Consider the following 72089-nt stretch of genomic DNA (forward strand, 5'->3'; position numbering starts at 1 on the left):
AGATGGCGACTTCCACGTAAGCACACTTGAATGACTGCCGCCATTTATCTCAGCAGAGATCAAACGTGCAGTTAGAAGCTTGCAAAATAATAAGACCACAGGGCCAGATGGGAGACCAGCAGAAGTCTTTAAAGGGAATGCAGAAATGCGTACAGAGGCTGCGCTGGATATATAAAGCGCATTTCTTAAAGACCAGACATGGAAAAATTACCAGTTGTGATAATCGATAAAGCCGAAGGTCCTCTAGTTGAGTTTAAATCGATTGTTAGTCCCAAACATTTGGTACTACTTGAGAGGGTTAGTTGCTATTCGTTTGAAAGTTTCTAGCCAAAAATCATTCGAATAAGATCTTTACCAATGTGAATCAATCAAAACCCTGGACATCCTTATAGATGCTTACTTTGCGGATGGCCCCAAAGTGGCAGCACAAATAACAGAAGCAATACAGCAGGAAGCAATTTATATGCTAACTGGAAAGTTCCTGGCAGAAGATAAAATTCCCGGACAATAAAGAGCATTTTGTCATAACTAAAACAAATACTTTCTGAAAACATTCGCTATAGCCACATTGCGTAATTGTGAAGGAAAACAAAGCTGGTCTTCATACCAAAGTCGATAAGAAGGGGTTTGTGCTTAAAACAATTGAGGGATTGATATACACGTTGGGAGACCTTCTTTTTAAAACTACCCTTTCCACGGCATAACATGCGTACCTCAGGGGAAAAACCACACAGACAGCGCCACACGAACTGGTGCAAGTAGTTGGGAAATGTTTTATGCATACACAATTTACTCTTGCCGAATTTACTGATGTGGACGATGCTTAAACAACGTAAAAGCTGATGCGATATAATCCGTATCCGTAGAGCAGGGGTCGCGGAGCTAGTAAGAAATTGGATATCATCTTTGCTTTTGAGTGAAGATATAACCTGGGCTGGGTGAAGCTAGAATAAGTAAAAGAGAACGTATTCTTCGGACATTTTTACATATATCGCTATTTGCCTTCTGCGAGTTGAGAATGAAAATTAAACAACCTATCTAAATTTGCCTGTTATTGATGTAAATTGTTCTAAATATACACAATTTTTCTTACTCATTCAAAAATCAAATACCCTTAAAAGCTTAGCCTCATCAAATGTTACAAAAACTTTTCACATTAAAAATATTATCAATATATTGTAAATAAAGTCATCAATTGAACAACTGTGTTTATAAGATAAGACAAATGTTATGAAATAAAAAATGAAAAGTAATGCACACAAATTGCATAATAAATCGAAACTATTGCCTCCAAAAAACCGTCAGCAATTTGTTTCCGTGAAACGACTTTTCCAATATTGATGCTGGTGCAGAAATAAAACCAATTGAAATAATAAACGAAAAAAAAAATCATAAATGTAAAAGGCAAGTTGTACATGCACTTGTTGTAGAAAAATTCATAAACGTGGAAAAAATTTTATTTTAAACAATCAAATCAGTGCACATTAACCAGCAATCTAGTTAAAACAACAGCAAAAATATCAACACAACAGTGTCATAACTGTCAGTTCTTGCCTGCATTGTTGTTCATTTATGTAAGCAGCGGTTTCTATCGCTCTTTGCGCCGGTCTATTTCGCTATATAAACGACAATTTGTTTGTCTTTCATTTGTCTTACATTTTTTTTTTTTTTGCAATATTTGTTTTTCCTGTTACATTGCAAGTTGCTGGCAAGCTGAAAAAAAAACTACAAATATATATGTTATGCGTCTGCCGCTTGTTAGAAAAATGTTAGAAAAATTATTAGCACCAAAGTGTCGCATCAGTCACATATTTGCTGACAACAACAATTGCCATTGTAAGTAGTTGACGCCAGTTGACAAGCAACAAGCCAGTATAGGTTAGATTGAACTGGCCGATCCATGAGGACCTCATATAGACTGAATAAGTCCGTAGAGTTACCAGAAGTTTGTTTTAACGACCAAACTGAAAAAACCTATCCAAAACCAGGACCTATGTTATAAAATAACTCCTTCCTCTTGGCAAATACTAGAAGCTTCCTAGGATTTAAGCCGCTTGCTGATTCTAGATCTGACAGCTGTATCACTCCTAATAGCTGCAGTCTTAGCCTGGCAAGCGCAAAGTAAGAGTACAGAACGTGCTCGCTCGTTTCGTCCTACAGCCCGCACTTCCTACATCTGCTATCACTGACCAAGCCTAATTTAAAGGCATGTGATGCCAGAAGGTAGTGTCCAGTCATAATACCCATCATGAGTCTACAGTCCTCTCTTTTTAATGATAGAAGGAACTTTGCTAGTCTAAGGTTGTAAGACCTGCACATGATTTTCGACATTTTACAGCCCCGCGCTTGAACCTACGATTTTCCTGCTTGGTTGATCTTGTGCACCTCTCGCCTTCGCTTAATTCCGCTTGGTCTAATTGGGACGTCTACGGAGCAAGATTCAAGGGATGCTCCCTTTTTTAGCTAGTTCATCCGCTTTTTCATTCACATCTATTCCCATATGCCCTGGGACCCAATATAGATGTATGATTCTTCCTGTCCCGATTCTATCCAGGGACTGCTTACATTCTAACACGCATTTAGATGCTGTGCTATGCGAGATTATTGCCTTAATTGCGGCTTAACTGTCAATATAAAAGTTAACACGATTGCAGCTTGGGCTATTTTCTTCCAGGGTTTCTACTGCTTTGTTTACGGCTACTATTTCCGCTTGGAAAATGCTACAGTAATCCGGCGGCCTGTAGGATCTGTATGTTTCCGGATCAGCACAGTATGTCGCAGACCCTACTACTTCCACTACTTTGGAACCATCTGTGTACACATGTATCGCCCCGTCCGCCATTTGAGCACCTTTGTGCCAGCCGTCCACTTCTATTGCGACCTTAAGATCGCCCTCGAAGCGCAGATAGCGAATCAGGTAGCCTGTTCGTCCCTGTTTGATTGATGACGCTATACTACTATGGCCATATGGTCGGCGCTCAAGCTGCCCCGAAGCACCGAGCCTGGTTGCAGTCCTTAACGCTTTTTTCTTTCTACCAGGTCTACAGGTGGGATGTGCCGAATGGCATACAGTGCAGCTGTCGGGGTTGTTTTCAGGGCTCCCGTAATGCTAAGCATTGATGGTCTGCATACCCCCTCTAATTTTTTGAGGTAGGTTGCTTTTTGTGTGGCTTTCCACCAAACAAGCGAGTATAAAGTTGCGCAAAAACTCAGGCTGTTCAAGGAATAAGAGCTAAAGATACATTAGTAACAGACACATTCACTGCGCTTATTTTTATAAGCATTAGTAATAAAGGTGAATGTTGATCATGACCAGTAGGAAATAAATATTCAAATTCATAAATATAAATTTAAAAATGAATTGATCTGCGTTATTCTTGCTAAAATAGAGTTACCAACTCGACTTTTTTTTTATTTCGCTAGCTATTTCTCAATAGTGATACAAAAAATTTCGGAAAAGGAAGGCGGTGCGGCGCCTCCTAGTATTCAAAATATATTATAGATATTCCGACGCCGTCCGTCGTGGTGTGATGGCAGCGTGCTCCGCCATCCACACTGAAGATCCTGGTTTCAAGCCCCGGGCAAAGCAACATCAAACTTTTAGAAACAAGTTTTTTCAATTAGAAGAAAATTTGTATAAGCTGGGTGGCCACTCGGCAGTACTTGGCAAGCACTCCGAGTGTATTTCTGCCATGAAAAGATCTCAGTGAAAACTCATCTGCCTTGCAGATGCCGTTCGGAGTCGGCATAAAACAAGCAAGTCCCGTCCCGCCAATTTGTAGGAAAAATCAATATGAGCACGACGCAAATTGGAAGAGAAGCTCGGCCTAAAATCTCTTCGGAGGTTATCGCACCTTACATTTATTTTTTTTATTCCGATTTTCCATATATGAGTGGGGGTGCGATGGGAGTATTAATGGAAGTGAGAGTTGGAGTGGTAGTGGGAGTGAGAGCGGGATTGGGAGTGGGAGCACGAATGGAGGTCGGAGGAAGATAAATTGGATAAAGAATTGATAAGAAATAAAATGAAATATAAAGTAGACTAGAATGGCAGAGAGAGGTGGACAGTACCCCAGGTTTGGAAGCAAGCTGTTGGGCCACTCTTAGGTCACTGGGGTATACAATTTTATTTGATTTTAATATTTTTCATTTAATTCTATTTTTTCAATTTTGTCTTTTTTATTTTCTTTAATTAACTTTGTTTTATTTGTTTATTTTATTTCATTTTGTTTAATACAGTTTTTTGTTAATTTTATTTTTTATTTTATTTTATTTTAATTTATTTTATTTGATTTTGTTGTCTAATATTTTGTTTTATTTTAATTTGCTTTGTTTTGATTTATTTCATTTTATTTTATTTTACTTTATTTTATTTTATTTTATTTAATTTTTTTATTTAATTTTATCCTATTTTATTTCATTCAATTTAATTTATTTTTTTATTACTTTTTGCTTTATTTTATTTTTTTAGTTAATTGGATTTCGCTTTGTCTTATTTTATTTTATTTATGTTTAAGAATTCATGAGCTTAACACCGGCTTATAATAATTGCATTTCAATTATTATGTTTTGTAAGAGAAACCGAAAAGAAAGAAACCTTTACTGGTATATTGCGATGAAACCATTTGGAAAACTGCCAATGTAATCATCATCAGGTAACTTTGTAATGATATCAAAGGTTTCACCGAGATTCGAACCGCGAATCACATGGTGAAACTGCAGTGGCCTTAACCACTAAGCCATCCTGCTGGTATATGTTTTCATGCTTATTTTAGTTTTCCTCATTTCTACACTAACAACACAATTGAGACATTTTGTCTCTATATTAATTTTTGGTGTCATGTAGATTTGTTTTTGTAAAGTTCTTCTTCGTTACGAATGAGTTTCAGTTTCTCTTAGAAAACATAATAATTGAAATTCAATTATTATAAGCCGGTGTTAAGCTCATAAATTCCTAAATATAAGTATAATCTGAACACACCATTAAACAAACAAACGTAAATATTTTATTTTATATTATATTATTTTGTTTTAGTTTATTTTATATATTATTTTGTTTTAGTTTATTTTATTCTATTTTACTTTATTCAATTTAATTTATTTTGTTTTATTTTATTGATTTTATTTCGTTTTATTATATTTTAATTCATTCTATTGAATTTGATTTAATTTTTTTTATAAATTTTTTTTTTTGCTTTTTTAAATAATTTAATTTAATTTATTTTTTATTTTATTTTACTTTATTTTTTTTATATTTTTTTAAATTTTGTTTTATGTTATTTTATTATATTTTATTTTATTTATTTATAATTTTCTCCTTTGGGGGTTTACATTTAATATCGGTTATAAAGAACAAAATACTTAGTGCTATTTAAATCTATTAACTAGTTACATTGGTTTGGTTATACAGTTCTTTGTAAGATTTTCTATAAATAACTACATATGTATCAGGTTTTTAAATATATATAAATCATCGTAGATTATTGTTTGCTTAAGTATTTCCTAACTGTAGAGCTGGTCGATAAAATAACAGCCGTCTGTATCGCTCGTCGATTTTGGGTGAGTTGAAGTCTCTCAAGGCTACATTTTAGAGATTTTGGGATAACTCTAGTTGAGGCTATTATTATGGGTATTATGTCGACTCCGCGCAGCTTCCACATCTCCTTAATTTCGTGTGCCAGACTTTGATAATTTCTGAGCTTCTCCGCATAGCACTCCGGTAGGTTATGTGTATTTGGAACACATAAGTCTATTACGTAAGCTTGATTCTCTTGCTTATTTACGATCATTATATCAGGTCAGTTATGTAGCATGGTACGATCTATTAGAATAGACCGGCCCCAATACATTTTGAAGGCGATGTTTTCTAGCGTTGCGTCTGGGGTATATGTGTAGTATGGGAATTCCGCTGTAATTAGATCATAACGCAGAGCTAGTGTTTGATGTACGATCTTTGCTACCTGGTTATGCCTTGTTAAATATTCGGTAGCCGCCAGTGTAACATATGCACCGGTTATGTAGTGGATTGTTTCGGGATGTCTTTGGTATCGTCTACAATTATCATTTTCAATAGGAGCTCGCATTACATATTTGCAGTGGTTTCTTGTTGCAATAACCTGGTCTTGGATGGCCAGCATGAACCCCTCGGTTTCAGCGTAGATACCAGAGTGACTTAACCACTCATTGGATGCTTACTTGACCACTTCTGAATGTTCCAGAGCATATAAGTGTCTTCCATGAATAGCTTTCATTTTCCACTCTTGTATTAGCGACTGTATGTGCTCTCCATCGGAAGGGAGCTCTTGCGTCGTAACATCATGTAAGTTTAGTGGGGAGTACTTCATATCTGCCTTGCATATCATTTCAAAGAGGGGGATGTGTTGGTTTTGGAAGTACATGCGTAGCTTATGAACACATTTCTTGTGCAAATGTTTTATATCTACCATGCCTCGGCCACCATCCTGGCGTGGAAAGTATAGACGTTTTATCGCAGATTTAGGGTGATGGGCACCAAGTTTTGTTTGCAGTCACCTTGTTGCTCTTTTCACGCTCTCCAACTCTGTGTCCGACCAATTTATTGTTCCGAAAGTATATGTGAGTACGGGGATCGCGTATGTATTAATGACTTTAAAAAGGTTGTTTCCATTTAAGCATGACTTAAGTAAGCTCTTGACCCTATCCAAGTATTCATTTGTTATGTTCAGCACTTTTTCACTGTGCTGGTTCCTTCGGGCGTGAAGCAAACCAAGGTATTTGTAACATTCGCTTTCAGACATGCCGTTTGTCGTCTGGCTGTCGCATAGCTGAAAGTTTCGCAGTACAGATCTCGCATTTCCTACACTCAGTCTGCGGCAGTTATTAATTCTAAATTACATTTTAATAGCATTTGAAAAATCCTCTGTAAGTTCCAGCAGTGTGTTTATTTGACGCTCGTTTGCGCCATACAGCTTAATGTCATCTATGTGTAACAGTCGTGACAGTTTTTAATGCGTCAAATGTGGAGATTTAATGGTAAACCCACAGGTGCTTTCTTTTAGGATGGTTGTTAATGGGTTTAAAGCGAACCATAGTGGACTTAATGTGTCTTCCTGAAAAATTCCTCTTTTAATAGGTATAGGAGCCGATTTTATGAGACCGTTTCTTTGACTTATATTTAAAGTAATTTCCCACAAGGACGAGAGATGGCGTAGCAGTTTCTTAATATTCGGTGCTATCTTATATATGTCTAGTACTTCTAGCAGCGAGGAGTGTGGGACGCTGTCGAAAGTTTTAGCAAAGCCAATATAAGCGGTATATATGTTCTTTTGCTTGTGGTATGATTGTTCCATAACAACCGAGTCAATGATGAGCTGCTCCCTATAACCTTTGCTTATTTTTGTACACCCTTTTTGTTCGCTGTGCATGATTTCATTGGCCCTTATTTTATTTTATTTTATATTATTTTATTTTATTTTGTTCTATTTTACTTTATTCAATTTAGTTTCAGTAGGCCGATAAAACAACAATAATTGTTCATTTAATTTTATTTATTTTATTTTATTTTATTCGCTTTTGTTTTATTTTAGTATTTTAAATTGGTTTTATTTTGTTTTATTTTATTTTATTTTATTTTATTTTATTTTATTTTATTTCATTTTATTATGTTTAATATTTTTAGTTTTATGTTATTTAACTTTATTTCATTTTATTTTATTTTATTCCATTATATTTTATTTTGTTTTGTTCTATTCTTTTTTTTATTTTTAAATGTTTTTTTATTTAAGTTTTAATCATTTTAGTTTTTTATGCTCTGTTTTATTTTTTATGTTTAGCATTTCTTGGTGGCAATTGCTGGGTTCTCTGTCAATATTCGCCATACATTTGCCAATGGCGCGTGGTATGTGACGCACACCCAAAGCAAAGAAGCACAAATGCCAGCCATACCTTTCACGCTTTTTCGCTTGCTCTTGATGTCGCGTTTTTCTTTGCTTCTTAACCGCTGATGTGTAATTGTCAAAATTGATGTTGACAGTTGAGCAAATCTTATTCATTCCAAAGCCGTTGTAATATTTTTTTGCTACCTCGTTCCACAGCTGTGCGGTATCTGTAAAAAAAAGAGAATAGTTAATAGTTAGTTTTAAATGTAATATTTTTATTATTTCTGACTCAAGCTTCAAATATTTGAGATTTATTAATTTCAATATTTTTTCTTAAAATATTCTATATTTAACTTTACGTTAATTAGAAAATATATTTCATTTTCAAATTAAGATAATATTCGCTTAAGTCAATGATTGAATATAAATTGATTCACGCTGCTAATATAACTTTTTAAAAGTAATTCTAATAAATTTAGTTATGCTAAGATTTATGAAAAAAATTATGTGTAGTATTTATATATGCGTACATATTGCATCGAATTTGCTGCAAATCCTCTTATTTGCAATCCTCTTCTAAGTTCGAATCACTAAACTGTTGAATAAATAACTCCAATATTGAATAATGGAAAAATGGCCTTTATTAAAGTACTTCACAATAACACTTATACTTTGCTACTCGCTGGCTTAATAACCATACTGATTGATAACTCAAATGTAACTCTACTAGTGGCCGCCAGATCGCGTGCTTAATCGATAACTGATTGATAGCTCAACTCAAACTGAATTGCAGCGCCTCTACATCTGTTGCCTTTTATACCCTTTGGTTTCCTCCAAGTTCTTAAGATGTTCATCAAAACTCTTGCCCAATACGATGATGTCGTCCAGGTACACCAAGCATGTTTTCTAATGTAGTCCTTTCAGTACATGGTCCATGAGTCTCTCAAAAGTAGCTGGTGCATTACAAAGTCCAAAAGGCATCACTGTAAATTGCCAAAGACCATCACCGACACTGAAGGCTGTTTTCTCTTTATCTTCCTCCTTCACCTCAACTTGCCAGTAGCCGCTTTTCAAGTCCAGTGTGGAAAACCATTTCGTACCAGATAGCGAGTCCAGAGTGTCGTCAATCCTTGGCAACGGGTAGCTATCCTTTTTCGTAACGTCATTCAGCTTCCGGTAGTCCACGCAAAACCTCATTTTTCCATCCTTCTTCTTTACAAGTACTACCGGTGAGCTCCATGGACTAGCTGATGGTTCAATGACGCCGCTGTCACTCATTTCTTGTATGGTTTGACTCACAACTTCCCGCTTCGCCAGTGGAACACTACGTGGAGCTTGACGGATCGGCCTCGCATCTCCAGTGTCAATTTGATGTTTCACAACATTGGTGCGGCCTGGTTTGGAACCATCCTGGTCAAATATGTTCGCGTATTTTATGAGCAGTTGTTTTGCCTTACTCTGATAGGCTTCCTCTAGCCCATGCGTCCATGCCGTGATATCATTTGAAAGATCCGTATTTCCAGATGAAACGTGTTCCTGGAGCTGTTCACAGTTAATAACTACTTCGGCCTCTTGGCATCTTCCCAAAATAGCTCCTTTGGTCAAATTGAATGGTGACTTGAACTCATTGAGTACTCTTACCGGAATACGTCCATCTTGTTTTGTCATAGCCAGGGTTTTTCCTACAAGTATGTTCAGTACTGATTTATTTGCTGCTTCGACAACCCACAATTTGTTTGTCCCACAATCTCCATCAACATTTGCCCAGATGACTGCTTCTGATTTTGGTGGTATTTGCTGACTCTCTTCCACCAGCACTCGCTTACTGCTGTAGCCTCTCTCGTAGCCGAAATTAAGTGGCACATCCATGTTCTTATATCGCATCGTTTTGCTTTGCATATCGATTTTGATGCCTTGGTTGATTAAGAAGTCCACTCCAATTATGATTTCATCAACAATACCTGCCACTATAAAATTGTGTAGTACCGTGACGTTCCCAATTGCTACTTCACATTATACTTCTCCAATTACCTGGGTGTCTTCTCCAGCGGCTATACGCAATATTGCTCCATGTAATGGTCTTATCTTCTTGTTGACTAAATCCGCTCGAATGATGGAATGAGATGCAGCCGTATCTACAGTCAGTAAACGTTCCTTTCCATCCACATGTCCCCCGACAGTAAGATTGCTCGACCTTCTTCCAATTTGTGAGATAGAGATTATGGGGCATTCAATTGAGGAAGTCAGCTGTCGCCCCTTGCTGCTGACTCCCTTTAGTTTAACGATTGATTTGTCTTGGAGATTTGCTCATCTCCTTCTGCTCTGCGTTTACGACCACCCACATTGTTGGAACTGTTAGGGTTGGTGTTGCAATAACGCGCAATATGCCATGGCTTTCCACACTTAAAGCATTTGACTGCATCATTATTCTTCTGCTGCGTACCCTTCAATGCTTCCAAAATTGCGTCTACCCAGTCTGGCTTTTCCACTTCCATTCGATGAGCTTTGTACGCTGGCTTAGTCAAAAGTGAGGCCTTTTCCTGAGTCAGTGCATGCGATACCGTTTCAGCAAACGTTAGTTTTGGATTCGCATATTCGTTTCCACATCTCGTATGCCATTTATGAAGCTCTGGATTTTTACCCTTTCAGTGTATTCCACGGGTGCGTCCGCATTTGCAAGATGAGCCAATCTTTCAATATCTGAAGCAAATTCCTGCAATGTCTCATTTGATTTTTGGTAGCGGTTTTGCAACTCAATTTGGAATATATGTTTCCTATGCTCGCTTCCGTACCATCTCTCTAAAGCGCTCATCAATGTTTCATAGTGGTTCCACTCGTACTCTGGGATGGTCTGTAAGATTTCCGCGGCAGGCCCCTTCAGTGCCACGAACAGAGCTGCAACTTTATCTTCAGCATTCCATTGGTTCACTGCTGCGGTCTTCTCAAACTGTAGCTTAAAGACCTGGAAAGGAACAGAACCGTCAAAGGATGGTGTTTTTACCTTTGGATTACTAGTTGAAACTGCTGGGCGATTTAGTTGCAACTGCTCGATATGTCCTCTCAAGGCATCCACCTCGGCCTCGATTTTTTCTTCAAACTGTAAAATTTTGGATCTTGCGCCTCCAACTTCGAGGAAATACGTCCTTCTTGCTCTTCCAGTTAAGCAGAGATCTGCGATGATATCTGTGCTGAAATTTGAGCCGACATTTCGGATATCCGTGCCTCTTGTGCTTCCATCTTCGATGTAATCTATGTCGACATTTCTGACATACGCGTTTCTTGTGCTTCAATCTTCGATGTTATTGGTGTCTCTTGGGATGCCATCTGTGATAACATATACGTTTTCTGTTCTTCTAGTTGTGTTTCCATCTTAGATGTTATATCTGTCTTTTGCGATTCCAGTTGAGATGACATGTTGGTGGATATTTGTGATGACATTTCCGACATTTGTGCCGATATTGCAGCCAATATCTTGTTCAAGTCTGTGTTCGCCATTGTTTGCGGTGTTTCATTTTTCTCCTCCAATTTTGTTGTCTCATCGCCATCAAGATGAAAGACATACTCTTCCACGTCAATTCCTTCTAATTCCATTGCCTCTCGCAGTCGTGCCTGAAGTTCGAGTTTTATGCCGGCTGTATTCAATCCACGGTTCTCCAACTCCTTCTTCAGTTGCGGGATCTTCAATTCACTTAACTTTGCCATGTCCTTGTTGTCCTCTAGAATTTATTCAACAATTAATCTTCTGACACCAATTGTAACGAATTTGCTGCAAATCCTCTTATTTGCAATCCTCTGCTAAGTTCGAATCACTAAACTTTTGAATAAATAACTCCAATATTGAATAATGGAAAAATGGCTTAATAACCAAACTGATTGATAACTCAAATGAAACCCTACTATTGGCCGCCAGATCACGTGCTTAATCAAACTGATTGATAGCTCAACTCAAACTGAATTAGAGCGCCTCTACATCTGTCGCCTTTTATACTCTTTGGTTTCCTCGTTCGCATTTTTCTAGAATCTACTAGCATTGTCCATGAGCTCTCAAACTTCTCAGCTATAACTAAAATTGCATAATTTTATACATCTTTTAGGCGCTTCCAGAATCTACTAGTCCAGTTGCTCTCAAACTTCTCAGATATATGCATGTGTTTGTGCATTGACTCTCCGCTGCTCGTATTCGTAGATGGTACATATGTGTAGACGCAATTATTTATTCGTTTATGTAGATACATAAAGATTGAATTATTGATGTGAATGTTTGTAGTTTACAGTCTCTCGCGCGCTCATAGGCGTATAAGTAAATGCATCTGTGTGTGACATCTCTCGGCTGCCTTATATATGTGTATACATGATTTGATTATTGACGTAAATATCGCTTAGCATGGCCTTAGTGATGGTATAGCTTAGTGATGCTAATATCCGTGACAATATGTATTCGCTGTCACTTATTTATAAGTTTAGGAAGTTACTTATTTGAATATGTCGTGTTGTTGCACCATAAATGCAGTTAAATATTAAGATCTCGAACCTTATTAAGGCATTATAATTAGCATTAATTTAATTTTATGCTCGATTTATAAATAGCATTGATGCAGTAGTTACACTCAACTCAACAAGTAAAACGTTCAATTAAAAAAAAATGCATACACACATTTGAAAGTATCGTCCGCAAGCTTAACGCATTTTATTGCCTCTTCATATTATTATAGCATATATGTATGTAACTATGCATTCTTATTATTTATGCAACTATGCAACTATGTAGTTTTAACCCCTTATTAATCCAATTACCATTTTTCATCCCTTTTTCTATGTTTGGTATAGAATTATGGCATTTTTTTCATTTTTCGTAATTTTCGATATCGAAAAAGTGGGCGTGGTCATAGTCAGATTTCGGCAATTTTTTACTCCAAGATAAAGTGAGTTCAGATAAGTACGTGAACTAAGTTTAGTAAAGATATATCGATTTTTGCTCAAATTATCGTGTTAACGGCCGAGTGGAAGGACAGACGGTCGACTGTGTATAAAAATTGGGCTTGGCTTCAAACCAATTTCGCCCAATTTCACAGAACCCTTTATCGTCATAGAATATATGCCCTTACCAAATTTCACAAGGATTGGTAAATTATTGTTCGACTTATGTCATTAAAAATATTCTAGACAAATTAAATGAAAAAGGGCGGAGCCACGCCCCTTGTAAAATTTTCTTTATTTTTGTACTTTGTTGAACCATATCATTACTGGGGTTGAATGTTGACATATTTTTACTTATATACTGTAAAGATATTCAAATGTTTGTGGGCGTGATCGTCATCCGATTTTGATAATTTTTATTTAGCATACATATAGTAATAGGAGTAACGTTCCTGGCAAATTTATCATGATATCTTCAACGACTGCCAAATTACAGCTTGCAAAACTTTTAAATTACCTTCTTTTAAAAGTGAGCGGTGCCACGCCCATTATCCAAAATTTTACTAGTTTTCTATTTTGCGCCATAAGTGAACGGACCAACCAAGTTTCATCGCTTTAGCCGTCTTTGGTAATGATTTATAGCACTTTTTCGGTTTTTCGAAATTTTCGATATCGGAAATGTGGGCGTGGTTGTAGTCCAATTTTTTTCGTTTTAAATAGCGATCTGAGATGAGTGCTCAGGAATCTACGTACCAAATTTCATCAAGATACCTCAAAATTGACTCAAGTTATCGTGTTAACGGGCAAACGAACAGACGGACGGGCATGGCTAAATTAATTTCTTTTTTCGCTCAGATCAGTTTGATATATAGAAGTCTATATCTATTTCGATTAGTTTAGGCCCTTACGGATTGCCGTTATGCGAACAAAATTAATATACTCTGTGAGCACTGCTCAGCTGAGTATAAAAATGGCAGTGTACATAATTTAGAATACTAAGTATCTTAACCCAAGGAATATTTTTATTGGAAGCAAAGCATAAACATTTTTTGAAAGCGATAACTTTACAAATGCTCAAAGTAGAGCTCATATAAAAGCCCTGTGCCAAATTATTCGCTTTGGCGAGCAGAACCCCAGAAACAGCAATTACTACCGATTTCGTTAATTTTTCTTCAAAGCATTCCTTATAGTAAAGGCAACCTCTTTGCCGAATTTTGTTACGATAGGTTTAACGATTTATGATTTATGGTTAATAATATTTGTAAAATTGATTTTATCTCAAGTGGGCGGTGCCACTTAAAAAAAAAAATTTCCAAATTTTTGTCAAGGTTCTCAATATATGATTTTAATAATCGGGGATTGCCCATATTGCTTTTTTAAATGTATGAAAACATCTATTTGAAGCAATTTTTTAATTTTATAATTTATTTAATAATTTGGGAAAAATTTAAACAACGTGACATCAGGACGGACAAGGCGACAGCTGTTTCGATTATACCTTGTAAATCTCTTCAAAACCTTTTCTCCCGGGAGTGGGAGTCGAACTCGCACTCCTACGATAGTTGAAATGGTTATAAACGCATTCAGCTACGTCATGCCTGTTGTGAATTTTTTCCCAATTGCCTTCTTTTTTGCATATTCTAATCTTTTACACATTGCATACTTTGTATGCAATTATGTGTTAAGGCTATGCTTGGCCCACGCGTCAAATTTCATCATTCTAGGTGTATTATTTACTTAATAATCATGTTTTTTGTGTTCTCCAAAATGTTATATATATAAAAAGTGGGCGTGATTATCATCTGATTTCGGTCATTTTCAATATCAATATATTCTAGGTCCAGATAAGCTTGTGTCCCAAATTTGGTGAAGATATCTCAATATTTACTCAAGTTGTCCTGTTCGCGGGCAGACAGACGGACGGACATGGTTCAGTCAAATTTTTTTTCGATACTGATGATTTTGATATATGGAAGTCTATATCTATCTCGATTCCTTTATACCTGTACAACCAACCGTTTTCCAATCAAAATTATAATACCCTGTGTACAAGTACAGCTGTGTATAAAAAAATAAAAAATGGAGCTAAGTATTGGAAACAATTTTTTTTAAGTTTTATACTGATTTTTTAATAGAATTGAGACAACCGAGCTCTGGAGAAATTTAGTTTAAAAATAAGATTTTTATGTAAATAAAATAGAACTAGTTTGGCTTGGGGAACGGGGTTTCCTCTAAGTTTTTCGTTAAAACAAATTTTCTGTAAAAGGCTTTTTGTTAAAATGAAAGTGTGTGTGATTTTGTACTTTACCACAACCTGAAATTAAAGATTTTACAACGAATTGAACACATTTGTGAATTGCAGAATTGTTTGGAAGCCAGTTAAAACTACAAAAATTTGGTCAATTTCTTGGAGATTTGTTTCATTTTTTTCGATGAATTTTGATCCCAAATGAAAACATGGTGTGACAACCGTGATCAGTTTCAGCTTATACTTCAAGCAGCAAACACACGCGTGAGTTCGATTGTATTGGGATCTCTGCTGTCGTTGTGCACCACTGAACTAAATGCTGACTACAGGCGGCTGCATAATCTTCCAAATTTACTACAAATGAAAGTCAATGCGACTTTCTTAAACACACACACAAACGCTTTGTGAACCGCTTAAAAGTACCTTAGTATCGGTACGCTTGCGGTTAAAATTGACTATCGCGCTGTGCGCTGCCTGATGAGCTGTAAAAATAATTCCATATAAAAAATGTTAATTGAAAAAGCAATTTTCATAGATTCAGCGAACCAATTGAAAAACTAAGGGAAAAAACAGCGTATAAGCTTTGTCAACTCATAAATACTAACGTGAAAAAATTAGGCACAAAAAAAAAATTTTCTAACAAAGTGAGCGTATCAGCCAATCGAAATAGTGCAACGCTGTTGGCGGTCAATGGACCACCGCTGCGTCTGATATTTTTATGAGCAACATATATGATGCATTTAACATAGACGCCATAAATTTATAAGCCCACATCATTTTGGCGTACATATGTGGATCATTTGCACAATTTTCACTGTAAAGTGACTCATAATAAGCTTCTTTGAAAGCATGAGATTTTAGTTCAAAATTTATGATACGTACCTATGTACATAAGCGTAGCTAGAGCCAAAATTAAGGGGGCAAGCGGACTTTAGAATATAAAAACTGCGGCAGCGAAAACTGAAAAAAATTGTGTAACTGTGTCAAAAATAATTTATATATATTGTTACGAATATTAGCAAAACTAAGCCGATGCTAAGCAGTGACGTGAATTCACATCAATAATTCAATCATTATGTATCTACATAAACGAAACAATAATTGCGTCTACATATATGTACCATGTACGTATACGAGCAGCGGAGAGTCAATGCACAAACACATGCATATATCTGAGATACTCCTGAAAGTATGCAATGGGAAGCTATAAAATCGTGGAACTGTAGTTACACTGAGAAGTTTGAGAGCTGATGGACTAGAAGATTCTGGAAATGGAAGCGCCTAGAAGATGCAACGTTGAAATCAGAGAGTATAAAAGGCAGCAAATGTAGACGCGCTGGAATTCAGTTTGAGTTGAGCTATCAAGCAGTTATTGACTAAGCACGCAATTTGGCTGGCAATAGTAGAGTTTCATTTGAGCTATAAATCAGTTTGGTTATTAAGCAAGCTAAGTTGCAAAGTTTGAGTGTTATTGTGAAGTACTTTAATAAAGGCCATTTTGCATTATTTAATATTGGAGTTATTTATTCAACAATTTAGTGATTCGCACTTAGCAGAGGGTTGCAAATAAGAGGATTTGCAAGTAAATTCGTAACAATTGGTGTCAGAAGAGGAATTGTTGAATAAATTCTAGAGGACAACAAGAACATGGCAAAGTTCAGTGAACTGAAGATCCAGCAACTGAAAAAGGAGTTGGAGAACCGTGGATTAAATACAACCGGCAATAAGATCGAACTTCAAGCACGGCTACGAGAGGTAATGGAGTCCCAAGGAATTGATGTGGACGAGTTTGTCTTTTATCCTGATGGGGACGAGACAACAACAAAAATTGAAGAGAAAAACGAAACATCGCAGACAGTTATGAGCACAGAATTGAACCTGATTTTGGCTGCAATATTTGCACAAACATCGACAGTAACATCAATGGCGTCGCAAATGTCAGAAATGTCGACACAGATTACATCCAAGATGGAAACACAGCTCGAAGAACAGAAGACATATATGGCATCCCAACTGGAAGTGCAGAAGACATATATGGCATCCCAACTGGAATCACAGGAGGCACGCATTTCAGAAATGTCGTCACAAATGTCATCTCAACTGGAATCGCAAGAAACACACATAACATCTAAGATTGGAGCACAGGAGACGCGTATTTCCGAAATGCCGGCACAAATTTCAGCACAGATATCATCTCAGATCTCCACACAACTAGAAGAGCAGGAAGTCCGCGTATATGGAAGAAAGACTAACCCAGTTTCATGAAGGCTTCAGGGGTCGACAGGATAAAATAGAGGCAGATATGAATGCTTTGAAAGATAGGATCCAGGAATTACAATTAAAACGCCCAGCTGTTTCAGCGAGTAATCCAGAGGTAAAAACACCATCCTTTGACGGTTCTGTTCCTTTCCAGGTCTTTAAGCTACAGTTTGAAAAGACCGCGGCAGTGAACAACTAGAATGCGGAAGATAAAGTTGCTGCACTATTCGTAGCATTGAAAGGACCAGCTGCCGAAATCTTACAGACTATTCCAGAGAACGAACGGAACAGTTATGACACATTGATGGCTGCTGTAGAACGACGTTATGGAAGCGAGCATAGAAAACAGATATTCCAAATTGAGTTGCAAAACCGTCTCCAAAGAGCGAATGAGACTTTGCAGGAGTTTGCCTCGGATGTTGAAAGGTTGGCACATTTGGCAAATGCGGACGCACCCGTGGAGTACACCGAGAGGGTAAAAATCCAGAGTTTTATAAATGGCATACGGGACGTAGAAACGAAGCGAGCGACATATGCAAACCCAAAACCCACATTCGCAGAAACGGTATCCCATGCACTGACTCAAGAAACAGCATTGCTTCTGCGTAAGCCAGTTTTCAAAGCACGCCGTGTGGAGGTAGAAAGGCCAGAGTGGGTAGACGCAATATTGGAGGCGCTGAAAGGATCGCAAAAGCGGAGTGAAAAAGTTATCAAATGTTTCAAATGCGGGAAGTCCGGTCACATTGCACGTCATTGCGATCTTGGTCCTAATAGTTCCAACAATGTTGGTGGCCGTAAACGCAAAGCTGGAGGAGATGAGCAAGAGCGAGTAAGAGGTAGAGATCGAGAGCTAGATCCAGCTATTGAATGCCCTGTGATATCTGTGTTGCAAATTGGTAGAAAATTGAGCAGTCTTACCGTCAGAGGGAATGTGGATGGTAAAGAACGTGTACTGACTGTAGATACGGGCGCATCTTATTCCTTGATCCGATCTGACTTGGTCAACAGGAGAATAAAATCGTTACCTGGAGCAAGGTTGCGTACGGTCACTGGCGAGTATAACCAAGTTCAGGGAGAAGTGATATGTGAAGTCTTGATTGGAAAGGTCACGGTTCTACACAAATTCGTTGTGGCGAAGATCGTTGAAGAAGTCATATTGGGACTTCCTGGTTGACTATGACATCAAGAAACGGTGGTCAAAAGAATTTAACGACCCTTACATAACTAAAGCACTTTTTACAACATTAGTTAGGCCAATATTAGAATACGGCTCGATAATTTGGAATCCGCCTTATCAAGTCCATGCAGACAGTCTCGAATCGATACAATAACAATTTTTACTATTTGCCTTAAGAAATTTCCAATGGGACTCTTTAACTAATCTTCCACCTTATACTAATCGATTAAAGCTTATCCATCTTCCAACTCTTGCTAGTCGAAGGGAAATGCTTGGTGTAATATTTATGACAAAACTTTTAAATGGATCAATTTCGAGCCCATTCCTTCTGAATGAAGTGAACTTTTGCGTTCCCTCTCGGACATCGAGACACTTCAAACCTCTTCTGCTGAAACAATGTAGAACGAATTTCGAACAAACAGAACCTTTTCGGCGTTTATGCCAAGATTATAACTTTCACTCAAACACATTTGATAGCTCGAACTCCCTTTTTTCTATAAAAAAAGGTTGTTCTCACCTCTCTAAATTAATGTATAATACGTTTGCTTCTGTTCTCTTTAAGTATTACGCTTGGCTGATGAAATTTCTTCTGTAGCTGAGCAGTCTCAGATCGTGACGCTTGACAAACCGCTGCCCATCAAAGACTCGGCAAAATAAAAAAAAAAAAAAAGTTATTATATATATATATAAATCGATCGCGTGAACAGGATTAGCCTGGTTTCATTTGGCCACTTGAGTATGAGAACCATGATATACCACTTAACTTCAAGTTGGAGAAAGGGTTCAGTAGTAATCGAGTAATATTGGAGAAGACTCGACAAACGCCACGAAAGTCAAAAGAAAAGGTTGATGGATCGAATGGGCCAAATAAAGCGAAATTAAAAGTACCTGCGAGAAAAAGACCGGCATCGACAAACCCTAATGGATGCACTAAAATGATTAAAAGAATTTTTCAGAAAAAATGCAAGGGTGGTTTCCAGCCAGCGCGCACTATTGTTGTGAAACGTCCAGACGATAAAGATGATGCAAAGTCAATCCGTCAAGTGCAAGCTCTGCGAAGAAGTTCATTGGCCAAACAACAGAGTGCGAGGGAACGATCAAAAATAATGAGTAGTAAGATGAAACGCAGGTACAATGAGAACACAAATTCGGAAGGTTTCTTGGAAGGAGATTTGGTACTGTTATACAACCCTCACCGGCGGAAAGGTGTTCCATCCAAGATTCGGTGCAGTTGGGAAAGCCCGTACAAGGTTGTGAAGAAGATCGGTGATACCATCTACCGCACACAAACCATTGGGAAACCATGGAGTAGAAGAGTGGTACATTTGGAGATGCTAGCGGCGTTTATATCGGGAGATTTGTTTGATCGGGACGATCAGACTTAGGTGGAGGGCAGTGTTACGAATATTAGCAAAACTAAGGGGTGCTGCTATCTCTAAGCCGATGTTAAGCAGTGACGTGAATTCACATCAATAATTCAATCACTATGTATCTACATAAACGAAACAATCATTGCTTCTACACATATGTACCATGTACGTATACGAGCAGCGGAGAGTCAATGCACAAACACATGCATATATCTGAGATACTCCCGAAAGTATGCAATGGGAAGCTATAAAATCGTGGAACTGTAGTTACACTGAGAAGTTTGAGAGCTGATGGACTAGAAGATTCTGGAAATGGAAGCGCTTAGAAGATGCAACGTTGAAATCAGAGAGTATAAAAGGCAGCAAATGTAGAGGCGCTGGAATTCAGTTTGAGTTGAGCTATCAAGCAGATATTGATTAAGCACGCAATTTGGCGGGCAGTAGTAGAGTTTCATTTGAGCTATCAATCAGTTTGGTTATTAAGCAAGCTAAGTTGCAAAGTTTGAGTGTTATTGTGAAGTACTTTAATAAAGGCCATTTTGCATTATTAAATATTGGAGTTATTTATTCAACAGTTTAGTGATTCGAACTTAACAGAGGGTGGCAAATAAGAGGATTTGCAAGTAAATTCGTAACAATATTATAAATCAAAGCCTTAAAATTTTGTAATAGGTAATAGGACATTACGGAACGTATTGAGCTGCAACTTTCTTTAAGAAAAGTCTTACATTTAGTCCTGGATTCAAACTTCCATTCCCCATGAGATTCTTTCTACCACAAGCAAAGTTTTGAATAGTTCAAAGCAACTTTGCGCCTCAAAAGTTTTTTTTTCTACTTTTCTTAACTTCTTTAAAGAAATTCATTTATTATCATTGACGCTCAACCGCCCGGGTGCTGATGGCCTTTGCGTAACAAGTCACGCCAGAAATCTTTACCTCGCGATACCTAGCGCCAATTGGGAACCGATAAAGTTCTAGTCCACCATCTGTCTCTCTTAACTCAGTTGATGGCTTAACTTTTCCTTACATTGAAATATTGGTGTCGAACAAGTATGATGAGGAACTTTATTGGTTGATTGCTATGCTGCTCGGATACCAAAGGCCCGAACACAGGTAGCGCAGGGATCGCCATTTTAATATGCATTCTTCTGAAATCAATTGCTACTGTTTTGTAAAGGCTATGCGGTGCTCTGTTCAAACCATTTTGTATAGTCAATGCAACAGCTGATATCCTTTACAAAGCATTTAGCTATTTCTGAAATTCCAGCAGTATATAACCGTCCATAGTTAGAAACGTAGTATTCGCTAGTGTTGGACATTCACACAGGTAGTGTGCGAATCTTTATTTGTTGTCCTCCTCGCCTCAGCTGCTAAAAATGCTTTTAAAAGGGCCTCCCATTTTTTCAGCATGCAGTCCAAGCGGCCAGTATTCTATGATTAGTGGTTATCCTAAAGATTTCTTTGCCTGATCTATTAAGTTGGCACTATGTTCTACTATCGCAATTTGGCCAGATTTGCTTGGTAATCTTGCAGGTTTCCGATTAATAACAATTTTTTGGTAGTCTGTGTAAAGGCACACGTCGCGCAAAACTCTCCGAGCTCCCCGACAGGAGCGTAATATACTCCCGCTTGTAAGATACTAACAAATTTGGGAAGACGGATTGGCAGCGACACCTTAATATTCTCACACAAGACATCAGCTTCCACACTGAAAGCTCTACGCCCACTCTAGTCTCTTCTTGATGGAAACTTAACCTGGTGGCACGTTGCCACACCAGGAAGCCTTCTGAGGATACTACTATGGCCATAACACCTCGAGTTCCAACAATCAAACTCAGCAAGTGTTACTCACCAGTTTATGTTGTAGACCAAGTTTCTGCTGACGATTTCCTTCTTGTTAGTAAACATTATCAGTTGCGCCTTTCTTTTCCTCCATTGCCATACCTACCTGTCAAATAATAAACGGAGAACGGTTGTCGTGAATGGCCAAAGAATGGAAGAAAGGTTTTGTTTCACTAGCCGTTATTAAATTGAAGTGCCACAAATTGCACTTTTGTGCTTCAAATCAGCTTTTCCTTTAAATGTATATACAGAAAATCAAACTACATACTAATATTCATTCCAAAAATCAACTTTATAGATTAAGTTTGAGCAATCCGCCATACCGGCATTTTTTGAAATAGGTAAATGAAACAATATACCAGTCGTCTCCAAAGATGGTTGAAAACCACTGTTAAGCTAATGATTTAAGTAATCGAACAGCGATTGAACAGGTGATCGAATCTGTTTACTATTGTGAACGTTTTATAAAAAATTCGCCACTTGTATGAATTCACAATGGAGGTGCGCGTTTACAACCATTTATCATTACAATGAGTTATCTTTATTGAATTTTCTTCATACAAAATTCTATGCTTATTCATTTCCAATTACTTTGTAATAAACGGCAAGAAATATCAACACATGTATCTTCTTACTTCTTTTCGCAATCCCTAGCTCTAGGCAAACCTGGCTCAGGCCTTGAACCAGAACGGGAAAGTGCCGAATGACCGAGGCATCAGCAACCAAGCTCGCACACTGCGCAAACCATCTTGCGTGTCGCCAAGCCGGCGGACTGGCCGGCGTTATGTTAAGTTAGATATAATTAGCTATAAGTTTTTATTTTTTTCTCTTCTCCATGATCGGTGATCCTTGGCGGACTGTGATGTTGCGTACCGCAAGGGGGGCGGCATGTTTAGGCCAAATGCCTAACTTTTACCTGATTGACGGCGCCCCTCCCTATCGTTTTAATAATATTTCCAGCCACCCACACTAACGCCGCATTTGTGTGCATGCATGCACATGCATGCGTTTCATACACATGCACGTGTGTGTGCAGGTTGTCAGCACCCATGCACGTATATGTGGGGGTTGTTGTGTGTGTGGCTTTTTTCCCCTCCTTAATACCAGAGGACTTTTTCGCGGCTTAGCGGTTGTCCTCAACGGGATAACCGGCCTTTTTTCGATCGACCGCCAACCAGAACACATCGCCGAGTATCACCGTCATCAGTTTTACACTCAAAGGTAATATTGTATCCTTGTATATATTTTCCTACACTCTAATTAAAACACTATTATAACGAGGAAATCCTCTTTGCGTTTTGTTCTTTTACTTTCTTTCGAGAGCACTATCAACCCGAGATCGACCCGTGTGCGCCTACCCACTGCCGGTTCCAGACGCACTCAGGCCGAACACAAGGGCTTACGTAAAGACATCTTTTGTCCACCTTACCAAAAAGCCTTTGAAACGCCCTTCCTGAAGGCGTGAGAGAACTACCTTCTACTAACAAGGCGGGTAGTTGTAACCGAACCCATGTTGGCTTGTATTAATCAATTCTATGGCTTTGATTTATTCCATTCGCAGATAAAGCTTTCTATGCCAGCCCTGTCCTAGACGTTGGTAACTCCGCTGATTTCTGTATTGTTAAATGCTCCCTCTATGTCCTAAAAGGCAGCCAGAGTGTATCTTCTGCAATGAAGGGATCTCTCTATGGTACCTTTTGAGCTCATATAGGGCAATTTCGGTTTGACTGCCATTCATGTATGCGCGTTGTGTCGTATAGAGCTTGCGTCCATCTAGGACCGACCATATGGGGATAACTGAGCGCCTACCAACGTGAAGAAATATCTAGGATTGAGTGGTAGCGATGATGGACGCTAAACTGTTAAATATTCATCAATTTGCTTGTAAACGTTCTCTTGCATACTATTTAGCTAAAAAGTTAAAATTTTAACACCGGCCTAGACCACACATAGATCAGCTTATTTATAGGCTCCTTTTTTATCGATTCACACATTTTCTTATGTCAGTAGTTTTCTATTAACTTAAATAACCACAGCAAACATTGCCGACATTGCTAAAGATTAGCTCTGATCGTATATTTGCGCTTTACGATAAACAAGACTAGAAAATAACTAATAAAATACTATCAATAAATGCAGATTAGCATAAAAATCTATTAAAAATTCATGATAAAAAGCCATGACACAGAGACAGACTGCACAAGAAATCGATTAACAAAAACCAAACTGAAATGCGCGCAATACTCATAGGAGTACACGATCTCCCATAACCCCTCTAGGGAAATTTCTAGCTCTGAAACAGAACACATATTTCTTTTTGAAAGCGAGCAATTGTCAAATTTGACACTGCGGTGTTATAGATAGAAATTAACTTCCGCTTCAATATCTCTTGATTATGTAGTTCCGAGTTTGTTGAAAACTCTAGAAGTTATATCTAAGTAGTTCCCTTCAAGCTTACTCTTGCTTGATTTGAAAAAGGTCCAGCGAAAACTTTCTTTATGGCCTGCTCATCAACGTCCCATTAAATTCACTCCACGGTAAACAGTTTGAGCCTATTTCTAAAAATTTGTTGCACTACTGATATGAACAAACCAAATATGGTTTAAATTTTAAATCAGCCGGACACGTGCGCATTTTGCGCATCAAAATACAAAAGTTGCATATGAAATATCAACAGAAATCAGCTGTTCTATCGAAAAATCATCTACCAATAAAAACTTACATGTGCTTGCTCTGCCATCTTGCGAATAATAGCAACTGCCGGTAATGCAGTGTTGTTCTGATTAAATATTCACAATAGTGCCATAGTACAAATATATTTCTTTGTGTGCTCATAATCGTTTATTTTCAACAAATTATTTTAATAAAATATAGCTGAAGAAAAGCACTACGACCAATAATTCCCAAAGCTCGCTAATAGCACGAATTTCCATCTTTACAACCAAAACTTTATTTATAGATTTGGATTCCAAATAAGAGCGAAAAAGGAACCTGTACATAAAAACAGCAATTAGAAATAATATATAAGACCAGCTTTTGATTTTTCGGCAGGGATAGATTCGTATAATTTCTGTTGAACAGTCATACATACATACAAAAATATGCAAAGAAAAGTTTCCCAAGGGTGTTGCTCGCATTTCGTCGCGACATCACATAAAAATGTCACAAAGACAACACTTGTAAATACGGATAAGTCGAAGCGAAACAAGTTCAAGCCAAACCCAAGCTGATGCTACACAATAGGTGGACTACCATTGGAAATTGAATTTAATTTTGATAACACCATATTTTGTAGCTGCAGCAGATGAATGTGATATTTAACTACTTACACACATCATCACAATACCAGACCGCTGACACTGAAGATGACAAAAATGAGGTTGATGACGATGCACATACTCTTCGGTTGTGCATTTGTTGTTAGTACTACTGATGCTGGTATTACCAATGATTGACAAATTTTAAGCTTAAATACGGCTATTAATGACCTAAAATGACGCTCAGGCTTTTCTGATTTAAGCTCTTTACACTAAGGTGTTTTTTTTTTTGAAAAAGCTTTTTTTAACCTCTCTACAGCTGACTTGATCAGTGAGTTGAAAAGGGCAGCGACATGCCTTTACAGGAAGATAAAAGCAGAGATTGAAAGGCGTGAGAGCGAGGAGCTTAAGCAGCTAGCCACCAGTAATAACCCTACGCCTTGTTCAAGGCAGACCAACAAATTAGCGGAAGTATCTTACGGGGACTATTCGACCTCGTCATGCTAGTGGCGACAGCTAATTCAGCTTACGCCAAAGCTCGAAATCGAACATATCTTTTGAGAGCTGCTCAGCTTCAGTTTTTATACTCAGTTGAGCAGAGCTCACAGAGTATATTAAGTTTGATTGGATAACGGTTGGTTGTACATATATAAAGGAATCGAGATAGATATAGACTTCCATATATCAAAATAATCAGGATCGAAAAAAAATTTGATTGAGCCATGTCCGTCCGTCCGTCCGTCCGTCCGTCCGTCCGTCCGTTAACACGATAACTTGAGTAAATTTTGAGGTATCTTGATGAAATTTGGTATGTAGGTTTCTGAGCACTCATCTCAGATCGCTATTTAAAATGAACGATATCGGACTATAACCACGCCCACTTTTCGATATCGAAAATTTCGAAAAACCGAAAAAGTGCGATAACTCATTACAAAAGACAGATAAAGCGACGAAGCTTAGTAGATGGGTTGACGTTATGACGCAGAATAGAAAATTAGTAAGATTTTGGACAATGGGCGTGGCACCGCCCACTTTTACAAGAAGGTAATTTAAAAGTTTTGCAAGCTGTAATTTGGCAGCCGTTGAAGATATCATGATGAAATTTGGCAGGAACGTTACTACTATTACTCTATATGTGCTAAATAAAAATTAGCAAAATTGGATGAAGAACACGCCCACTTTTTAAAAAAAAAATTTTTTTAATTCAAATTTTAACATAAAATTTAATATCTTTACTGTATATAAGTAAATTAAGTCAAAATTCAACTCCAGTAATGATATGATGCAACAAAATACAAAAATAAAAGAAAATTTCAAAATGGGCGTGGCTCCGCCCATTTTCATTTAGTTTGTCTAGAATACTTTTATTGCCATAAGTCGAACAAAAATTTACCAATCCTTCTCAAATTTGGTAGGAGCATAGATTCTATGACGGTAACTGTTCTCTGTGAAAATCGGCGAAATCGGTGGAAGCCACGCCCAGTTTTTATACACAGTCCACCGTCTGTCCTTCCGCTCGGCCATTAACACAATAACTTGAGCAAAATCCGATATATCTTTACTAAACTTAGCCCACGTACTTACCTGGGCTCACTTTTTCTTGGTATAAAAAATGGGCGAAATCTGACCATAACCACGCCCACTTTATCGATATCGAAAATTACGAAAAATGAAAAAAATGCCATAATTCTATACCAAATACGAAAAAAGTGATGAAACATGGTAACTGGATTGGTTTATTGACGCAAAATATAACTTTGGAAAAAACTTTGTAAAATGGGTGTGACACCTACCATATTAAGTAGAAGAAAATAAAAAAGTTCTACAAGGCGAAATCAACAGCCCTTGGAATCTTGGCAGGAATACTGTTAGTGGTATTGCATATATAAATAAATTAGCAGTACCCGACAGATGATTTTCTGGATCACCTGGTCCACATTTTGGTCGATATCGCGAGAACGCCTTCACATATACATCTAAGGGCCACTCGCTTTTAAAACCCTCATCAATACCTTTAATTTAATATCCATATCGTACAAAAACATACCAGAGTCACCCCTGTCCCACCCTAATGGCGATATCTCGAAAAGGCGTCCACCTATAGACCTAATGCCCCCTCACTCTTAAAATGCTCAGTAACACCTTTCGTTTGATACCCATATCGTACAAACATTCTAGAGTCACCCCTGGCCCACCCTAATGGCGATATCTCGAAAAGGCGTCCACCTATAGACCTAGTGTCCACTCCCTCTTAAAATGCTCAGTAACACCTTTCGTTTGATACCCATATCGTACAAACATTCTAGAGTCACCCCTGGCCCACCCTAATGGCGATATCTCGAAAAGGCGACCACCTATAGACCTAATGCCCACTCCCTCTTAAAATGCTCAGTAACAGCTTTCGTTTGATACCCATATCGTACAAACATTCTAGAGTCACACCTGGCCCACCCTAATGGCGATATTTCGAAAAGGCGTCCACCTATAGAACTAAGGATTACTCCCTTTTAAAATACTCATTACCACCTTTCGTTTGATACCCATATCGTACAAACACATTCTAGAGTCACCCTGGCCCACCCTAATGGCGATATCTCGAAAAGGCGTCCACCTATAGACCTAATGTCCACTCCCTCTTAAAATGCTCAGTAACACCTTTCGTTTGATACCCATATCGTACAAACATTCTAGAGTCACCCCTGGCCCACCCTAATGGCGATATCTCGAAAAGGCGTCCACCTATAGACCTAATGTCCACTCCCTCTTAAAATGCTCAGTAACACCTTTCGTTTGATACCCATATCGTACAAACATTCTAGAGTCACCCCTGTCCCACCCTAATGGCGATATCTCGAAAAGGCGTCCACCTATAGACCTAATGCCCACTCCCTCTTAAAATGCTCAGTAACACCTTTCGTTTGATACCCATATCGTACAAACATTCTAGAGTCACACCTGGCCCACCCTAATGGCGATATCACGAAAAGGCGTCCACCTATAGAACTAAGGATTACTCCCTTTTAAAATACTCATTACCACCTTTCATTTGATACCCATATCGTACAAACACATTCCAGAGTCACCCTGGCCCACCCTAATGGCGATATCTCGAAAAGGCGTCCACCTATAGACCTAATGCCCACTCCCTCTTAAAATGCTCAGTAACACCTTTCGTTTGATACCCATACCGTACAAACATTCTAGAGTCACCCTTGGTCCAGCTTTATGGCGATATCTCGAAAAGGCGTCCACCTATAGAACTAAGGATTACTCCCTTTTAAAATACTCATTACCACCTTTCATTTGATACCCATATCGTACAAACACATTCTAGAGTCACCCTGGCCCACCCTAATGGCGATATCTCGAAAAGGCGTCCACCTATAGACCTAATGCCCACTCCCTCTTAAAATGCTCAGTAACACCTTTCGTTTGATACCCATATCGTACAAACATTCTAGAGTCACCCCTGGCCCACCCTAATGGCGATATCTCGAAAGGGCGTCCACCTATAGACCTAATGCCCACTCCCTCTTAAAATGCTCAGTAACACCTTTCGTTTGATGCACATATCGTACAAACACATTCTAGAGTCACCCCTGGCCCACCCTAATGACGATATCTCGAAAAGGCGTCCACCTATAGACCTCATGCCCACTCCCTCTTAAAATGCTCAGTAACACCTTTCGTTTGATACCCATACCGTACAAACATTCTAGAGTCACCCCTGACCCACCCTAGTGGCGATATCTCGAAAAGGCGTCCACCTATAGACCTAATGCCCACTCCCTCTTAAAATGCTCAGTAACACCTTTCATTTGATTCCCATATCGTACAAACACATTCTAGAGACACCCCTGGTCCACCTTTATGGCGATATCTCGAAACGGCGTCCACCTATGGAACTAAGGATCACTCCTTTTCAAAATACTCATTAACAGCTTTCATTTGATACCCATATCGTACAAACACATTATAGAATCACCCCTGGTCCACCTTAATGGGGACATCTTGAAAAGGCGTCCACCGATAGACCTAAGGCCCACTCCCTCTTAAAATGCTCAGTAACACCTTTCATTTGATACCCATATCGTACAAACAAATTCTAGAGTCAGCCCTGGTCTACCTTTATGGCGATATCCCTAAATGGCGTTCATCCATAGAACTATGGCCTACTCTCTCTTAAAATACTCTTTAATACCTTTCATTTGATACACATGTTATACAACCACATTCCAGGGTTACCCCAGATTGATTTTCCTTATTTTGTCTCCATAGCTCTCAACTGAGTATGTTATGTTCGGTTACACCCGAACTTAGCCTTCCTTACTTGTTTTAATTAAATTTATATTTATACTCATAAATGTATTGACGAGTATAGGGGAAAGAAGTCCCAGAGCACACAATATGCCAGTATGGACAAATATAATCATGCCGGTGTGTGCAAGGCTAGACACGCACCGCACAGCAAAAAGAGTGCAGACAATTCTCACACATATATACAGCAATAAAGAGCGCATATACATATACTGCATTTAAACATGATGATAGTCAGAAACAAGAAGTAAATAAGCAGCTATTTGATAAGGCTGTTTGCGAAAAGTCTAGACCATTGGGGGAAAAAATGGCGAACCAATTGAGAGTAGAAAAGCAGCTCAATCAAAGGAATCAATTTGTTTGAATTTATCACGTTAAAAGTGAAGTACACGAATACATTGTGTAGTTCAACTATCAGTGTAGTACTGTTAGGTGGTTAGGATAGAGTGACCACCGCTGCGAGCACCAGTGCACTTAGGCCCAAAAGGGTCCCATTGTGATACCACGTGGATCCCTCCCCTACTCAAACCAACAGGTCGATTCAGCAAATTTCAGGAATTTATTAGGTTTCAACTTAGCCGGATCACAAAGATCGACAAAGAAGGGAAATCCCAAAGATTTCTTCCTCTTGCGCCAAAGTGAAAGACAATTGCCCAGAAAATGCTTGACTGTTTCTATCTCCTATTCGTCTTTGCAGCTCCTGCAGTAATCATTATAGGGAGCATCCAGCCGTTGTGCATGCTTCCCGATTGCTATGTGGCCGATTATAAGTCCAACCACCAGAGATATGTTCCCCCTTCCATGAAGAAGGATACTTCTTGTGCGTCTCGCGCCCCATTCAGGCAACATGAGCTTAATGTGATAGCAGGATTCAAGATTGTCCCATCTCACACCCGCTTCTCTAAGGAAAATCGCTTTCAAAGTAAACTTACAGGTAGCGAGCGACATGCTCAATCCCTTCCAGGTCGACGAAAACGGAAGGGATGTGCCCCCTTTTGCAAGTTCTTCAGCCATCTCATTGCCCGGTATATCGGAGTGTCCACACCAAGCTGACGGAAATTTGCTCAGCGATCTCGTTAAGAGATTTTTGGCACTTAACTAATGTCCTGGACTTATATGTCACAGATCCAAGCGCTTTAAGTGCAGCATGGCTGTCAGTGTAAAAGCAAATTTGATTATAGCCGTGAACAGCATTTCTCAGGTGATCAACGGCCTCATTTATAGTAGTCACCTCCGCCTGAAAGACGGAGCATTTTGTATGCAGAACATTTCAAGGTTTAACTTTCAAAGGGTGGTAATACCATACAAAAGTTGAAAAATACGTGCCTAAAAAAGGGCAAATATTTTACAGTTGGTAACACTATCATTCCAGATTTTTGGCCTTTATGTTAATATTCTTCATAATTTGTGTTATGATTGCTTTTGAATTTATGACAAGGCTGACACTTAATGGCTGCGCATCGGTGATCTCAACGCATATCTTGTGGATACATTTTGCCTTCAATTTGTCGCCATTTCGTTAGCGACCTCCTCAAGTATTTACAGCTTCTGTTAATGCATTGCGTCTTTTGTTGATTCGGGTTGTCGTATTTATTGTCGCTCTTGATGGCGTTGAATGTGGAGCGAAAGTGGCGTGTGGTATACAAAAATAGATAGAAATATTGTTATGGTCTATATTAGACACCAATGTTGCTATTTCTGTGCCCATAACTTCATGTTTCTTATGTAAATGCGATGCTGCTTAAAAGCTGAGATCTTACACATTTTTGCTGATATTTTAATGTTAATTTCATTAGGCTCTATGTAATTTCAACATTCGAAATGGTTTGCCTTAATTTAAATTTGTTTGCATTTAAAATAAGTGCTTTCTCCTTGTTTAAACTTTACATTTAGCACTGGCGAGTTTAAATTTTAAACCTCCACGTTTCTTTAATCGTGAATTCTCTGTAGAAGTTTTTTACTTCGAAACAAAATGTTTTCAACAGAATAAGAAAGCTTGACTTTTCATTTATGCTACTGCGTTTTATTTTATAGGTATTTAAAAAGATTAAAATTATCATTGTTAGACAATTGCAATAATTTCCCCGCGCCAGCCAGCTGTTGGAAGTATTTAAGAGTACCGACTGTGTTTTTTATTATTTCTTGACGACAAGAAACATGTGGGGTTAGAATATACCCGCGGTAAGTTTGCCTGTCGTAAAAAGCAACTAAATCCAAACTCCGTTCCTGTGTTGTGCGCTAGGCTTGGTACCTGTCTCGTAAAAACGCTTTCCAGTGAAACGCAAAAATAGTAAGCCTCGGATTAGAATTCTTTTTTCTCATAATGACTACCGCAAAAGTAACTGACTGAGGTTTTAAAGAGCAAGGTTGTAGGGTATGAAGATGGAATGACCGCAATCTTTTAGGAGAAGATACCGCTGCCCGACTTTTTCTGTTGGTTGATGCCCTTGTAGGGGCAGAGACCTTCATCCCCACCATACAAGAAGTACCATGGAGAGGTAAGGCAGAAGGCCGATAAAGCACGACGACGTCTTTATAGTGCCCATATGAATAAATGCACAGTTCGGAGCTAAGATATTGGATTTGTGGTGGAGAAGAAGTTTTATCGCCAAGTATTGCCCTTGCCGGCTGTAAAAAGGCTTTGTTGTTGTTGTTGTGGCGATAAGGACACTCCACGAAAGTTTTGGGGAGTGTTACCGATAATGATAGTCCCTTGCCGAATGCTGATCCGGTATCTTCTGGTAACAAGCACCATTAAGGAACTCGCCCAACCATCTCGGGAATGATTTTGTATGACCACATGAAACCTTCTTGGCCTTGCCGCCCTCCCACCCCCTATATCCATGACGAACTTGGGGTCGCTAGAGCCTCGGCTATTAAAGAAACAGTATTCCCTACAGGTAGGTGAGATTGAAAATTGGGTTGGAGAATCTATAAATTACGCTGGCAACCCCGAGAAAGGGTTGTGCTACACAGCTTCTCGGAATATCGCTAGAGGTGCCAAGATTTCAACAAATTCCAGTTCTCATTACCCGAAGTCTGCGATACCGGCTCAAAGGGTCAAAAGCTTACATGCATCGACTAAAGTTAACCTAATCAGAGAACAGGCGTGTATCCCATGTAGTCAGGTACAAATTCTATGACGTTGTCCCACATTTCTTTCAAAGGATTGCTACAAACTAAAAGACATAGTCGATAAGGCCAAGCTTTGTCTAAATTGTTTAAGTACATCTCACATACTTTCACGTTGTATAAGCAGTAAAAACTGCCTCCAATGTGGCCAACGGCATCATGCGTTGCTACATTTTCCGTTAGCAGCAAAGTCATTCAACACACACACACCAAAACAACTAAGATCAAACCATTCATTAGCAATCCAAGGGCCAACACACTGTCTCCATCAGCAGATGACTTTGACCCCAAGGTGGTCACGAATGCTCATTCCAAGGTTGCCATACACTCGACCCAATTTGATCAGGTGCTCGTTGAAAGGTCAGCAACACCAGTAATATTAGCTACCGCTTTAGTATCGCTACGCAACGAGGCCAACGACAAATCTGCGCTCATCGATCAAGGGTCGGAAGGGACTCTCATCTCGGAAACTGCCGTTCAGCGATTAAGGCTCCAACGTAGTCCTATCTTAGCAGACATATGTGCAGTAGGTTCCAACACATCCAGTTATTCAAAGGATGGGGTTAGTTGCATACTTCAATCCTGCCACGACGAGCACTTCGCCGCTCTTATATTGAATACGTATGTCCTAAAACAACTCACAACGCAGCTGCCAAGTCAGCCAATCGTACCGCCGTCGTTAACTAATTTACAGGGGCTCCGATTAGCCGACCCTATGTACTATCAGCCAAAAATATTGATCTGATCATTAGAGCTGACATGATATCACAAATTTTGCTACCGGAGACTCGTATCGGTGATATGGATCAACCGATAGCCAGCATACGCACTTGGGCTGTATCCTTTCAGGTCGCATCGCATCCACTCCATCGACTAGGGTCACAGTCCGCTGTCACCGTAGCAACATCTTACTTGGAACAGTCATACGCAAATTTTATGAAAGTGAGCAGGGACCAGCGGAACTCATATTATCAGAGCAACAAAAATGGTGTGAAGAATTTTTTCGTACCACCCATACTAGGCAAGCTGACGGTAAATATCTGGTCCGACTGCCATTAAAGTCGTTATATGACCCAAATATTACGTTGGGAGAATCCAAGCAGATCGCGCTGAATAGGTTTTATAAACTCGAGCGAAAACTTCATCAAGATCCTGATTTGCGCTATAAGTACACGGATGGAATAGAGAATTATTTCCGTCTCAATCAAATTACTCTAGTAACCACAAGCGAGGATCAACATTGTAAAATTAATGCGGCAAATAAGCCCACGGTAACATCATGTGTTCTGCCCCATCATGCAGTGGTGAAGAACGAAAGCCTTACGACTAAGGTTCGAATCGTTTACGATGCTTCGGCAAAACCCTCCAATGGCCGTTCACCTAATGACCTTTTATGAACCGGGCCGTCGTTACAAAACGATCTGCCTTCAGTAATTTTGAAGTGGCGCCTACACACTTACGTCTTTATTGCAGACGTGCAAAAAAGGTATCGCTGAATAACCGTACACAAGGATGACACTCAGTATCAACGCATCCTGTGGGGCTATACAGAAGGAAATATTCAAGAATATTGCCTTACCACTGTAACTTTTGGGACTGCTTCCGTACCATAAACTGCGATTCGAGTTATCCACCAGTTAGCATACGATGAAAAGGATAATTTTGTGTTCTACGAAAAGGTTTTACTGCATGACATCTATGTGGACGACATCCTTAGCAGACTCCATGAAGGTCAGCTTAAGCTTAAGGTCAGCTGGAATGGAACTTAGAAAATGGTCAAGCAATACACCAGAGCTCTTGGATTCCATCCCACGTGAGCATCAGTCTTATATTCGTATTCTTCAACTCAGCGAGAACGAAACTGTTAAAATTCTTGGCCTTTATTGGCACCCTGCTATGGATTCATTTATATTTTAAATCAACTTTTCCACTGACGTTACAGCAACAAAATGGTCTGTTTTGTCCACCATCGCCCGATTATTCCACCCTCTCGAATTTCTAACTCCAGTCACGGTAGCTGCGAAAATCATCTTAAAAGAAATTTGGACTAAAAGAGTTAAAAGCCAAGAAGGTCATATGTCATCTTTAGAGTGGGACGAAGAGCCACCTTCGTCACTAAAAATGATATGGCTGAAATTGCTTACAGAATTGCCATTAGTTAAGCCGATCACAATACCACGATGGGTGGAATATTCCTGGCAATATATACGATCACCGTGGTGTGATGGTAGCGTGCTCCGCCTATCACACCGTATGCCCTGGGTTCAACTCCCGGGCAAAGCAACATCAAAATTTTAGAAATAAGATTTTTCAATTAGAAGAAAATTTTTTTAAGCGGGGTCGCCCCTCGGCAGTGTCTGGCAAGCGCTCCGATTGTATTTCTGCCATGAAAAGCTCTCAGTGAAAACTCTTCTGCCTTGCAGATGCCGTTCGGAGTCGGCATAAAACATGTAGGTCTCGTCCGGCCAATTTGTAGGGAAAAATCAAGAGGAGCACGGCGCAAATTGGAAGAAAAGCTCGGCCTTAGTTCTCTTCGGAGGTTATCGCGCCTTACATTTATTTTTTTTTTTTTTGATATACGATCAGTTGAGCTACATGCCTTCAGCGATAGTTCTTCAGTCCGATTACCATACCACGAGTGGAACTATGTGGTGCAGTCTTGGCCACAAACCTAGCGAGTTGGGCACAGGAGACGGTAAGCTCTCTATGCGGAATTGTGCCAATCTACTATTGGACGGACGCTACGGTCGTTCTCTGCAACAAGTCAGTGGAATCACCTGAGTATATTTGATAACCCAGCAGATTGTGCGACTCGAGGATTAACCCCACTGCAGCTCAAGTCATTTAATCTTTGGTGGAACAGCCCTTCGTGGCTCTGACAAAGCAATTCCACATGGTCTAACCCCACGATCAGCAAACTCCATATTGACGCCATAGCCATGGAGGAGAAACCCTGCAATGTAAATGTGAATTCGACAGTATCGCAACAATCATTCATACAACATTTCTCTTCATTTTCGAAACTCGTACGTATTACTGCATGGATATTGAGAGCAATTCACAATATGCGCTCAGAAAATATTCAAAATCGCAGAGCTGGATCACTTACTGCAATGGAATTTCAAGCGAGTTTATTTAGGATTGTACGGTGTGTGCAACATGAAGCGTTTGGAATGGATATTCTTCGAATTCAGGCTGGCCATGCCCTAGTTAGTTTAACCCCATTTGTCGACGATAAGATGGATCTGAGAATACGTAGTCGTCTCAAACAAGCAGCATTGCCGTATGGTCAACGGCATCCTCTCATTTTGCCAAACAATCCTCATTTTACAACCTTGGTAATTAACAATGCCCATAATAATACGTTGCATGGTGGTGCACAATTAACTCTTGGCAATATCCGACAAAGATTTTGGATCCATAACGCTCGTAAAATGGTCCGAAATCAGTTACGACGATGCATACGATGCTTCCGTAATAAGCTTCAAACAGCCACGCAATTAATGGGAGATTTGCCGATATAAGGAGTCAATCCGCCACAACGCGTCTTTCTAGCAACAAGGGTAGATTACACAGGAGCCATAGAGCTAAAAGCATCAAGGTATCGGGGTACTACAGTTTATAAAGGATACATCGCGCTGTTCATATGTCTGACTTTATGTCTGGTGCATTTAAAAGAGGTCACAGGCACGACAACCGAACATTTCCTATGGGCACTTCAGTGGTTTGTAGGTCGTCGTGGCCTTCGCCTCGACTTGTATAGCGACTGTGGTACGAATTTTGTCGGATCAGACACCCTATTGAAGATGAATTGTAGACAATTTATTGAGAATGTTGAGCGTGACATTGTTACCAAGCTAGCAGCCTAAAATATTCAGTGGAATTTTAATCCACCCCATTCACCTAATTTCGGAGGACCATGGGAATCGAATCTGAAGTCCGTCAAACATCATTTGAAGCGCACAATAGGCGCAGCAAAACTTAAATACGAACAGCTATCAACGGTATTAGTACGCGTCGAAGCGTGTCTAAATCACGGCCTCTGTGCCAACTCACGTCGGATCCGGATGATTTATTTGTTTTAACGCCCGAACATTTTTTGATCGGCGACGCTCTACTGTCAGTCCCTGAGGTGGCTCCAAATAACAAGACGCTGTCTACGCAATACTTTGAGCTCCAGCATATGGTTCAGCATTTTTGGAATAGATGGTCTTCGGATTGGCTCTCGCATGTACAATCACGTCCGAAATGGCGTCTTTAGGAGCACAACCTGTGTATAAATGAGCTGGTTGTTGTGAAAGATCACCGCTTACCACCAAATCAATGGCAGCTGGGTCGAGCTCTAGAAACTCATCCTGGGTCATACAATTTAGTATGTGTAGTCACTGTTAGCACACAGAATGGTACATATTAACGATCGGTCTCTAAAATCTGCCGATTGCCGATTCCCTTCAACAATGACTCTCCTCAGTTAACGTAACACTCACGCACATGCTTATTCTTTCTCATTCACCTCTAGCTACACATGCAGGTCCAATTGTTACCGGCTTATCATGCTGAGTACAGCATTGGGGCGGGCAACTTATCAATCCGGCATGAGAACACACCATAAGTGGAGAAGTATCGAACTAACTACCAGCACTACGAAAAATAAGAAAAAGTATCATGAACTACAGCCAGCACTAAGAATTTTTTGAGCTACTAAATGAACTTGTAACGATTTTGCATATTAAGTTTGTAAAATAAATGGTTAACCAAAAAATTAAAGAGTCTACCAAACAAATTTTAAAAACCCGAAATTTTCATTGCAGCGAGATTACACACAAAGTTTTTCAGTATCTCGTTTATATGTTACGCACCGGTAGACGATAAGGACAAAAACGATAAAGACTCCTTCTATGAAAAAGTAGAAAAGACATACGATGAAATGTTTCTCTCATTATGTACCACCGCCGCTGAAACTATAGGTTTGCAGTGAGCTCACATAAGCCACTGCTAAGATGAGTAATGTCGCTATACCTCCAAAGAAAGGACGCTGCCTATAGAGCCGTGTTGCGTACGGTCGCGAGGAAATAACAGAGATACCTACATATTTGGAAGGAACCAACGTGAGGCGGAACAGTGTGAATGCGGGAAGTTTCAGGTGCTGGCTAATCGGAATAATGCCCGAAGGTAGACCACTCTGCGTCATTGTTTGAGTTTTTGAGCTTTTGTTTGAGTTTTTGGTTTAATTTTTACCTAAGCAGGAAAGACTTCCTCTGTTTTACCTTCTGACTGCTACCTAATCAGCCATCATGAACTGTAAAAGTGAGAGCAACGTTAGTTTATTGATTAAAAGGATCATCCTAATGTTTCGTTTAGATGTCTCATCGCCTCTTCCAGAATAGCCTGCTGTATGGTTCTCACTTTCTCTGCAGACCAAAACGCAGTCCAGTCTATCCCCGCTTAGGATGTCCTTAAAATAAGCCAACTACTCAGCTTTAGCATCGCAATGGCAGAGTAAGGGTGCCTCAACATTCGAGCACAGCTTTCCAGAGCTTCTAGCAGTGTTAATTTATTGGCAGCTTGTAGGCATTCTGTCTGGTGGAGCTGCGCCTCCTAGCCAAACGTCGCTTACGAGCGGCACAACTTAAATGATCATGCACAACAGCTTGGTCAGGCTGACCAGGTTTCACTAGAGCTCAGAGAAGCGTGTTTTCATCTTCAGGCGAGATTTTTGATTGAGATTTCACATTTATTCATCTTGTGAAACCAAGGGGAGGGGGAATTATTTTTGCACAGAAAGGTCAAAATCGACCCTTATATTTTGAGGTTTGTTCAGTTCCAGTTTTGGTATTTGAATTTTAGGAAACTAGGTCAGTCAAAGATACCCGATACTGAAAAACCCACAATTCCGAAGTAGGTTTATCTCCAAACCAAATGGGTCGACCGACCTAAGTGTGGCTGTCTACTAAGCAAAGGCAAACGCATACGCTAATAAATGGAATACACGACCTTAAAATCCATATTCATAATTTACTAAGGAAATTATTTGCAAGACAAACTAAGCACTAAATCATACTCTAAAAAGCATCCTTGCTATTTTCCTTTCATAAGAACTTTTAGACACAAGTTCACGAAAACTTGACTCAACACATAATTAGCAATTAAATACAATTGATTTATATTACAATTTGACGCCCCGAATCAAAAATGTTAAATTCCATAAAACACAGTTATGGTTAATAAACACCAGCGCATCACTTTTTAGCGGGCGGTCAAAGGTAAATACAACACTAAACCAAATACAACAATGCAAATATGCTGCTGATATGCTAAGTTGAAGCTGCCACCAACCAACCTTCAGCCACAGCTGGGCAACCTTGACCACAAAACACAAAAGAGAACTAATGAAAATCGGAGTCGAGAATAAAATGGGGAAAAATATATGGGGCTACAAAGCGCCAAAGAAAAGTGAAGGCAAACATAAAGATGGAGGCGTGGCAGACAAAGTCTTAGTGTCAGTGTTGGTCAAATAGGCAAACTCAGACGCCAACGGCGAAACAAAATTTGATCAGCTCTTCTCAAAAAAGCACTTTGAACTTTAGCTGATGATCGGCAGTGAAACAGCTCACCACAATGACTGACTGACTGAATGCTTGAGTAACTGACTCAATATAATGCAATTCGAGTGCAATGGGTTGGCAGCACTTTTTTGTTTGCGCACTATTAGATGGCTACTCCAGCAGCCAGCAATGCCACTGCCCAGTGGACGCTTTAAAGCTGGTGCGCAATATGACCTGCAATAATCGAATACCACACTCAGCACAAGCTGCTTCAATGAGTTACTGACCCCAGTGACTAACTCAAATGATGCGGTGCTACATACTTAAAGATGGTTGGAGGGAATGAGGCATACAGGCAGGTAAATATTTGAATGCATTTTTGATCAGAGATATATTTGAAACCAACTAAATGTATCTATGCACTTTTACCTCTCTTTGTATTTACATAATATTTCAGATATTTATTTTACTTTATTTAGCGCAACGTGCCACCCTCAACACTTGTGGCATGCAACAATACAGATCAAAGCATATAGCAAACGACTTGAGTGCAACAAATACAATCGCTCAATCAATGGCAGCAAATCAGCAATAGATTTCTATTTTTAAGTAGGTTTTGTAGTTTGTAAATATAAATTTGTATAGAAAGTATTGAACTGGAGTGCCATTATTGATAATTTGTGTATGCGAGTTGAACAAAGCTAAATACCTTGATGTGATTGCACTGATTTTCAAATGGTGCAACAGCAATCGATTAACGCCCCTTCGTAAATGTTCACATAAAAAAAGTAGATATAAAATTTTGAACAAAGGAAAAATACTATTTCTGCGGATTAAAATTTTTCAACAAATTGCCTCAAAGAAAATTCATTCGAAATAAAATAAATGAATGATCATCAGTGGGAGTTGTAATGCCACAAATTCGAATCAAAAATGCACAACTAGATCGAACTGTAAAAACGCTTCAAGCCCTTTGGGATTGTGAAGAATAAATAATAAAAAAAAAGAAAAAAAAAATGTGAAAAATGTTAAAGGCTCTGTTTTACATGGCACACATATTTATTTATGAAATATCAACGAAAGAAATCGTACAGTGAGTGGTAGAGACAGTTATTGTTGAGAATGTGTGAACTACACAATCCCGATATACAAAATCCCGAAACATGTAGTCCCGACAGTTCATAATCCCAACACGACCTAATCCCGACCATTGAAAGTGCCGACAGAACCAAATCCTGACCATTCATAATCCTGCCACAACGAAATCGCGCCACTAAATCCCAACACAAATCCCGACAACATTTAAATTGGGAAATCTCACATGATGTCAAAAAAAGATATCTTCAATATTTTTCTATTATTTTAAACATCTCTGCATAACAACACTTACCCGATCCAACACTTACTACGCGATCAACAGTGTTTTGCGCAGATCACCTTTCTGCGTAGGCGGCTTTATGTTTTCTTTTCAAAAAAATAATCTTAGCCGATCCAACACCGGTTACGAAATTTTAGTAAATATTTTTAGGTTGTGTGTTTGTTGGGATTTTGCCTAATCGGGGTATTATGTTGTCGGGATTTCATTATGTCGAGATTTCGGTATGTATGAATTGAATCCTGTCGGGATTTCTGAAAATTGTCGAGATTTCGTTATGTCAGGATTTCCGTATATATTAATTGTATCCTATCGGGATTTTGAACTGCCATGATTTTGAAAGTCGGGATTATGAGGTGCACCCGTTTAGAATATGAAAAAATTTGGTAAAAGGCTAAGTTGGGTTTCATGAATGGTCAATATTACGCCAAAAGGAATAAAGCTAGTAAAATCAACAAACATAATTTCTTATTTTTGAATTAACAGCTATTGAGTGAAATTGGTCGCATTGTCGTTAATTCAACGGAGTTCTTTGTCAAGAGCACAAACTTTTATGGTCGTGTCAACAGAAAAAGAAAACTGTTTGGCTCAAGTCAACAATACTCTGTATTTTATTATCTTATATATTATTTCTAATTGCTATTTTTATGAGCAGGCCCTTTTTTCGGTCTTATTTGGAATCCAAATCTATAAATAAAGTTTTGGTTGTAAAGATGGAGATACGGGCTATTAGCGAGATTTGGGCAATTTTGGTCGTAGTGCTTTTGTTAACTATATTTTATTAAAATAACTTGTTAAAAATAAATGATTGTGAGCACACAAATAAATCTATTTGTACTATGGCACTATTGTGAATATTTGATTAGAACTAACACTGCATTACCGGCAATTGCTAGCATTTGCAAAATGGCAGAGCAAGCGCATGTAATTTATAGATGTTTGATTGATAGAACAGATGATTTCTGTTGATATTTGATATGAGACTATCATATTTGTTGCACAAGATGCGCACGGCTCCGCCTCGTTATTATAAGGCCTCGGTGCATTGCGAACTTTGTTTAAATCAATTGTGCTTGGCCGTTTAGCCCATTACTGTTTGTGGAGGTTTTTAATACATTTAAGTACCTTTTCAGGCTTTTTACTACATAGTACGAAGGGATTAAATGAGAGAGTAATTTGCCTTGCCGAGGCGACGCATTTGCAGGGAATGTGAACCGCGCTTCATCCTCCAGCTCCTAAAATCGAAAGATTTGTGCGTCGGATAGGTTTAACTTTACTTTGGGCCGTTTTCATCATCTTCAGTTAGTCACTTGTTAAGTGTTGTGTTTTAAGTTATAGAAATTTTTGTTTCCATGGTAACTAAAGCTTTACGACTTAATTAAGGCCAAGCAAAAATTATATACAATAGTCACCTGTTTGGCTTGTTTTCGTATGTTCACAATAGATTTTTGCGATTTGTTCTACTAAATATTAACAATTATCGATTTTACCGGAGATTGAAGACGAAAATGTCGAACGCAGTTATCTGGTAGATTCCTATCTTCCAGGTAAATTCCAACCTAACTGGAAAACGGTGAAAACGGCCCTAAAATGATGTCGTCGACTACACTGCTCCGTATAGTACCAAGTGAGATTTCATAGGTTCTCCTGCTTATATTATTGAGTTTGGCTGACTCTCTCGTTGCTGGGACTATAAGCAGTTTGGCCTGTCTTTGCCATGGGCATTCAATCTGGGGTTGTCTGAATTGTTTCTCCTAGTGGTTCTTTTATGGTTTCCCCTAGTGCGTGCCTTTTTGAGTTCTCAGCGGGGATCTGTAAAATAGAATGCTGCCATAGCACGCTGCACCCGTTTATTACTTTCATGCTATTTATACCCGGGAATACATCCTAACAAAAATTTGTTTTTGGCTCCCAGGCATTTAGGACTCCATTGCATTCATCCCTAGCTTAGAAGTAATTGTGTAAGACTGAAAGGCACGCAAGGCTGTCTAGTTTGGTCTGTCATACAATTTGGTCTATCAGTTAATCAGACCTCTGAATTTGGGTCAATATATGCGCTGCCGCTTTGTCAAAGAGTTCTGTCAACAAGGGACAGTTTAAAATTACAAACACAGTGTTGTGATAGTAGAATACGACCAACATATCGAAAATCCCGGGAGCAAGGCTTGGAAAAGCTGTTTCGCGTAGTTTCTCGTCGCGTATAGCTCAAGCCTCTAGAATATTTTGTTTTTGTTGCAGCGATCAAACACTTCCCGAAGTTTTTGGGGAATATTTTTAATATTGTTGATACTTTGCCGGATATATATCCGAAATGTTCCGGTAACAAGCACCATTAAGGTATAATCCTGACCATCTCGAAAAAAATGTTATATGACCATATTGGACCTTCTAGGCTATCCCATCCCGCCACCCCCTAGCTCCGGTAAGACCAATTTGTAGAAAAAATTAAAGAGGAGCACGACGCAAATTGGAAGATTAGCTCGGCCTCAATCTCCTCGGTGGTAAATTATGCCAAGTATTTATTCTATTTCGTGTTTCTTATTTGCTTTAGAGTAGCTATTCTCTACACATTATGGTAAACTTATGGGGGAGTGGAAACTTCAATGAAAATTGCCCAAACTATTATCGAGAGGGTATAACCTTTGTCTTAATTTGCGAAAAAATTTAAGAAATGTAGTGATTTGGAGACACTGTACTCCAAGCTTCTTTCAGGTCAATTCATACTAACTAACACTCAATTCGCTCTACTTCTGCTGTTATGAGAAATATTTTTGTTGATACAACTTCTTTCAGCGCAGTTGAAGTATTGCTAAGCTTTGGGCTATTCCACTTCCTTTCGGTTTACTTTGTCACTACTTACTCCCTCGCATTCCTGCCACAATTCCTTCGCATTCATTCGCATCAGTTGATTATACTCAAATACTTAAGCTGCTCCTTGTTGTTGCTATCTTATCTCCAATGCTTGTTTTGTATTAAAGTTGTACATATATTGTTGCTTTTGTAATATTTATATATGCCTCGCAATGACCTTTAACTGTTATAAGTGCTGCACGATCATCAGGAGCTGATACCGTTTTTAAGTCAGTTTTTGTTGACTTGCATTTGTTGGCTAAAATGTGGCCAAGTATGAGGCTCATACATTCGATTGTTTTCTTTGAATGTGTTGGTGTACATATTGTATGATTATAGCGCATACATTTTTTGGCATGGGAATTGGCACAGAACTATTTATGATAATATCACTGGATCACAAATTCCAACTTTTTTTCTGCACCAGAGATGCCATTATGAAATTCCTAAGCAAAACCACCCCTTATTCCGAAAATCAAGGTTATTTTTAATTCTATGGTAACGTTTTTGAGATATTTACGAATTACCGTTATTTCAAAAAAAAAAAAAAAAAATTGGCTCCACTTAATCATATATATCTCAAGAACGTATTGAGCAATTCTAAAATGGTTTAAAGCTTTTAAAAGGTAATAATATTTTCTATAAACCGCGCATCCAACACTTTTTGATAGGCCCTGCAAATTCAAAGATAAGGAACAATCATTACGAACTTTTTCAATTTTTTTTGTAAAAATATAAAAAAAATTGTACATTGCAAGGAAGCATCTCTAAAACTTTTTATTTTTTTGCAATTTTTTTTTCTCTAAGCTCTGTTTCTTTTTTTTTCCTTCAACAAAATCGACAAACTAATACAAAAGTTATAAGCATTCAACTAAATATATCCATATAGTAAAACTTAAGTAACCTACAAATAATAGTGTGACGAATTTACTGCAATTCCGCTTATTTGCAACCTTCAGCTAACGTTCGAATCACTAAACTGTTGAATAAATAACTCCAATATTCGATAATGCAAAATGGACTTTATTCAAGTACTTTCAAAACAACACTTGTGTTGCTCGACATATAGCGTGCTTAATAAAAACTGATTGTCGTACCTCTACTGTTGCTGCCTTTTATACTGTCTGATATCCTCGTTGCATATTTCTAGGATTTTCTATTCTAGAATTTACTAGAGAGTATCAGCTATAAATTACCAGCTATAACTGCGTTTATAACTTCTCATATGCGCGTGTATATGTGAATGATACTTGCAAAAATTATTGCCTTCTTTTGTGAGCATCTCAAATAAAATATATGCATGTTCTTGTGCGTTTTTTTTCCGCTGCTCGTATGGGTAGCCATAATGATTGATTTGTTGATGTGCATACGAGTCACTGCTTAGTATCGGCTTAGAGATGACAGTATCCCTTAGTGTTGCTAGTATTCGTCACAATAGCATATGTACATATGATTCTGTCTTAATTCTACGATCTTATTTTATAATTGAAAAAGTTATGTGTCTTGTTTTGACGCTTATTTAGATAACGATCGCTTTCTCTTATGAGAAACCAAAAGTAGTCACCCATCATAGCGACAACCCAGAATCTTTGATACCCGAGTTTCAATCATTTTCATTTGCTGGTGAAACCTTTCGCCATGTTCGTCACTTTCGTCGCCAAGAGTTTGCGGGAAAAAATTTAAATGGGGGTGTAGAAAATTAATTTTTAAAGACACATATATTTACTCCTGAAAGAAAATAAAAAAGTATTTAGATAAATACATAAGTGACACATTAGTATATAATTTTCTTTGGATTTATATTTCAATTCAGAACAAATTTTTTGTTTACATTTTTCTCGTTCTTGTTTGTTCGGAACTGGACGATGAATTCAGATTTAGGGCTACATATTCTCATGTAAATTTAAAAATTTTCATACAATTTTTTTGTTTATCAGGCAGATAGGTTCTAAAGTTAACTGAGAAAACGGTCTTAAATATGTTTTTTTATTTACCCATTTCCGCATAGTTTTTGATTAAGTCGTTCACTGTCATCTCGTAGTTAGGACTTTTGTGTTTGCCTAAAAAAGAAGTAACGATCTTTTCAAAAGAGTCCCACGCTGCTGCCTCCACTGGTGACAATAGTTCTTTGAAATGGTTATTGGTCATAATTTTCCTTATTTCTGGTCCCACAAAAATCCCTTCCTATATTTTTGCTTCTGAAATCTATGGAAAGATTGTCCTCAAATGATGAAAAGCTTCGCCTTGTTTGTCCAAAGCATTGGCAAAGTTTTTGATAAGGCCTAGCTTGATATGGAGGGGAGTTGGATTTATTTTTTCCTTATAAGTGGTGAGTATTTTATGTTATCCACCCCAACTTGAAGCTCGATATAGTGGTCTTGACGAGGTCGGCATAGAAAGCAACAGTATTTTGTGTATCCACTTTGTAGACTACATAGCATTCCCACGACTTTAAGATCGGCACATATTTTCCAATCATGTTCTTTGTATTTGATTAATTTGAGCAATTTTTGCATTATCTCATACGTTTCCTTCGTATTTACCGCACACGCGATCGGGATAGATGGCTTTTGGCTGCCAAAATGCAATAATACCGCCTTTAAACTTAATTTATTGCCGTCTATGAACAGTCGCCACTCCCTTGAATCATATGGTTCACCAAACTGTTTGAATAGACCAGCAGATAGTTTCAGAAATTAGTCAGCTATGCACTAAAAGGGAGCAAGCTCCCATTTTTTGCAACGCACCTTTTTGTTCCGGTTTCCGAAAAAATCAATTCGACTCGACATACTCGGCACGCAGTTTTCGGTGTTCATGGTTTTTCATTGTTTTTAGGCTCAATTCCAAAATAGTTATATTATGTAACTTTCAAAGGATTTGAAAACACACGTCCCATCCTTTTAAAGATAAATTGACCGCAGATGAAACAGAACATATCTGGATCATTTGTACACTCAAACTCTCGCGCCCTTTTATTCATATTATATTTTTAGGTAAATGACGGTTTATAAACTGAACAGTATCCGGCGAACCTTGCAGATATTATGAAGGAACAAGACGCATGAACTATTATTTATACTTAGATCAATTAAAAATTCAAGCTTACCTAGTCAAAAAGGTTCCCTAGTTCTACAAAGACAACACTACCTGTCTTAAAATATACTCTTGCTTGAAATGTACTTGGGTTTTTAAAAACGACATTAACAGATTTTGTGTCTAATAACCCTTAGAAAACCTACCTGCTAACTAACTGATATACGAATACTAACACATGTGTACCAAGTAGGATATATTTACTTGAATGCTTATAATGTGGGGGATAAAACCCAAGAGCTTAGCTTAATAATGCTTACGGAGGTGAGTTCTCAAGTTCCTAGGAGGCGGAACCTCTTCAGTAAGATGTCTGTTGGGATACCCAGGTTTCCGGGTACTCAACAGAAACTGTTTGATCAGAATTTCATTTCTCTCCTTTATGGGGTGATACTTGTCGATATCGGTTGTGACTTAGTCCTTCATTATATATTGGTTAAGTTACTTCTATTGTAGTTAAACTTTAACCCTTGCGCGAGCTGAACTTAATTTGAAAACACTATTGTTCTAGACATTTTCCTGTTTGTTTACATATCCAAATTCATGAGTTGTTGGTAGTAACGCCTTAATAATATTGTGGCAAATATTAGCTATTACAATACATAACATCACCGCTAGTAAATAAATGCTGTACAATAAAAGCAGCAAAGCAAGCAATCACACATATACAAAGAGCAGCTAAGAGCGAAGAATAAAGAGAAAACAGTAACATATACATAGACAGCAAACATTTCCATAAAAAGGGAACAATGAGGGTGCTCAAGAGCACAGTAGAAGTTATCATTCACACACATACACGCATATAACTTGAAGAATAATGAATATGAGATACAGAAATGAGAAATTAATAAGCAACTACCCGAGAAAGCTGTTCATGAAAAATCTAGACATTAGGAGAAAAAGGTGGACGAGGCAACTGGGATTATAAAAGCTGCGCAAGCTGAGGTGTAATCAATCAGCTTGATTTTAATGCGCTATAAGTGAGGTACGCGAGTAATTTAATTTGAGTTAAGTGCATACCGTAACCTTCGTGTATGACTCAATCCTTGCAACAACATAACTAAATTTATAATCATAATTTCATTTCAGTTTCAAATGTCAGTATTATGAAATTTTAATAACGCCTTTTGCAGAACGACAAAACCATGTCAAATTAAGCTACTGTATTGAGAAAATGCAGTGAACACAAATGAGAATCTAAGCGCATACGATTGTATGAGCATTGAATTTTTAAGCTAAAAAAAGTGAATAAATATGACAACACAGCTGAAGCCCAACAAGATGCAAAATAAAAAGGCTAAAGTAAACATATCAGTTAAAGCAACAAGTTAATGTATAGTAAATTAACGCCAATGGCTAAAGCACGAATTTTGTACAGTAATAGTGCACAAAAAACTTAAAACAACACAAATAGTAAGAACTAAACGAAGATATCTCAAATGTAACAGCATTAGAAGAGCCAAAGCCAAACATCACTAATCATGCAAACAAAGGTGTGCTACCGAATCGACGATGAGCAATTGAGCAGCTGTGAAATTGAGTGCTAAGCAGCCGGTGTTTGGTGAAAAATTCAAGGTCGCCAAAAGAAACAAGCAAGTAAAAAACCAACTCAATTGATGACAAAAAAAAAAAAGAACAAAAAAAAAAGATTATAATTTAAGTTTATATATTTAAGTTTAAGTTTTTTATATCTATCGTTTTTTGTTTGCGTTGCTCGCAAAATTCTTATGCAAATGACAGTACATCAAACAAAAGCAGCATTAAACACACAAGCAATAGTATAAGTAAAGTAACAACAACATATAGAGTAGTGGTAGTAGTAACCAGCAAACATCATGCAAGCATTGTTGCTATTTTAGCTTTTTTCAAGCTAGATTTATCTTTTTTCTCATCGTTTAGCTTGAAAATTTGCAATTTAGCTTTAAGCTTTTTTTCAGCTTTTTTTGGAAATATTTTAACTCTCTTTAGCTTTTTTCAAAGTTTTAGAAAATGTACATATACAGTTTTATGTAGATTAAATTTTAAGAACATTGAATGAATTTGGGCTAGATTGCAAAAAATTTATGGGGCTAAAAAACAGATAATGTTGGCATTATGGTAGGCAGAAATCGAGCGTAGTAACTTTAACATCAACCTAATATCCCTTTCGTTCCATATGTTTGCCACTCGATTCTATGACTGTTTCATCTGTTTCGGAACCGATTCCGAGCGAAATTGAATTTCTGATTTCAGAAACATTATACTGGGTTTCTAAGTCCACATGTAACAAAAGAGCTATGCAATGACAAATATATGCTGCGTAAAACGACGGACTCGACCCGTTGCAAATCGCATCCACACGAATTGGATAACTCCTTGTTTTTCTGTACTTATGTCAACAGCCATAATATTTGTTTGAAAGATACCGTTGTGTGTATAAGGCTTATAGCTCATATAAAGTAAACCTTACGTAAGGAAATATTATAAGCCATAAGGTAGAATATAAACACTTTATTATAAAGCTTATGGGCCAAAAACAATAGGGCTTACTTACATAAGCACTTATTAAAGAAACTACTTGCTGTATCAGGACCTTTTATATAAGGTTTATAAATACAAATATAACCAACCCAAAATCAGGAGTACTTAAGTTGTTATAATACCTTATTATAAATTTAAATGTACATATAAAATTGCTTGGACTTATAATAAGACACCTTCTGACTTGAAATTCCTTTACTCATGTTATTGTTGTTGTTCACAATAACCTATTTCAAAACTTTATTTAACCCGGATTCATTCATCGGCAGTGGTTCGGTCAGTCCGCAAAGTGTCATGAAAATATTTCCTCCAAAAATTCATTTGCCAGATATCGTTTAAACTCGGTCTAAAGCACATACCAAAAACTTGAAAAAGATATTCTCAGACATTGTGGAATGTAGAGTTTAAATCCTTCATGTGTTCTTTAAAAGTACAAAAAGTAGATGTCCTTATTGAAAATAACTTTATCGGCGTTCTTATTTTACAAACAAAAAACCATTTACCTCAAACATATTATGAAAACTTAAAGACTATAATGGAGTTTTATTTATCATGTATCCCTTTTAAATTAAAACACAGATAGCATCTGCTAATTATTTTTTTTATTTTTTATGAAATTGGAGTAAAAATGTATTTAAGTTTTTTATTCTGTTGTCTTTTATGAAAGAAACCTAATAAAACGCATAGAAAGTTGCCTTAAACTTTTAGCTGTTTTTCTGAGGCTTGAAATTTTTTATTTAGGCTTTTTATTTTTGTCAAGCTAGCTTTTTTCTGAAAAATTTCTGGCAACACTGCATGCAAGTTGTTGCTTTTGCTTGGCCAACGTGCTTGCTGTGCGCCTTTTTGTTGTATTTAAGCTATTATTATTGTGGCAATAGAAATCATTAATTTTCATTAAACATGCAAACATATTACCAATATACATACATACATGTATGTGTGTAAGGATGTTTGCATCAAATAAGGGGGCCATAATATGACTACGAAAAAATTACAGCAGCGTTAAAATGAATTATATTTTAAAAAAGTTTTAGGTTTGGGTTTGTGGGATTTTTGTTTTTTAATATCGATACAAATAACAGACTTTCCCAGGTATTGCTTGTTTCACATTATATGTAGCTGCACCTGCCTTTCAATGTATAAGAAAACAAGTAGTTCGGGTGTAACCAAACATTTCATACTCAGTTAAGAGCTATGGAGACAAAATAAGGAAAAATCACCATGTCCAGGGGTGACTCTAGAATTTGTTTGTACGATATGGGTATCAAAAGAAAGGTGTTAATGAGTTTTTTAAAACGGCGTTGGCCTGAGTTCTATAGGTGGACGCCTTTTCGAGATATCGCCATAAAGGTGGACCAGGGATGACTCTAGAATGCGTTTATACAATATGGGTATCAAACGAAAGGTGTTAATGAGTATTTTAAAAGCGAGTGGGCCTTAGTTCTATGGGTGGACGTCTTTTCGAAATATCGATATAAAGGTGGACCAGGGGTGACTCTAGAATTTGTTTGTACGATATGGGTATCAAATGAAAGGTGTTAATGAGTATTTTAAAAGGGAGTGGGCCTTAGTTCTATAGGTGGGCGCCTTTTCGCGATATCGTTATAAAGGTGGACCAGGGTTGACTCTAGAATGCATTTGTGCATTATGAGTATCAAACGAAAGGTGATAATGAGTATTTTATAAGGGAGTGGGCCTTAGTTCTATAGGTGGACGCCTTTTCGATATATCGCCATAAAGGTGGACCAGGGGTGACTCTATAATGTGTTTGTACAATATGGGTGTCAAATTAAAGGTATTAATAAGAATTTTAAAAGGGAGTTGTGGTAGTTGTATATGTGAAGGCGTTTTCGAGATTTCGAACAAAATGTGGACCAGGGTGACCCAGAACATTATCTGTCGGTTATCGCTAATTTATTTATATATGTAATACCACGAACAGTATTCCTGCCAGGATTCCAAGGGCTTTAGATTTCGCCCTGCAGAACTTTTTCATTTTCTTCTACTTAATATGGTAGGTGTCACACCTATTTTACAAAGTTTTTTTCTAAAGTTATATTTTGCGTCAATAAACCAATGCAATTACCATGCTTCATCCCTTTTTTCGTATTTGGTATAGAATTATGGCATTTTTTTCATTTTTCGTAATTTTCGATATCGAAAAAGTGGGCGTGGTCATAGTCGGATTTCGGCCATTTTCTATACCAATACAAAGTGTGTTCAGATAATTTTGCTCAAGTTATCGTGTTAACGGCCGAGCGGAAGGACAGACGATCTACTGTGTATAAAAACTGGGCGTGGCTTTAACCGATTTGGCCCTTTTTCACAAAAAACGGTTACCGGCCTAGAATCTAAGAGCCTACAAAATTTCACAATAATTGGTAAATATTTGTTCGACTTATGGCATTAAATGTATCCTAGACAAATCAAATGAAAAAGCGCGGAGCCACGCTCATTTTGAAATTTTCTTTTGTTTTTCTATTTTGTTGCACCATATCATTACTGGAGTTGAATGTGGACAATATTTACTTATATACTGTAAAGATATTAAATTTTTTGTAAAAATTTCACTATAAAAAAAATTTTTTTTAAGTGGGCGTGTTCGGACTTCGATTTTGCTAATTTTTATTAAGCATACATATAGTAATACAAGTAACATTCGTGCCAAATTTCATCATGATATCTTCAACGACTGCCAAATTACAGCTTGCAAAACTTCTAAATTACCTTTTTTTAAAAGTGGGCGGTGCTACCCCCATTGTCCAAAATTTTACTTATTTTCTATTCTGCGTCATAAGTTCAACCCACCTACCAAGTTTCATCGCTTTATCCCTCTTTGGTAATGAATTATCGCACTTTTTCGATTTTTCGAAATTTTCGATATCGAAAAAGTGGACGTGGTTATAGTCCGATATCGTTCATTTTAAATAGCGATCTGAGATGAGTGCCCAGGAACCTACATTCCAAATTTCGTTAAGATACCTCAAAATTTACTCAAGTTATCGTGTTAACGGACAGACGGATGGACATGGCTCAATCAAATTTTTTTTCGATACTGATGATTTTGAAATATGGAATTCTATATCTATCTCGATTCCTTTATACCTGTACAACCAACCGTTATCCAATCAAAGTTAATATACTCTGTGAGCTCTGCTCAACTGAGTATAATCAAACATAAACTCTGATCTACTTTGCTTTAATTACAATATAATTAATTATAACCACAAAATAAATAGAATAAGAAACTCATAATATAAATGGCATAAAACGGGTGGAAAATTATGAATGGCATATCATTAATTTGTTAATGTGGAAGATTGTTGGTAACATCGTAGCAATTTGAATAGTTCTCCATCTGGTGTTATTTGCGGAAGGCATACTGTACTTCAAAGCATAAAAAGGGACAAAAAAAAAGACTCGGCAAATAAATACCCTGGGAGCCAAGTTTTCCATGAAAAATATCCGAAACTTTCAATTGCAATGTGGAACCTTTGGTATATTTTTATTAAAACTGCAAGTTTTTGCGACTTCTTAACGAGCAGATGTCCGTAAATATTTCGATAAACTTTTCTCTCGCATACTTCTGCATTTGCCGAGAAAGTAATTTACTTTTCAAATGCTTAACCAGTACAGTTGCAGGAGTGATTATTCACTGACAAAATGGTATCCTAAAATATCCCATCACATTGACATATTAAGTAGAAAAAAATGTTTGCACTTGTAAGACAAATAGCTGAGAACTGCCTTATAGATTAGCATGCGGAAAAATTAGAAGCACCTTATGCCAATTTCATATAGAGGCTTGATAAAATAATTAGTCAAGTTTTCTACATTAAAGCTCTAATTGAACTCATCATTCCATATAAAATACATTTTTAATTATCTCATTATTGCTTTATTGAATTACAAATCGAGTGAAAAATCAAGTCAGTTTTACTTGGTGCTTCGAAATTTATTGTCAGTGTAACAAATGACAATCAAAAATTTTTTTCCTGCATTTGCTCCAAAAGACAATCCGGCCTGTTCTGAATTCCGACTCGTTTTGAAAAGTAAAACGAGGCTGATTGCGAGTCGATTCCTTTTTGGTGTTCTCAATTCCGATTGAAACAAATCGCTTCGAAGTCGATTTCGAAATCTTTTCATTTCGAGTCGATAATCAAACGAAACAGCTGTTTTTATTTATTTTGGGTTTAACTAAATTAAAATTATGCAAAAGTTTGAACAAAATGCCAGCACCAATGGTTTTCGGAAATGCAGAGGCAAGAAGACGTGCAATTGTGTATAAAAATCGCAAAAATTTATCGATCCAAATTGAGAACACGTCGGTTTCATTTCGACCAGAATCGCTTTGTTTAGCTTGAAACATTTTTGATAGGAATTTTCAAATTCAGATTTGTTATACTAAGTAAACAAATAGTCCAGAAAAAAGTTTTTATAAATCTTCCAAATAAAATGAATAATTTAATAAAACTTATTTGTGGGAAAAATAATGTAATTATCTCTGCTTAATAGGCTAATTACTTTCGACTCCGACTGCTCAGAGGCAAAAGTTTTCAAATCGACCAAGTCTGGTCGGAATCGATATTCAGAACACCAATCCATTTCGATTCCGAATAAATTGGTCGGACTCGAAATCCAGAACAGGCCCGAATATGGCTTTTTCGAAAATAGGCACATATTGGGATAGGTGCAACATTTATGGTAGTTGAGCGTGCATTTTGTTTTGATTATATTTATAGTTAAGAAGGAAGCTGCTTCTTTCCATTTTAACTAGTTTTTTGTAAAAACGAAATATTTTTTCCGGGCTGCTGACAGATGTTCCTTTAATGAAGCAAAAGGCCCTGTATGAAAAGGGAAATTTATTATTTCATTAAAGAGAATTGTTATTAGAATAAGCTTCTGTGTGAAAATGTAATTAATGCCGTTGCTACAGAATTGGTTAAGAGGAAGAAGGGGAGAAACGATGGCTCACCTCATCTGTAGCTGCCTACCGCTAAGAGGCGCATTTCTCGAGCTGCGTTTCTGGAAAATCTGTGCTCGCCTTTATGAGGTCCTCAAAATCGTTTGAAGAGAAAAGTGAATGGTGTTTTGAATGTATAACAATGGACCTGTTTAGGCCAACAGCCCAAACTCAAAAATATATGGGGTCGCCCTCGTATTTCTTTTAAATTTGTTAACAGAGCCAGTCGAACCGTTTATGTTAACCATGCAAATAAATATCGCGGGAATAAATAAACATTTCGACTGGCAAGCGGGCTTAACAAATTCTGTTATTGTGCTTCTTGGATTTTTCACATCAACATGAAAGGACGTATCCCACCGGCGATTCAAGAATCATGAAAAATGTAACCTACAAATAGGTATATTAATTATTGTAATTAATCTTTATTTCAAATAAATATATATATTTAAATTAAAATACGAATACAAACTTTTCTTGTTTTTTTCGTACTATTTCTTGACCGGCGCCATTCCTGAGCTGTGGCCTGGCCAAGACATTGGTCTTCAATCCATTTTAATTTAATCCAGCGACAATTTGGCCAACCAACAGTATTTAAATATTATCAAACCAAAGTTTATGTATTATCCGTGCGACCATATTGAGGGACATCAGTTATTACGATAGTACTTGGTATTTGAGGAGTTATTTGGTGAGAAGAAATTTGGAACTACCAGAGTTTATATATTATTGGATTTGCCACCAGCAGAAACAACAACATAACTTCACATCTGAAAGTAGAAAGGTACGTGTTTATTCAGTGTGCACAATTTTTAATTAAAAACTAATTAAAGTGAAGTACGCGAGTGATTTTGTGGAAAAATGAAATACAAATTTTTTTGTACAAATAGCCCATTTGTCCATCAATTATTTCTTACCGCCGACAGTAAATAATATTTGACACGGCTCAAGGGTCTTCAGTGTTGATTATCGCACACAAATATTTGTACAACAGTGTTTGGGAAATAGAAAAGTGAAAGAAGTTTTTTCAAAAATAAATTTATTCAATTTACATTTATATGACTTGCACATCTCTCTTATTAACAGCCCACAACAACAACACTGCACTGTGAAATTAAACTCACTTTTGCGTTTGGTTCATCAAAGCTGAATTAAAGAAAAAATTAAAATCACAACTATCACTTGGCACCAGCAGTTTATTCACTATTAAATAGCAGAATTTAATTTGATTGCAATACTTCGTGGACGGAACGTTTTTCCTCCGACTCTTGCAAAATTTTCACTTTTTCCCGCAATTCAAATAAAATTGCTCTATATACATATTGTAACGAATTTACTATAATTCCCCTTCTTCAAAATATTCTACTAACGTTCGAATCACTGAACTGTTGAATAAATAACACCACTATTCGATAATGCAAAATGGCCTTTATTAAAGTTCTTCACAATAATACTACTATTGCTCGCCAGATGCGTCTTAAATTAAAACTGATTGTCGCGCCTCTACTGTTGCTGCTTTTATACTGTACGGTTTCCTCGTTCACATATTTCTAGGCGCTTCCATTATAACTACAGATGCACGTGTATAGCTTCTCATATGCGCTTGCATTTGTGAGCGACACTTCCACAATTAATATTGCATATTTTTTGGGAGCATCTCAGATAAGATATTTGCAAGTGTTTGTGCGTCTCTTCTCCGTTGTGTGTACGTACATATGTGTAGACATAATGGTTGATCTATTGATGTACATACAAGTCACAGCTTAGCATCGGATTAGAGATGATAGTATCCCTTAGTGTTGCTAATATTCATAACAATATATACACACAAGCACATAGTTGGTTGGCGAGCAATTACTTTTGGTTTTAACATATACGTATATATTTCATACAGTCCACTGGTTTTTTCACTCTCAAAATTATTAAATTTGAGTTTTATTTGCTTCAAAATAAATATTTGCATTTGTAATTTTACCCAAAATTTGTCGGAAATTAATTTAATTTTTTGGGTTGATTTTGTTGGTGGAAAGCCTAAACTAATTATAGTATTAACAAATTGGGATATTCCACAGACACTGACTCTGTGTATTTAATTTTTTCGGAAATATTCATTGTTTCGATTTTCAAAAATTTTCAATATGGAAGCATATAACCGCTTAGTCGATACAATTATTGAGTTTGACATCGAGTTTTATAAGCATCCCGATCCAAAAATTCGCTGAAAATTCAGCAGCAACAATCCTAAAATATATCAGAGAAGAATGTCACGGCAATTATAAAGAAAATAAGTCGTGTTATACTGTTTTTGTACGGTGTATGACAAAAATAAATGACCTGGCAGAAAAACTTGAGAAGGCAGAGAAGGAGATCCAAAACACCAAATGGATGTAAAAGCGAAATACTTTCGCTCACTCCATATCTTGATGAAGACGAAGTAGTGAAAACGGGTGGACGGCTTGGTGCATACAAAGATACTACCGAATCTGAACGCCATCCCATAATATTTCTGTACAGTTGTAGGTTTACACGTCTGTATGTTCAGTTTGTCCATGAAATGTCCCTCCATGGTGAAAACCAATTAAAGCTGCGCATCATTAGAACTCTATACTGGATACCAAAAGTTAAAACCATGATACGATCTGTATTTCATAATTGTAAGATTTGCACGATCTTCAAGAAACGATCTCAACGTCAGCTCACGGGAATTCTACCTCAAGAACGCACCACATTTTTGCGTGCATTTACCAATACAGGGGTAGATTTCGCAGGGCTTTTCGACATTAAGAGTTACAGTGGGCGCGGGTGTCGTACCTCAAAGGGTTACGTTTGTCTGTTCGTTTGCTTTTCTAGTAAGGCCATACATTTAGACCCCACTAGTGCTTTGAGCACCTCCTCATTTCTAGCCGCGGTTTCAAGATTCGTACCTAGACTAGGATGTCCAAGAAACATTTACTCAGACAACGGAACAAACTTTGTCGGTGCATCACGTACATTAAAAACGGAATTTCTTGCCGATGCAAGAAACAAAACCCTATCAAAATATTCCCATCAGGCATTAAATTGGCACTTCATACCAGTAGGTGCTCCACACAAGGGAGGACTATGGGAAACTGGTGTAAAGAGCTTCAAAAGCCACTTCGAAAAAGTGGCCTTAAACAACAAATTCACCTTTGAGGAATTTAACATATTGTTATGTAGAATTGAGTCGTGTCTCAATTCTTGTGCTTTTAGGCCCGCTTCAAATGAACCATATGACCTTGAACCCCTAACGCTAGGACACTTTCTGAATGGTGCACATCTATTGGCACCAGCGGAAATCAGAGTTGATGAAAATGCTGCCTCAATACTCAATCGCTGACAGAAAGTCAAGGCATTACATCAAAACTTGGAAATAAGAATATCTTCCGGAACTACAGAAACGGATAAAATGGAAGCATCCTAAATCAAATATGCAAGTCGGAGATATGATGCTTATACGGGAAGATAATCTTCCTCCCAACGAATGGATATTGGGGCGTGTGATTAAGTTCGCGTTGTTGATATAAGGACTGAAAGGGGGCAAGTGACAGCACCACTTGTCAAGCTAATATTATTACCACCATATACCGCGGAAACCGAAAACACGGCAGGCCCTAATCTTCGGAAGTAACGCTACAATTGGAGTTACAAAATCCCCACACAACATCAAAAAATTTATCCTAACCAAAACTTACCACTTCAATAAAATTCAATGTGGAAGCAACATTTTTTTTTTTTGATCCAGCCTAATGTTACATATGCACATATACATGCTTGCGCACATGGGTGGTGTGATTTTCATTTACAAAAGCAACAATATTTTGCTACAATTGATGAACACATTTTATTATTAAATGTTCAAGTTTAATGCGTTTTAAACACTCACTACCAAGTGAAGTTATCACTGGGTAGTCACTACCAAAAACATGTGCACAAACATGTATAAAATAGCTATGTGCATTGGACTGCATGGAAATAAAAAAAAAATAAAAATTAAATAAAATATTTTCGGGTCTGCCTTAGGCAATCATAAAATTCGTGGTTTCGCAAACCACATGCAATCATGAAATGTTCCTCACATAAATATTTCCATTGTTCTTTTTGCCTAATGCATTATATATAAGGGTGCCCACATAAACTTAATTTTTTATTTTTGTTAGGAAGAAACGAAAAAAAGGATAGTACAATGACAAAAGGCAGCGTCACTTTAATTAAACAAAACCGCTGCCAATTCCATTGCATACACCCGTTTTTACGAAAATAACAATAACAAGTAAGGAAGGCTAAGTTCGGGTGTAACCGAACATTACATACTCAGTTGAGAGCTATGGAGACAAAATAAGGGAAAATCACCATGTAGGAAAATAAACCTAGGGTAAGCTTGGAATGTGTTTGTATGACATTGGTATCAAATGGAAGGTATTAAAGAGTATTTTAAAAGTAAGTGGGTCATAGTTCTATAGGTGGACGCCATTTTGGGATATCGCCATAAAGGTGGACCAGGGGTGACTCTAAAATTTGTTTGTACGATATGGGTATCAAATGCAAGGTGTTAATAAGTATTTTAAAAGGAAGTGGGTCATAGTTCTATAGGTGGACGCCATTTCGGGATATCGCCTTAAAGGTGGACCAGGGGTGACTCTAGAATGCATTTGTACAATATGGGTGTCAAACGAAAGGTGCTAATGAGTGTTTTAAAAGGGAGTGGGCCTTCGTTCTATGGGTGGACGCCTTTTCGAGATATTTCCATAAAGGTGGACCAGGGGTGACTCTAGAATTTGTTTGTACGATATGGGTATCAAATGAAAGGTGTTGATGAGTATTTTAAAAGGGAGTGGGCCTTAATTCTATAGGCGGACGCCTTTTCGAGATATCGCCTTAGAAGTGGACCAGGGGTGACTTTAGAATTTGTTTACGATATGGGTATCATACGAAAGGTGCTAATGAGTATTTTAAAAGGAAGTGGGCCTTAGTTCTATAGGTGGACGCCTTTTCGGGATATCGTTATAAAGGTGGACCAGGGTTGACTCTATAATGCGTTTGTACATTATGAGTATGAAACGAAATATGATAATGAGTATTTTAAAAAGGAGTGGGCCTTAGTTCTATAGGTGGACGCCTTTTCGATATATCGCCATAAAGGTGGACCAGAAGTGACTCTATAATTTGTTTGTACAATATGGGTATCAAATTAAAGGTATTAATAAGAATTTTAAAAGAGATTTGTGTTAGTTGTATATGTGAAGGCGTTTTCGAGAGTTCGACCAAAATGTGGACCAGGGTGACCCAGAACATTATCAGTCGGGTACCGCTGTTGTTGTTGTTGTAGCAATGCTCGCCCCACCTAATAGCCGCGACCGATCACAAATTGTCATCAATATCCTCTAACGGGAGTCCAAGGAAACTTGCCGTTTCAACAGGGGTGGACCATAAGGAAAGGGGTGTTAGAGGCGTTGGTTCCACATTACCATTAAAGAGATGGTTGGTGTCATGTGGGGACACATTGCAAGCGGGGCATACATTTTGTATGTCGGGGTTGATTCTGGATAGGTAAGAGCTTAACCTGTTACAGTATCCAGAACGAAGTTGAGCAAGAGTGACACGCGTTTCCCTGGGGAGTATGCGTTCCTCTTCCGCGAGTTCTGGATATTTTTCTTCAAGTACTGGATTCACCGGGCAATTCCCGACATAAAGGTCCGACGCCTGTCTATGGAGTTCACCAAGGACCTGCTTGTGTTTTTTCGCTTCATACGGCTGGGTTATCAGATGCCGTATTTCCTCAAAATGCTTACGGAGATGACTCCTTAGGACCCTAAGCGGTGCTAGTTCGTCAATCAGATGTCTGTTGGGATGCCCAGGTTTCTGGGTATTCAACAGAAACTGTTTGGTCAGCATCTCATTTCTCTCCCTGATGGGGAGTATTCTCGCCTCATTATGCAGATGGTGTTCTGGGGACATAAGAAGACAGCCCGTGGCGATTCTGAGAGCAGTATTTTGGCAGGCCTGTAGTTTCTTCCAGTGGGTAGTTTTTAGGCTTGGCGATCATATGGGTGACGCGTAGCACGTAATCGGCTGGCTAATTGCTTTGTATGTGGTCATGAGCGTTTCTTTATCTTTTCCCCAGGTACTGCCAGCAAGGGATTTGAGGATTTTATTACGGCTCTGAATTGTCGGAACAATTGCGGTTGCGTGCGCACCAAAATGTAGATCCTGATCAAACGTCACACCCAAGATTTTGGGGTGTAGGACAGTCGGTAGCGTAGTGCCATCGACGTGGATGTTCAATATGGTCGACATTTGGGGCGTCCATGTTGTAAATAAGGTCGGGGAAGATTTAGTCGGTGACAATGCCAGGTTTCGCGAGGCGAAAAAACTGGAGAGGTCAGGGAGATAGCCGTTTATTTTATTGCATATCTCATCGATCTCTGGGCCTGGGCCTGTGGCCATTATTGTGCAGTCATCGGCGTAGGAAACGATTGTGACTCCTTCCGGTGGTAAAGGTAGCTTAGATATGTAGAAATTAAACAAACCACCCTGTGGCACCCCTTGTTTAATTCTCCTTGGTTTTGATGTTTCGTTTCTGAATTGCACCGATGCCTGCCGACCACCCAGATAATTTGCGATCCACCTTTTAAGACATGGGGGAAGGGTAGACTCTTCCAGGTCTTGCAGTAATGAGCCATGGTTGACCGTATCAAAGGCTTTTGATAGGTCTAGCGCTACGAGTACTGTTCTATGGTGGGGGTATTGATTCAAACCGCAATTTATCTGGGTGCTAATGACATTTAGCGCGGAGGTAGTGCTATAGAGTTTTCTGAAGCCATGCTGATGAGGGGCTAGCTGCAAATGTGCTTCGAAATAAGGGAGCAAAATGGCTTCAAGCATCTTTGCCACTGGCAATAGGAGAGATATCCGACGATATCTCGGTACCGCTAATTTATTTATATATGTAATACTACGAACAGTATTCCTGCCATGATTCCACGGGCTTTCGATATCCCCCTGCAGAACTTTTTCATTTTCTTCTACTTAATATGGTAGGTGTCACACCCATTTTACAAAGTTTTTTTCTAAAGTTATATTTTGCGTCAATAAAACAATGCAATTCCCATGCTTCATCCCTTTTTTCGTATTTGGTATAGAATTATGGCATTTTTTTCATTTTTCGTAATTTTCGAAATCGAAAAAGTGGGCGTGGTCATAGCCGGATTTCGGCCATTTTTTATACCAATACAAAGTGTATTCAGGTAATTATGTGAACTGAGTTTAGTAAAGATATATCGATTTTTTTTCAAGTTATCAAGTTAACGGCCGAGCGGAAGGACAGACGATCTACTGTGTATAAAAACTGGGCGTGGCTTCAACCGATTTCGCCCTTTTTCACAGAAAACGGTTATCGTCCTAGAATCTAAGCGCTTACCAAGTTTCACAAGGATTGGTAAATATTTGCTCGACTTATGGCATTAAATGTATCCTAGGCAAATCAAATGAAAAAGGGCGGAGCCACGCCCATTTTGAAATTTTCTTTTGTTTTTGTATTTTGTTGCACCATATCATTACTGGAGTTGAATATTGACATAATTTACTTATATACTGTAAAGGTATTAAATTTTTTCGGGCGTGGTCGTTCTCCGATTTTGCTAATTTTTAATAAGCAGACATATAGTAATACAAGTAACGTTCCTGCCAAATTTCATCATGATATCTTCAACGACTGCCAAATTACAGCTTGCGAAACTTCTAAATTACCTTCTTTTAAATGTGGGCGGTGCCACGCCCATTGTCCAAAATTTTACTTATTTTAGCCGTCTTTGGTAATGAATTATCGCACTTTCCCGATTTTTCGAAATTTTCGATATCGAAAAAGTGGGCGTGGTTATAGTCCGATATCGTTCATTTTAAATAGCGATCTGAGATGAGTGCCCAGGAACCTACGTACCAAATTTCGTCAAGATACCTGAAAATTTACTCAAGTTATCGTGTTAACGGCGGACGGACGTACGAACGGACATGGCTCAATCAAATATTTTTTCGATACTGATGATTTTGATATATCGAATCTATATCTATCTCGATTCCTTTATACCTGTACAACCAACCGTTATGCAATCAAAGTTAATATACTCTGTGAGCTCTGCTCAACTGAGTATAAAAGCAAAAATAAAATAAGTAAAAAACAAAAATCACGGAAATAAAAATTTTCAAATAAGAACACTCTAATATAATGGACGGCACATAGCACAATTCCTTTTCACTTTTCGAAGTAAAAAGTTTTTTTTAATACACAGAAAAAAAAAAACAGAACAAAAATTTTCTAACAAAGAAAATATTTTGGAGAAATTTCGGACACCCTAATTTAACATATTGCAATCAATGCAATTTAGCTTTTTCCTTTTCGGAGCAAAAAAGTCAAAGCAAAAAAAGCCCCACTCAAAAATTTCCTTTTTCCACAATAAAAAAAAAAAACCACACACCCTACTATATTGTAACACCATACGATCGCATGATTTTATTGCGAATCGTAGCAACAGCAAAACACAATTACAGACTTTTCACATAAATTGTTGCTTTTCTTTGGTGGAGGATTTTTGCATGACCTTTCATAGGTCTTCATTATCACATTTTTATACTCAGTTGCGCATAGTTCAGAGAGTATATTAACTTTGATTGGATAACGGTTGGTTCTACATATATAAAGGAATCGAGATAGGTATAGACTTCCATATATCAAAATCATCAGGATCGAAAAAAAATTTGATTGAGCCATGTCCGTCCGTCCGTCTTTCCGCCCGTCCGTCCGTTCGTCCGTCCATCTGTCCGTTAACACGATCACTTGTGTAAATTTTAAGGTATCTTGATGAAATTTGGTATGTAGGTTCCTGGGCACTCATCTCAGGTCGCTATTTAAAATGAACGATATCGGACTATAACCACCCCCACTTTTTCGATATCGAAAATTTCGAAAAACCGAAAAAGTGCGGAAATTCATTACCAAAGACGAATAAAGCGATTAAACTGGGTAGGTGAGTTGAACTTATGACGCAGAATAGAAAATTAGTAAAATTTTGGACAACGGGAGTGGCACCGCCCACTTTTAAAACAAGGTAATTTAAAAGTTTTGCAAGCTGTACTTTGGCATTCGTTGAAGATATCATGATGAAATTTGGCATGAACGTTACTCCTATTACTATATCTATGCTTGATAAAAATTAGCAACATCGGAGAACGACCACTTAAAAAAAAATTTTTTTTATAAAGTCAAATTTTAACAAAAAATTTAATATTTTTACAGTATATATGTAAATTATGTCAACATTCAACTCTAGTAATGATATGGTGCAATGATGCAACAAAGTACAAAATTAAAAGAAATTTTCAAAATGGGCGTGGCTCCGCCCTTTTTCATTTAATTTTTCTAGGTTACTTTTAATGCCATAAGTCGAACAAAAATTTACCAATCCTTGCGAAATTTTCTAGGACGATAATTCTTTTCTGTGAAAAGGGGCAAAATCGGTTGAAGCCACGCCCAGTTTTTATACACAGTCTACCGTCTGTCCTTCCGCTCGGCCGTTAACACGATAACTTGAGCAAAAATCGATATATCTTTATTAAACTCAGTTCACGCACTTACCTGAACACACTTTGTATTGGTATAAAAAATGGTCGAAATCCGACTATTACCACGCGCACTTTTTCGATATCGAAAATTACGAAAAATTAAAAAAATGCCGTAGTTCTATACCAAATACGAAAAAAGGGATGCAACTTGGTAATTGGATTGGGTTATTGACGCAAAATATAACTTTAGAAAAAACTTTGTAAAATGGTTGCGAAACCTACCATATTAAGTAGAAGAAAATGAAAAAGTTTTGCAGGGCGAAATCGAAAGCCCTTGGAATCTTGGCAGGAATACTCTTCGTGGTATTACATATATAAATAAATTGGCGGTATCCGACAGATGAAGTTCTGAGTCACCCTGGTCCACATTTTTTCTATATCTCGAAAACGCTTTCACATATACAATTATGGGCCACTCCCTTTTAAAACCCTCATTAATACCTTTAATTTGGTACCCGTATCGTACAACCACATTCTAGAGTAACCTCTGGTCCACCTTTAAGGCGATTTCTCGAAAAGGCGTCCACCTATAGAACTAGAGCCCAAGCCCGTTTAAAATACTCATCAACACCTTTCCTTTGATACCCATATTTTACAAACGCATTCTAGAGTGAACCCTGGTCCACCTTTATAACGATATCTCGAAAAGGCGTCCACCTATAGAACTAAGACCCACTCCCTTTTAAAATACTCACTAACACCTTTCGTTTGATACCCATATCGTACAAACAAATTCTAGAGTCACCCCTCGTCCACCTTTATGACGATATCTCGATTTGGCGTCCACCTATAGAACTAAGGCCCACGTGCTTTTAAAATACTCATTAACACCTTTCATTTGATACCCATATCGTACAAACAAATTATAGAGTCACCCCTGGTCCACCTTTATGGCGATATCTCGAAAAGGCGTCCACCTATAGAACTAAGGCCCACTCCCCTTTAAAATTCTCATTAACACCTTTCTTTCGATACCCATTTCGTACAAACAAACTCTAGAGTCACCCCTGGTCCACCTTTATGACGATAACGCGAAATGGCGTCCAACTATAAAACTAAGGCCCACGCGCTTTTAAAATACTCACTAACACCTTTCATTTGATACCCATATCGTATAAACACACCTTAGTCACCCCTGGTCCACCTATATGACAATATCTCGAAATGGCGTTCACCTATGGAACTAAGTCCCACGCGCTTTTAAAATACTCATTAACACCTTTCATTTGATATCCATATCGTACAAACAAATTCTAGAGTCACGCTGGTCCACCTTTATTGCGATATCTCGAAAAGGCGTCCACCCCTAGAACTAAGGCCCACTCCCTTTTAAAATACTCATTAACACCTTTCTTTTGATACCCATAATGTACAAACGATTATAGAATCAACCATGGCCCACCGTTATAACGATATCTCGAAAAGGAGTCCACCTATAGAACTAAGGCCCACTCCCTTTTAAAATACTCATTAACACTTTCATTTGATACGCATATCGTACAAACAAACTCTAGAGTCACCCCTGACCCACCTTTATGACGATAGCTCGAAATGGCGTTCACCTATGGAACTAAGGTCCACGCGCTTTTAAAAAAAGGTGGTATTTCGCCATTAAACACCGTTATTGCACCAATTCCTTGTCATCTCTGCATAGTGCAGCACATTGCACACACGAGGGGCGCTGCAAGAAGTGCGAAGATGACCACCACAGCATGCTGCATATCGCTCGGGACACGACGCGACGGCAACAAAACACGTGGCATCGCAGGCCACAGAGAACTACCACCGAGGAAGGCGACACCCTCTCCATAGATGCATACGAGGTCGAAGCAGGGTCCTCTGGAGCGGAAACGTCCGCTTTCCACCCGGGGGTCTCAAGTGGAGTGGAATCATCTGCATTCCACCCACCCTCTACGAGCGGAATGGAAATGAAAAGTTTCCAACCGCGCCGTTTTCGACCTCTACTTCAACACGAGGTGATCGCAAGCGGACTGGAAATGAAAACTTTCCAACCGCAGAAGAACAGCCAAAAAAGAAGAAATCGACGTAAACAGCATAGTAGGAGAGTGGAATCATCCGCATTCCACCTCCATCCAACTAGTGGTTTCCGGGCTGGAACGGTTGTCAACCCACGCGCACCGCCGAAGTTGATCCAGTGCCTCACGTCGGTTGCACCCAACGCCGTCGTGAAGGCCTCGTCTGTTGGACGTTTGCACCTGGTGCGAGCTCTTCTCGATCCATGCGCTGCGACGTCTATCATCGCGGAAGATCTCGTCCGCGAACTCCGTCTCGAGGTGATTGTTGTGGGCGATCGGCGTGGGTGCTTTATCTAGCAGACGGCAACCGTTATCACCTATGCTGTAGCGTTGCCTCATTTTCAGGGGCAATCCCCACTAACAAGCCTTGACGAAACGATAGCCACACCGTACGCAAACATCAGGCTCGCAGACCCGCGGTTTTACATCGCCGCCCCAGCCCTATTGGTGCTCGGTGCCGACGGGGTCCCAAAAATTCTGCTGGGTGCCATACCAGCCGGAACTTTGAGGCCCCTGATGGCACAGAATACAATCTTTGGCTGGGTGTTGTCTGTAGCCTGATAAGTTGCATTGATTTTATACATATACCCTCTTTTTACATAAAAAACATAATTGAATTTAAAGTAATTTTGGATACTTTTTTCTATACATAAGAATTATGAGTTGTAAATACGTTTTTATACAACACTAGAAGACCCGGCAGACGTTGTCCTGCCCTAAATTTGGCTTATCTGCATATATTTTAATAAGCTTTTTCCGTATGAATCTGCCCTCCCCCCCTCTTCACTTTTTCCTAATCCTTTTATTCACTCCTTCCTCAGTTGCCCACGTTTTGGCCTATCTCTCGAGACCCCAGTCACCCAGGGGTATGAAAATTACCCTATGGTAAAGCACTCATCCACAGCTTTCATTTGATATCCATATTTTATAAACACATTCTAGGGGTAACCAGGTCCACGTTTTGGCCTATATCTCGAGACCCTAGTCACCCAGGGGTATGAAAATTACCCTCTACTAAAGCACTCATCAACAGCTTTCATTTGATATCCACATTCTATAAACACTTCCTAGGGGTACCCGGGTCCACGTTTTGGCCTATATCTCGAGACTCTAGTCACCCAAGGGTATGAAAATTACCCTCTACTAAAACATTCATCAACAGCTTTCATTTGATATCAGTATTCTATAAACGCATTCTAGGGGTACCGGCGTCCACGTTTTGGCCTATATCTCGAGACCCTAGTCACCCAGTGGTATGAAAATTACCCTCTACTAAAGCACTCATCAACAGGCTTCATTTGATGTCCATATTTTATAAGCACACTCTAGGGGTACCCGGGTCCACGTTTGGGCCTATATCTCGAGACCCTAGTCACCCAAGGTTATGACAATTACCCTCTACTAAAGCACTCATCAACAGCTTTCATTTGATATCCATATTCTATAAACACACTCAAGGGGTACCCGCGGCCACGTATTGGCCTATATCTCGAGACCCTAGTTACCCAGGGGCATGAAAATCACCCTCTACTAAAGCACTTATGAACAGCTTTCATCTGATATCCATATTCTATAGACACACTCTAGGGGTACCCGGGTCCACGTTTTGGCCTATATCTCGAAACCCTAGAGACCTCTCTTATATTTCAATTTAGATCAAAATACACACGGGGCGCAAAACAAATTCAAAATCGTTTCAGTAGTTCAGTAGTCCATTGGCCTCAATTGTGTGACACGTGGTTTTTATATATTAAGATATTTTTACAAAAAAAAAATGAAGTTTAAATACTGCCTATGCACATACATAAGCAATGAAATATTTCAAGCGGAAACTGAGCTGAAAATGGTTTTAAGCTTAATTTAAGCAAATTTTGCGAACCAGCGGAGGGATATGTCCGAATAGATTTTGCGTTTCGCAAGGAGGCTGACATGTTTAGGCCAACAGCCCAAACTCAAAAATATATGAGGTCGCCCTCGTATTTCCTTTATATTTGTTAACAGAGCCCGTCGAACCGTTTATGTTAACTATGCAAATAAATATCGCAGCAATAAATAAACAGTTCGATTGGCAAGCGGGCTTAACAAATGCTGTTATTGTGCTTCTTGGATTTTTCACATCAACGTGAAAGGACGTATCCCACCGGCGATTCCAGAATCATCAAAAAGGCAACCTACAAATAGATATATTAATTACTGTAATTAATCTTTATTTCAAATAAAGACATTTATATTTAAATTAAAATTCTAATACAAACTTTTCTTGTTTTTTTCGTCCTATTTCTTGACCGGCACCATTCCTGAGCTGTGGCCTGGCCAAGACAGGACCAAATGTGACTGTCCCGTGTCTATCCTCGGGCAGCCACATCAACCTTAACTATCGTTGTACTATCGAAAAATTATTGGTGCTTTACCAATTTCTTCACAATGTGTTATTGATTTATTATCAAAAAGTTATCGTCATTAAAAAATTATCGAAGTTGTTTTTGTTGTTGTTGTAGCGATAAGGATACTCACCGAAGGCCTTGAGGAGTGTTATCGATGTTGATGGTCCTTTGCCGGATGCAAGTCCGGTACGTTCCGGTAACAAGCACTATTAAGGCACCAGCTCGACCATTTCGGCAACGATTTAGTATGACCACATGAAACCTTCAAGTCCATACCGCCCCCCCACTCCCTAGATTCATGAGGAACTTGTCGTCGCCAGTGTAATGTAGTACCCAGTTAGCGGCACCAGATATAATTTACTGCCAATTGAAATGGCAGCAGGTTGAATTCTCCTCTTTATTCAAAAGTTGTTTTCTTTTATACAAAATTTCTATCAGCTAAAATACTTACTTAAACTAATACTTACAAACTAAGTATAACACACATATACATTCAATTCAGTTCCCTGGGAACTGCATTCTAAGCATAAATAAAATTGGCTGTGGAATGTGCAACGCAAGCATAAATGAATCATGTTAATAATTTGTCTACAGGTAAAGGCTTGTCGCGATCAAGCTCTAAACAGTGTCATACCAAAGCTCAGGTTACCGTATAATGCACGGTGTACAAAATATATGCTTGCACAAATGAATGAATGTGTCAATAGAATCTCGTGCCGTACCAAAGCGAGCCAAAATATATGTATGTACATTTGTATGAATATGTATGTAAGAGTCAATATATTTTAAGACATTCCAAAACGGGTTGAAATATATGTTTGTACAAATGAATGAATAAATTAATGAGTGAATGCTACACCAGAGCCTCGACTGTTAAAGTAACAGGACTCGCCACGGGTGGGTGAGGTTGACAATTTTTTTGGAGAAGCTGTATTTGAAATGGTTGCACTACACAACCCCTTTTTAATCAGAGTGTTACCAATTCTTTGACGGCGTGTTATCGATGACTCATTTTCGGTAGTAAAACAATAACTTACAGGTGTCGCTTGTTACGTATAAGGAGCCGAAAAACCTTGCTTTAAAAACTTTAACTCTGCTCGAGCTCTAGTTAACTTAAAAACCTTAGCTTTCTAGACGTAGTGCACCTGTATGCTTACATATCGAACTTCGTGAGTACTTGGTACTCAATACTTTTTGTTTACACAAAATACGGTACAGTCTATTCTTTCTGAACTTTATTGAGCCTAAATCACAACAGACGCAAATTTGTGTAAGAAAACATCAAACATGTGATTTAATTTCCGTTGTTTATTGCATCTCTAACTTCCTTATCTGTATGTTTTTTAGTGATAGTCCTTTTATCCATTTTTACAAAATTTTGCACATAAAACAGTAGAAAGCATTTAAAATCACAAACTGTAAAAGGAGCATTTAAGTTTTTAGTGTAAAGTAAACGCAGCACAAATGATCTTTCAAATTAGCATGCACATGTGATTTTTTATCGGCATCGTCATTACATTGGTGAACATTCATTGCAATTTGCAATGGATTAAGTGAGCATAAAAACCACAGCAGTTAGCGGTTACTGTTACAAGCTTCCAGCTGTTGTGCGAATTGATGTGCATTTTTATGAACTGGCGCCCTATTAAAACAAGCCATATAATTTGATTTCTATAATAGAAAGAGAAGAAGGGTAAAAGGGTAACCACGGAGAGGTAAGTGAGCATTTAGCATCACATATATTTATGTAGCCTGTACACTGTTAGTAAATAATTAAATTAAATAACCTTTTATAGGAGCAACCGACGCAACTAGTGACAATTAACAAATTATAAAAATAGCAAAAAAGCGTGCGATCTGTATTTGAGATTGACTAAAACTTTTGGGTCAGCAGTTGGAAATCTGAGCAAGAAATTAAATTTTCTATAAAAGTAAATTGAAAAGAAAGTTACAAACTGAAATGAACACAAAAACCAAAACAAACAAGTAAGGAAGGCTAAGTTCGGGTGTACCCGAACATTACATACTTAGCTGAGAGCTTAGCTTCGTTGGTTTCGTAGATGGTTTATAAGAAGTTTTTAAATTCGATATCATATACGTTTGGAAAATATCGACCAAATAGTAGACCAAGCACCCTGGTTTTTGGAACGATTTTCCTACAATCTACGTCAAATAAAGGAAAATTAACCTAGAGAAACCCTGGAATATACTCGTATGACATGGGTATCAAATGAAAGGTATTAAAGCGTAATTTGAAAGGCAGTGAGCCTTGGTTCTATAGGTGAGTGGGCCTAAGTTCTAAAAAACCAATTCAATCACCATGTTTCATCCCTTTTTTCTTATTTGATATAGAATTATGGCATTTTTTTTATTTTTCGAAATTTTTGATATCGAAAAAGTGGGCGTTGTCTTAGTCGCACATGTTGGCGGTACCACGCCCATATTCAAATTTTTATCAAGAGTATCAGTCCACACATCGAATTTCAAAATTCTATGTGTATTATTTACTATATAATCAAGTTTACTGTGTTTTCAAAAAATTTATAATTATATAAAAAGTGGGCGTGGTTATCATCCTATTTCACTCATTTTTAGTACCAATCTATTCTGTGTCCATATAAGCCCGTTGGTGAATTTATCTAAATATTTACAGAACTTATCGTGTTAGCGGACCGACAGACGGAAGATGGATATGGCTTAGTAAAATTTGTTCAATCCTGATGATTTTGATATATGGAAGTCTATATCTTCTATCTCGATTCCTTTATGCCAGTACAACCAACCGTTATGTTACCAAAGTTAATATATTATGTGTGCAAAGCACGCTGAGTATAAAATAACTGTGCAAAATAGCATCATGTGGTGACAAGGCAAATTGCATTGATTATTTTTTGCGCAGCACGCAAATGATTGATCAGCGCAGAAATGGCATTCAAATGGAATTAAGAGCAATTGAATTTCTTAAAAAGCTTAAAAATTACTTTTAACATTTTCATAAATTTCTGGATTACAAATAATAATTTCGAATGATATTAAATAAAAAATTACTATCATCTAAGCGCCACTGTCATTAAGCTACCAACAAGATCAAACTCTCAGCAGGTAACTTTACTAGAGACACAACAAAAATAAAACTTCACTACACGTTAACAATTCACAGTCATGTTTTTGTTTTTTTCGCCTTGAACTTGTTCACTTATTTATTTACGATCTGCTTCACAGTGGGTTATAATAATCATTTGCTCAAGTAAATTACACTCTTTAATTCATGTACGTATATATATATATATATATATGTTTTTTTAAAATGCATGCATCCGCATCATTAAAATGTTATTAGTACGTCGCCACACTACTTTTATATGCCCATATAACGAAAGACTTAAGACACAAACCTGCTGGCGCTTGGTTAAGCAATATGGTGTATTGCTCTATATGATTTCCTGTTTAATTTAGTGGCATGCTTCATTTGTTTAATAAAATCATACATAAGCACACTTACGACGTACACAATAAAAGCGTTATGGATTTTGTTTGATGCGCTTTAATGGCCATCGATTTGGTTACACTTGATCATGGTTGGTGCGCCACCAATTTTTAATCATAATTTTTTACAATTTTTCTTTTTTTTTCATTCGCCACCTTAATTATACTGAATCGTTTCTATACTTTTTTTAAAGAACCCGCTTTTTTATCTTAATCGCATACTGTGCACATGATACGTTCATTAATTCATTACGCTGCGCTGCAACAATTATGATTAAAAGCAACAAAATATGCGGAACAAGATGTGAAGTGTGAAGGCTCATAATTATAAATTGCCTTAGTTGATACTATTTTAATTTGTTTATTAATTCATGATTTTTATGGCATTGAATTTTTACATCAATATTTGTGTTAATTGATTTGGTAAAAATTGCTGGATAAGGGATGAGCCAGCGTTGTATAACGTATGTTGTTGTTGTTGTTGTAGTAGCGATAACGACGATGTTGATGGTTCTTTGCCGCTGAAGGCTTGTATAACGAATCATTTGGTTCTGTTGTTGATAGTGAAAAATTACACTGAAGATGTCACAATGCCGAAATCGGTTCGTTTCAAACGAGAATTTCATAAGAGATAATGAAAAATAGTTGCAATATATATCCAATAAATAAATGAGTCTAAGTCACAATAACTTCCCAAAAGATTTAAAGCCGAGCTGCTCTTCCAATTCGCCTCATGCTATTATGCCGACTCTGGACGGCATCTGCAAGGCAGATGAGTTTTCGCTGGAAAGCTTTTCATGGTAGGTATATACTCGGAGTGCTTGCCAAAC

The 72089-nt window shown here is 38.0% G+C and overlaps 1 long non-coding RNA gene across 1 annotated transcript; it reads right to left on the reverse strand.

Moving 5' to 3' along the window:
* Window positions 1–7792: 7792 nt before the first annotated feature.
* LOC137253680 (uncharacterized) lies at window positions 7793–54483 on the reverse strand. Its single transcript, XR_010953862.1, has 2 exons — window positions 54190–54483; window positions 7793–8083 (listed from the first exon to the last, which is right to left on the reverse strand). It is a non-coding gene; the product is annotated as an uncharacterized lncRNA (long non-coding RNA).
* Between the last annotated feature and the right edge of the window lie 17606 nt (window positions 54484–72089).

This window comes from Eurosta solidaginis, chromosome 5, assembly GCF_040869045.1.
Source record: "Eurosta solidaginis isolate ZX-2024a chromosome 5, ASM4086904v1, whole genome shotgun sequence".
NCBI classification, from domain to species: domain Eukaryota; kingdom Metazoa; phylum Arthropoda; class Insecta; order Diptera; family Tephritidae; genus Eurosta; species Eurosta solidaginis.